Raw genomic sequence first — 72089 nt, 5'->3', positions numbered from 1 at the left:
ATACACCCAACTTGATCCACAAAATACACCCAAATTGTATCACAGAATACATCCAAATCATGATAACAAGATTTTATTAAATAATAAAGCTTCTTACGTTTCAGAGGACACATAGCGACCTTCTGTCGATCGCAGGTCAGCTTGGTTGTCCCTGCGAAACAAGATACAGTTATTAGCAAACAAAAGACACCAAAATCTCAAATACACAGCCCAGCAAGACATACCCCTCTGCAGCAGATTTATGAACATTTTTCCCTAGCCATTCATCAAGTTCGTCACTCGATATTTCATATCTCTCACTACATTCATAAAATAAGACGTTAACAAAAATAATTACGATGATAGACCGTAGTATAGCTTACGAGGTACTGTACCCGTCAAAGTATTGATCTTCTTCAGGAGGTGAATCCTCCACAACAACTTTTTTCTTTTTTTGTGGTGTTCTGGGTGGAAAAAAAATAGTACCAATCAGAAATAAAAAATTAATTTTATCACAGAATTTTATCCAAAGAATTGCTTACTTTTTTGGAGTTGTTTTTTGTTTTTTTCTTTTTATTCTCCTTCTTCCCAGGTGATGATTCTTCGCTCCTATAAGTCAATAAAAGACACTTCATTTAATACACAAAATCTTTATAAAGAAGCCAAAAGAAAGGAGTAATAATTTCAGGACATTACTCATCACTTGGTTCAGATTCAGATTCTGAGTCAGAATCTGACTCCTCTTGCCTCTGGTTTCTTTTTCTTGAGTCCATTCTGGAAGGCAAACAATTGTCATTTAGAACATACTAAAAATACACCCAAATGAATTCAAGAGATACACCCAACTAAATATACAATATACACCCAACGCAGCAAACGAAACACACCCTGCTTAATAAGCTACATACACCCAACGTGGACAAACAAAATACACCCAAACCGAAAAAGAAATTACACCCAAGTATGGTACTTACTTTTCCCCCTTTTTGCCGGGGTGTTTTCTTCCCGAATCCTCTGAGTCTTCTTGAGCCTCAGACTCAGAGGTAGAAGTGTCACTATCAGTAGTTTCTGTGTCCGAAGACGATGTTCGGCTCGCCTTCCTTTTTTTTGTTTTTTTTATTTCTTGTTTTTTTTCTTTTTTTTCTTTTTTTCTCATTTTTTCTCTTGTCTCTGCCAACTTTACAATCCCCTGAAACATGAGATATTTTAGTTAGCACCATTCGGGTAAATAAAATACACCAACTTATTATGATTACTCACCAAAATTTCCTCTCTCTCTGCATTCATTCTTTCCACCAACTGCTCATTAGTCCAGTTGGCAATCCATGGCTTTAGTGGTCTTTCAACCCTGTTCTTGCCTTTGTTTTTTGAAAGATGAAAGTAGATTATCATCAGGGCGAAGAGGCAGCCATTGATTGCCTTCTTCTTCTTCTCTTGATAGTCTGTTATGCCCTTGATCATGAAGGTCAAAACATGCCCCCCCCCCCAGTTTCTCTCCTCTATGCCGTCCATCTTAAAAATTGGGACCAGGTGCACGGGCGATATTTTGTTTATCGTCGTTGGCAAAAGGAACGCCATCTGTATGTAGAGGATGAATATCCTCTTGAACATCAGGCGTTCCTCTTCGTTGCCAACGCCGATTTCCATCATTTCATCGGTAAGACTTTTGAGGGTCTTACCCTGGAATCTTCTATAAATTATTTTGTCATCATCAGAAAGTTTCTTATAGTCAACTTTCTCAGGAAATAGATCTCCTACAAAAAGGAAGACAACAAAGCATCCAAGTCGGTTCAAATACACCCAAGCATCAGGTTAATATACACCCAAGCAACAACTTAATATTCATCTATAATTTTGAGCTAATTACCTGTTGCATTGATGCCAAGCGCATCACCTATTTTTTTGGGGTTATTTGGAAAGAACCATATCCTGTCTTCAGTTTGTTCTCCCCAAGTTTGAAGTTGTTTGCCAGCTCCCTTAAGAGTTGGTGATCCACCCTCAGTGGTGGGATGTGCATCAACCCACCGAATCCAAGATCCCTCACAATCGCCTTCTTCTCCTCAGTCATGTTTCTGAACTTATCATTCAGGAGATGTGTGGCACATTTAAGGTCTTTAGTTTGGTTTCTTGCTGCCATTTTCTCTGAAACTAAAAATACACCCAAAGATATCAGTAATATACACCCATATATATATGACTCAGATACACCCATTGATAACAAAAAGACACATCCATTGATAACAGTAAGATACACGCATATATATGAGTCAGATACACCCAAAGATATTCTCAAGATACACCCATTGATAACAGTGAGATAAACCCATAGATATTATTCAAATACACCCAAAGATGTCAAACAAGATACACCCATTGATTACAGTGAGATACACCCATAGATATTATTCAGATACATCCATATAGATATCAGTCAGATATCACTCAACCATGCTTCAATATCAAGCCACATTACAAGGTTAAGCAGTTTACACCCCGGAATCTACGGAATAAACCCCCAAAAATGAACAAAAATAGCAGGAGAACTTAGAATAACAATGTAGAACGACGTAGAACTTAGAAGAACAACGTATAACTTAGAACAGTGTAACAAAGAAGCAAGACTAATAGTAAACCCTAGAAGAACGACGTAGAAGAAAAGTAAAATATACAGTATTTTAATGGACTTACGTTGAGTATTCTTGGTTTGTTTTTTCTTCAGATTCTTCACAGAGAGGTTGATGGTGTTTTGATGCAGTTTTCGAACTACGATTTCTATATTTTGAAACTTGATTTTCGCTCGAAAATGAGAGAGTTTCGTTGTTTTGAAAGCGCCTTGAGAAATGGAAGAAGTGGAAGAAGTGGAAGAGTCTGCCATACGTAACCGTTCGTATGTTGAGCGCGTGATTTTGACGCGCCATCTTATCTCTCTTCATGCGCGTGATTTCTGTTTGGGCTGGGCCAACTTGTTTGCTTGTAGGCTTGTATGTGTAGCAGGCCCGTAATAAAAAATAGTGATAAAATGATAAAAAAAATTATTTATAAGGAATATATGCAGTAAGTTGTTCAGATGTAATATTGTCTGAAAAATGTGGTGGAGGATCAATACTTCTATCAGGTGTTTCATTATGTAAAAATGTTGAGACTTGAAACATTGCGTGAGAATGATGGTGGAAGGCCAATGCTTCTAGCAGACCTTGTGTGAAAATGGTGATGAATAGTCATTATTTTTCATAGAGTCAAGAAGGAAAGTAGATTTTTTTGTTTTAAAATTAATTTTTTTTAAGTAAGTAGTAGAATGACTTCTGGAAAAACAAAAAGTCATATATTTTTACTTTTTCAAAAAGCTGCAAATTAACTTTTCGAAAAATTAAAAACTTTTTTTAAAATAATGCCAAACACATAGATTATAACTTTTCATAATCTAAAAATTAAAAAAAGTAGCTGCTGCTTCCCAATTTAGTACCCTCATTGCACCGTATAAAAAGGTGTAAATTTGTAAAGTTTGGCCTTCAAATTGTTCTAATCACAAAAGGACTGGGCAGTGTTAGTAATATCGTTTTGATTACTTTTTTGAAAAGATTAAAGAATATTTTTTAATATTATGAAAAAATAGTATCTTGGTATTAGTATTAAAAGACAAAAACATCCTTTTATCTTTAAGTTGTTTAATTGTATTATAAATTAAAATTAATCTTTTTATAAATTAAAATTGATTTTTTTATAAAATATTAAAACTCTACGAAGTTCATTTTAAAAAATTAAAATGTTTTTTAACATTAAATTTAAAAATATCAAAATATCCTTTATGTAATAATTTTAAAATTACTAAATATCCTTATATATAGGAATAGTTAATATTATTTGATTTATTAGCAATTATATTATGATTTTTAATTCAATATTAAAAAGGTTAAAACATTTTATAGTTAATTTTTAAAATACTAAAACAACTTTTTAATATTAATTTTAAAAATAAAAAATATTCTTTTAGAATAAAGGTTAGTTAATTGTATAAAAATTATAGATTTAAACTTTTGAAACAACTAAAATATATATGATTAATTTTTAAATAATATAACAACATTTTAAGGTTAATTTTTAAAAGATTAAAATACCATTAAAGAATTAAGGTTAAATTATTAACATATCCCATGATAAATAATTTTAAAAGACTAAATTATTCTTATAGGATTAATTAAGATTGTATGATTGTATTAGAAATTAAAAATTTTACATATAAAAAGGACTAAATTATTTTATACGTGACTTTTAAAAGACTAAAATAACTTTTTGGGTAATTCATGTTAATAAATCGGTTAAGATTTAAAATTATGTAGATGTCATCAACACAATTCAGTTATACGCCTGTTTTAAATCGAATTAATTTGATTTAATTTACGTTATTTACATGTAAATTAAATCAATTTGATTATTTAATTTACTACACTAGCATACTAAATATATATAAATCTGATTTGATTTACTACTATATATATATATATATATATATATATATTAAATTGAATCAGTTTCATTCGATTTATTATTTATACAAATTATTGATATTTACTATTTTTATATCAATTTTAAAATATAAATATTAATACGAAAATTTTTTATTTGAATTCAAATAAAATATAAAAAAATTAAAATGAATAAAAATAAAAATTTAACTTTTATGTTTTGGTTCAAATTTCAAAATATATTTTTTATAAACATAAAAATTTAAAATAGAATAATAAACGATTTCTAAAAATTTATTAAAAATCATCTTTTGACTCGATAACATTCAAAGAATTATTACCGAAACTTTTAATGTTGAAAAAGTTAATATAAAGTATAGCCCTCTAAGGTGGCATAGGAGTTAAAACTAGGGGTGGGCAAAAAAATCCAAATTTTGGATTTTAATCCAAATCCAAACCAAACCATTTAAAAAAAACCAATTTTAAACCAAAAAAAATCCAAACCAAATTATATTTATTTTATAATTTGGTTTTTGATCCAATCCATTTAAACGGTTTTAAATCCGGATCCAGATCCAGATCCAGATCCAAATTAAGATCCAAATCTTAAAAAAAAACCCTAATTTTGAGTATTCTCCTGTTCGGCAAATCCTCTTCGACAAATCCTCTCTTCGCCACCGTCAACATCTCTTCTTCTCTGCCTCTCGTCGGAGCTCGCCGGTGGTTCGTCGGCCTCTACCTCTTCGAGTCTTCAGTCTTCACTTTGATTCGAGACTCTCTCTCTCTCTGCCTCGACCTCCCATTCGCGACTCTGTCTTCTCTCTTGTTCGGCTCTCTTCTTCTTTCGTTGGTGGCTCGCCGGAGCTCATGCTCATCAATTGAGGTAAGCCTCCTCCTTGCCCTTGGTTCTGAGTTCTGAGTTTTATCTAGGTTTTTTCTATTTTGTTGATTTGTTCTGTTTTATTCCTTCATGAGTATACTGACTTCTTCACTTCAATGGATTGAATGTGCAGATTTTGTTTTTCCACCCAGGAGCACAACAAAGTTAGTGAAACTGAACCAGAACAAGCAGTTCCAGCACAAGCAGAACAAGCAGTAGCCCCTGTTCTAGTTTTCTGTTCCAGGTTTTTATTTTATTAAGTTTGATTATGAATATCTTCACCAAAATGCTTTGGGAAATATTTCTTAGGAAATCTATGAACTGGATGAGTCATGAATGCAGTACTTTTGTTATTGGTATGAATACTTATGAGTTATACAGGTTATATAAGAGTGGTATAGTATAACTTTGAGGCTTGTTTGTGTTGTAAGATGTGACTTTGTTACTAAGCAGAGATAATTTTGACGGATTGTGTTTCTAAGGTGATGAATATTATTGTTTGGGTCAAGAATTACATATACAGGACTTTTGAATAATGAATTTGTTTCCCATTCAGATTACTTTTATTGTGGGAGATTGGTTTGTTAGGACTTTATGCAATGTAGCACCAATTTTGTTGATTTTTCCCATTAGAACCACAGGAGTTGTGGATCTATTAACTCTATGGTTTAAGCTGATGTTTGACTTATCCTAATCTGTTGCTATTGTTTCTGTATTCTTTTAATTTTGTATTGAAACATGTCATTATGTGTCAACGAGTCAACCTCCCCTAGTTTTCTTCCTTACTGGAAATCTTTGTCATCTTAAAACCTTTGTTGTTTTCACTCGGTAAGCTTTCTATCTGTGAATTGTTGGACTAATAAGCTCTCTGTTTATGAGCAGAGGTTATATGGTTTTGCAATATGCTTTTTGGCTTGATTAACTTTTACACTATTGGTAAGTCTAGAAGCATGATTTTTCTTTCTAATTAGAATTTCTGCTATATATTAGCTTTTGGTTTAGTGCAAATTATTCTTCATAATGAAATCTTTTGTTGTATCCTTTTCTTTTTGAACTATAAAAGAATTTTATTATTAAAATAAAAAACAAAGAGAAGAATACAACTATGATTCTTTCGGTATTTTTTGTATAATCTTAGATTTTTATCTCCAACTTATATTTGACTACATAGCTAGAAACTAATGTAGTGTCATTTATTTTTACCATTGTACAGTCAATGCTTTTTTTCTCAAACCAATCAAGTTTAGAGTAGCATTCACTCTTGGCAATAGCCCCTGTTCTAGTTCTCTAGTTCTCTGTTCCAGAACAACCAGAACAAAATTAGTGCATTTTGTTAGAGAGTGCTATTCTTTGGGAGGCATGATGTTGTTTTTTTTCTTTTGGGGGGGCAATTTTGTTGAAAACTGAAATTATTTTTTGCTAGCTTCAGTGAAGTTTTTCTGCTTCTGACATTAGCCTTTTTACTTTTTCTCAAGCTTTTAATTTGGTTTTATTCAATGTGTGTTTGTTTAAAGTGTACTATAATTTGTTTAAAGTGGTTTGTTTAAAGTGTACTATAATTTGTTTAAAGTGGTTTGTTTAAGCTTGTTTTGCAATTCACATTAATTGTGCTTTTATATGTAATTGTGCTTAAACAAACCACTTTAAACAAATTATAGTACACTTTAAACAAACCACTTTAAACAAATTATAGTACACTTTAAACAAACACACATTGAATAAAACCAAATTAAAAACTTGAGAAAAAGTAAAAAGGCTAATGTCAGAAGCAGAAAAACTTCACTGAAGCTAGCAAAAAATAATTTCGGTTTTCAACAAAATTGCCCCCCCAAAAGAAAAAAAAACAGCATCATGCCTCCCAAAGAATAGCACTCTCTAACAAAATGCACTAACTTTGTTCTAGTTGTTCTGGAACAGAGAACTAGAGAACTAGAACAGGGGCTATTGCCAAGAGTGAATGCTACTCTAAACTTGATTGGTTTGAGAAAAAAAGCATTGACTGTACAATGGTAAGAATAAATGACACTACATTAGTTTCTAGCTATGTAGTCAAATATAAGTTGGAGATAAAAATCTAAGATTATACAAAAAGTACCGAAAGAATCATAGTTGTATTCTTCTCTTTGTTTTTTATTTTAATAATAAAATTCTTTTATAGTTCAAAAAGAAAAGGATACAACAAAAGATTTCATTATGAAGAATAATTTGCACTAAACCAAAAGCTAATATATAGCAGAAGTTCTAATTAGAAAGAAAAATCATGCTTCTAGACTTACCAATAGTGTAAAAGTTAATCAAGCCAAAAAGCATATTGCAAAACCATATAACCTCTGCTCATAAACAGAGAGCTTATTAGTCCAACAATTCACAGATAGAAAGCTTACCGAGTGAAAACAACAAAGGTTTTAAGATGACAAAGATTTCCAGTAAGGAAGAAAACTAGGGGAGGTTGACTCGTTGACACATAATGACATGTTTCAATACAAAATTAAAAGAATACAGAAACAATAGCAACAGATTAGGATAAGTCAAACATCAGCTTAAACCATAGAGTTAATAGATCCACAACTCCTGTGGTTCTAATGGGAAAAATCAACAAAATTGGTGCTACATTGCATAAAGTCCTAACAAACCAATCTCCCACAATAAAAGTAATCTGAATGGGAAACAAATTCATTATTCAAAAGTCCTGTATATGTAATTCTTGACCCAAACAATAATATTCATCACCTTAGAAACACAATCCGTCAAAATTATCTCTGCTTAGTAACAAAGTCACATCTTACAACACAAACAAGCCTCAAAGTTATACTATACCACTCTTATATAACCTGTATAACTCATAAGTATTCATACCAATAACAAAAGTACTGCATTCATGACTCATCCAGTTCATAGATTTCCTAAGAAATATTTCCCAAAGCATTTTGGTGAAGATATTCATAATCAAACTTAATAAAATAAAAACCTGGAACAGAAAACTAGAACAGGGGCTACTGCTTGTTCTGCTTGTGCTGGAACTGCTTGTTCTGGTTCAGTTTCACTAACTTTGTTGTGCTCCTGGGTGGAAAAACAAAATCTGCACATTCAATCCATTGAAGTGAAGAAGTCAGTATACTCATGAAGGAATAAAACAGAACAAATCAACAAAATAGAAAAAACCTAGATAAAACTCAGAACTCAGAACCAAGGGCAAGGAGGAGGCTTACCTCAATTGATGAGCATGAGCTCCGGCGAGCCACCAACGAAAGAAGAAGAGAGCCGAACAAGAGAGAAGACAGAGTCGCGAATGGGAGGTCGAGGCAGAGAGAGAGAGAGTCTCGAATCAAAGTGAGACTGAAGACTCGAAGAGGTAGAGGCCGACGAACCACTGGCGAGCTCCGACGAGAGGCAGAGAAGAAGAGATGTTGACGGTGGCGAAGAGAGGATTTGTCGAAGAGGATTTGCCGAACAGGAGAATACTCAAAATTAGGGTTTTTTTTTAAGATTTGGATCTTAATTTGGATCTGGATCTGGATCCAGATTTAAAACCGTTTAAATGGATTGGATCAAAAACCAAATTATAAAATAAATATAATTTGGTTTGGATTTTTTTTGGTTTAAAATTGGTTTTTTTTAAATGGTTTGGTTTGGATTTGGATTAAAATCCAAAATTTGGATTTTTTTGCCCACCCCTAATGTTATCCATTAAGCATTTATAGACCATGGTATTATTATCATATTTGCATAAATAAAAAAATCCGTAATTAAGCTTAAGTAATTTACCTATTTGTGTGGTATATTGTAGTATGAAATTACTTTTAATTTGTGTTGTGCAATGATATTATGGTTTAATTTAAGCTTTTATTTTAGAATTGTGTTATGAATTTTATCTCATCATTTTCTCTTAGATATTAAGTTGATGTATTTTTATTTATTATTATTGAAGCGGATGTGATATAAAATTTGTAAAAATAAAAAAATTTACATTCAATTTATTTTATTGAAGTCTTCTATTCTTCTATTTCTTTTTATTTATTTATTTATTTATTTTAAATATCATATAATTTATTATAATTTATACCAATTAATTAATTATAATTCATTATATCAGTTAGTTTAATTCATTAATTTATAATATACATGATAAAATAGATCATTTATTACTTATACGTTTATTTTTCTAAAATCTAAATTTAAATAATTATATTTTTAGTTTTTGTTATGAACAAAATATTATTAATAATGAATAATAATTAACCACTCATATTTTTAATCAAAGTGTTTGAATGATTTTTATATTTATAAATATTAATTATTGATTATTTTTTCATAAATAAATTATATTATAATTTTATGTTAGTTCATAATTGATTAATGATTAATATTCATGAAGTTATGTTACTCTAAATTTTATATTTTATAAATATTTTATTTAAATATAATTTTTTTAACATAAAAATGTATTATTTTTAATAATATCATAATTTTATATTTTTTAATTATTCTAAATGAATATTTTATCAAATACTAATTAAAGTCATTCTTCCATTTGTTTTTACTAATCTATTTTCTAACTATTATATAAAATTAAAATCGTATTAATGAATTTAATATTAAAATTAATTTGGCTTTTTATTATTTAGAGTGTTTTTCAATCAATAATTTTATATTCTTTATTTTTTTTTCAGTTTTATTTTGAATTTTAATTTAATACTCAAAGGTAGTGAAATTCCATTGATACGGAAATAAAGTTACAAAAGGGTCCATATGATAGAATAAGTAAAATAATGTGATACCCACATTGCAACATCCAAATGAAACAACTTAGGATTTAAAATATTTATCTTTCTCTTTCTCGTCGTCTATTATATTATCTATTATATTTATTCTATTATATAAAAATCGAATTTTTACCTTTAATGATAGAATCAACGTAGCATGCTTCTGCTTTATTTTATTTAACTCATTAAAGTCAATTCATTATGATGAATTAATTATATCAACTAATTGATTTGAATAGATATTTAAGTATCACACAATTTAAAATTATGTATATTAATGATTTGATTTAATTTTATGATATATAAATTTAATGAATAAATTAAAATAAGATAATTTATTACTTATTTAAATTGAATACAACAAATATAAATTAATTTATATAAAAATTTATTATTTTCTAATCTTCTATATATAAAAATGACAAAATAAAATTATAAAAAAGTCTTTTTTTTTTACTTTTGTTATTTTAATTTTATTTTCTTTGCTTTTTTTATGTATAACTTTATTTTATATTAACTTTGTTTATTTAATAATAAAATATACTCATATTAATTCTATCATATAATAATATATTTTTCTCCTATATTAATCAAAGAATTTCAACAGTTATCAACTACATTTAATAGAATGACTGAGAAGTAAGAACTACGAGAAGTTAAACCCAGGTTCAAAATGCTGAAACAAAGAAAAGAAAACAGTGGATATATGATTAGGGAAAAATGTATAATAATGACAAAATATACTAAAACTAGATTTTTTTTCCAACTAAAAAAAGTGATGTGTTAATTTCTCATGAATTCATTTTTTCTCTAAAATGAAATCACTATTTTCTTTTCTAAATTTATTTTAGAAAAATATATTTATTATAATTATATTACAAGTAACATTTAACGAATAATGCATGATTATACTAATTTAGAGAAATATTTTTATTATAATTATATAAAATCAATATTTAATACATTATCAACTAATAAAAGTGAGGTATCAATTCCGAGGTAGGCATCAGAGTGGTCCCTGAAGTTGTCCTCGAGGATCAAAGTAATCCCTGAAGTTAAAAATTTGTCTGGATCGTCCTTGAAGTTGATCTCCGATACTCATAGTGGTCCTTTCGGTGAATTTCGTCCACCTGGCGCAACCGGAAAGCTGAGGTGGCGTCGTTGGTGACACGTTAGCAGCCCAACGGCTAGCTGACGTGGCCTGCTGAACGTTTTGGATTCAATTTGGTCCCTAATTTAAGTTTAAAAACCCTAACCCCCAAATTGACTCTGTTCTCCTTTCTTCTCCGTCGCACACGCTTTTCTCGTCTTCTCTCCGATCCTCTCCATCGCACCAGAGGTGAGTCTTCAGTGTTGTCTTCATCATCGAACACCAATGTCGATGGCTAGCGCAAGCAACGCAGCTGGGAGCTCCAACAACCCAAGATCATTTGGAAGCATCATGAGGAGGATGAATAGAAACAGAGATGCACGTCTGCCAGAATGGTGTGCATGCGGGGCGAGACCAGTGCTGCGATGGTCAGCAACGGATTCGAATCCAGGGAGACCGTTCGTGGGTTGCCCAAACTACAATGTAAGTGCTTGATGCTGTTCCTTGTGGTAAATCTAGAGGTTGGTTGATTCACTTTCCTGGGTTTAGACTGCAGGAAAGAGGTGGTGTGGGTTGTTTCTTTGGGTGGACAAAATTCTGGAAGAAGATGCGGTGACATGTGATGGTAGAACAAGCTCCTCAAACGACAACGAAGAATGGAAGATGAAGATTGCTTGGAAACTTGGAAGACTAGAGTCTGAAGTTAGAGTTCTGAAAATGGGGGGGATTTTCTTGTTTACATGTATGTTGCTGCTGCTGGTTACAATTGTTGTGCTTGTCTTAAAATTGGATAGGCAGCAGAGTCAATTGTATTTAGCCAAAAACTAAGTGAAATGTGATATGCATATGTTGTTCTGTTCATGTAATTTCACTTGTCATTTTGGTTGAAAGGAATCCAGATTAAACTGTTTTACATGACTGTCTAAGAGTAATTTGGAATCTGAATAAAGTAGAGGTTATATGTATAAATAACTGTTCCTGCAGGACTAATGGAATCCTCTAATCAATGAGGCCATAATAATCCATAATCATATATTAATGCATTAAACATATACAAAATAGGCAAGGAAGAGCCAGGGCAATATTGTGCAAGTCTGTCAGTAGTTCTCAACATATTGAGAACACAAGTTTTAAACAAAAAAGATCCCCAACACTTGGGTTCTAAATGCAGAAAGTACACTGCTTCATCAAAAAAGTTACACAAAATAATGTTCTCCTAAACATAATAAACCTAGTCTTCATTTTTTGTTTCTTAGTGGTCTGAATCCAGGATTCGGAACAAACTTCATGAAGTTAAAAAGTCTTGTTACGGTCCCCTGTGATGCACCTTGCATAGGATGAGCCAGAGGAAGAGTTGTGGGTTGAGTGATTGCTGGTGGGATGGGAGCAGATGGAGAGGTTGCTGCTTGAAAGCTGCTTCCTGGAGTTGCCTTTTCTTGTTTGCATGACTTTCTCTTGGGAGGCAGTTTTGGTGGCCTCACAGGAGGAGGCAAGACCTATTAGTGAAGACATGTATAATAGTTATTAAAAGTGGAGAAGAACATGCACATAATAAGATTGAATGTGATATAATTTTGTAACCTCTTGAGAGTCATCGGTTTGTGACAATGGTGGTTGACTGGCTTCAAGTTGAATTTCGGTGGGGGCTTCTGAGACAACGCTGGCTTCACCACCATTAGCAGCTGGAGGTTAGACAGTTGCAGCCTCTGCAGCAGCAGCCTTAGCAGTAGCAGCAGCCACCTCATAGGTAGAATACCAGTGTTGGAATTAAGCTTCACTTTGTTCCTAGCGATTGACCTCATTGCATATAGTCTGACTTCCTCTAACAGTGTAATGATAGGTTTGGCTCTAGCTTCTTTGATCCTTGAGTTGAAGACTTCACAAGCATTGTTGCAGATATTGTCTATTTTAGGTGCGTTGCTGAAGAAAGCCCGGCTCCAAGAGTGTCTAGGCCACTTGTTCAAATACTCCCAAGCTTCCTTGTTAACCCTCTCAATCTTTTTTATACTCTCTAGGAACCCATCTTGGCTGGTGCACCTTGCACACTCCCATAGCAACCCTCTCAACTGGAGATCTTTCCACTGCTTGTTAAAGTTCTTCCATAAGTGCCAAACACAGAATCTGTGATGGACACCAGGAAAAACTTCCTTAACAGCATGGATTAGGCCCTGATTTCAAAAAAGAAAACAGTTACATACAAGTTATCGAGCATCAAATTGATCCCTTTAGTTTTATAAGTGACATCAATTTGGTCCCTTAAGTTTTATAAGTGACATCAACTTAGTCCCTTAAGTTTTATAAGTGATATCAATTTAGTCCCTGTTTGTTGCAGTACATATCAGTTCAATATATATATACCAGTTCACCCAGCAGTAGTCCATCTATTTAGGCAAAGCATTTGTACATTAAAGCAAATTTATACAACAACACAGCAGTTCATTACAACACAAGTTACATACAATTTAGGCCCTGATTTCGAAAAAGAAAACAGTTACATACAAGTTATCGAGCATCAAATTGATCCCTTTAGTTTTATAAGTGACATCAATTTGGTCCCTTAAGTTTTATAAGTGACATCAACTTAGTCCCTTAAGTTTTATAAGTGATATCAATTTAGTCCCTGTTTGTTGCAGTACATATCAGTTCAATATATATATACCAGTTCACCCAGCAGTAGTCCATCTATTTAGGCAAAGCATTTGTACATTAAAGCAAATTTATACAACAACACAGCAGTTCATTACAACACAGCAGTTCAGCAGTTTAGCATATGTAAAACAAAATTATACAACAAAACAACAAAAACAGACCAGCCTATACAAATTATATCAGAGCAGCAGAGCAGTAGTAGTCCATCTATTTAGGCAAAGTATTTGTACATTAAAGCAAATTTATACAACAACACAGCAGTTCAGCAGTTCAGCATATGTAAAACAAAATTATACAACAACAAAACAACAAAAACATGGACCAGCCTATACAAATTATATCAGAGCAGCAGAGCAGCCTATACAAGTTGTGTACTGTATGCAATTAGTCATGTTAATATCAGAGCAGCCTATACAAATTATACAACAACAAAATTTAAATAAAAAATGGATAAAACGTACCTTCTGCATATCTGAAATGAAACAGAGCTTGTTTTGCTTATAATCTCCCAAGTCTTGATGAAGTAATTCCAAGAACCACCTCCAGTTTTCAGTATTTTCAATAGGGACAATTGCATATGCAATCACATATATGTGATTGTTTGCATCTTGTCCAATTGTAGACAAGATCTGGCCACCATGCTGGGTCTTCAGAAAAGTTCCATCCAAGCCTATGAGCGGTCTGCAGCCAGCCAAAAATCCCTTCTTACAGGCATCCAAGCAGATGTACATCTTTTCAAATATTGGTTCATCATCAGGGTTGGGCTGAGGGATAACTCCAACTGTGACAGTAGAGCCTGGGTTACTCCTAAGCAGTGTTAGCCCATAATCCCTTACCATCCCATACTGGGCAGCAGCATCACCATACACAACAGCCCTAGCATCTCCTAAGGCCCTAGTCAGTGAACACTTGCTTAGTTCCAAGTCACATTTTGTCTTAAAGTACTGAGCAGCCTCACAGTGTCTTAAGTTAAGATATTTTCGTAGCTTCTTTACCAATTTCCCCGCCAGCCACTTCATATTAGCCAACCTATTTTTGGTTTCCCTTGCACAAGTGTGATCATCATTGAACATCTTGATCTGCCAGTAATTGTTCTCAGTGTTGTTAGCAGCATAGACAAGCCATCCACAGTTCTCATCCTTACACACTGCTCTCATCCTTACATTATCATTCTTTTTAAACCAAATCCTCCGACCCTCCTGTATACAATATTCACGCACAGCCTCTTTGAACTCCATCTTTGTAGTAAATGTCATTCCAACAGCAAGCCTAAGCTCCCCATTACATCCTTCTTTTGTTTAGAAGTTTTCTTAGCTTTCCTGGTTCTCTCCTTCACATCTGTCTTTTTCTTTCCTGCTAATCTCTCCACACCCACATCTTCTTCACTAGACAGTAAATCACCATCAGGCCGATATGGTTCATCCTCCTCACAACCATTACTCGCTTCACTATCTGAGAAATCCTCTAAACTAGACAATGCAACATGTTCTGTTTGGGGCTGTTTTTCTTTACCATTACCTCTTATACTAGCTCCACTAGCAGCTGCTCTTGTTAATGGCCTCCTTCCACATGGTTTTGGTGCTGCAGATTTTACATTCCTAGTCCCTCTCCTTGGTACAGCAGACTTCTTACTCTCTTTTGATTTCGACCATAGTTTAGGCATTTCAGTTGGTAGCGACATTTTTTTGGGTGGGTTTCTCGGCTTGGTTTTACTGGGTTGAGTCACTGTTTTTGGGGGTAGATTGGGGTTTGGCATAGGAGTTGCAGTGGGGTGGTGGTGTATTTTTTTGGCTGGTTTACTAACAGTAATTGAAATAGGTGGAAGCTTTGTAGTTGAGTCTGGTTTTTCGGTGGGAATAGTGCTGTGAATTGGTGCAGAGGTTGTAGTAGATGCTGCTGTGGTGGGAATTGGCTCTGCATTATCATTGGCGGTGGGGTTTGGGGTGGGATTCAAATCCTGTATCACCAAGACCTCCTTCCCTTTAGATGAAACTGCCTTTGCTTCCTCAATGTAAATAGGTTCTGAGACTCCATGCTCATAGTAAACATGAACAACCCCCTTGTTCTGCTGACTAAGGTAGCACATCTCCATCAGCTCCTTGTCATTTGTTAGAGCCCTTAGACCATTTTGCAATGGCCTATTAGGAACCAGCCACCATGTTTGAGTGACCTTGTCATATCCAAGATCCTTGTGGTAGTCTCGGACAAAGAAGACGTCTAGTTTGTCTGTATCAAGTCCTGGCAACTCAGAGACTTCTCCACCATTGTAAGTCACACCTCCATCATCAGTGATGAATGATCCTCCATGGTGAAATAGGATGGTAAGCAAATCATCACCCATCTGAAAGGAAAATTTTTTTTATCTTATATCAGCCTCCCTAAACTTCAACCACATTACCAACTTACTACCTCCATAACTAAAACTACAACAGCAGTGAACCCTTGGACAAAAAAACAAGTTTTCGTCTTAACAAAAACCCCCTTACTTAGCCTAGTCACTAAGAAACCTCCTCCCGATCAAACCCTAGCCAATACCTCAAAACACAAGCATGCATTCCTAGACAAAACACTCCAAGAAAACGTTTTTTCCCCTTCTGAATAATAGATTAACAACAAAATTCAAAAAACAGAGCTTCACCACACATTTAAATTTTTTTGCGTACCTTTATTAGAGAAATCCGTCTTCACAACTCCCTGCCTGATGCAGATGATGAAGGCGATCCTCTGGAGCTTACGTTCTCCACCCAAATACTCTCTGGTGAAGGCAACAGCACTGGCGCCAGTGAAGAGGATAACGGAGAAGAAGAGAGCTCTGCTTTGTGTTGTGTTTGTGTGTTTGAGTGTGGGAGACGAGACGTTAGTGAAACGTTGAGGGTGGGGTTTTTTTCCGCATAAAACGACGACATTTTATGTCTTTTTGGCGCCATCCATCAAACGACGTCGTTTTGGCGTGCTAACGTGTCACCAACGACGCCACCTCAGCTTTCCGATTGCGCCAGGTGGACGAAATTCACCGGAAGGACCACTATGAGTACCGGAGATCAACTTCAGGGACGATCCAGACAAATTTTTAACTTCATGGATTACTTTGATCCTCGAGAACAACTTCAGGGACCACTCTGATGCCTACCTCATCAATTCCTTATGAATTCATTTTTCCTCCAAAATGAAAGTACTATTCTCTCTTCTAAATTTATTTTAGAAAAAGTATTATAATTATATTATAATATTACAATTAGCATTTAATGAATAATGCATAATTATAATAATTTAGAAAAATAAAATAAAGTCCAGTAATTTATCTTTCGACTGCATACGTGTATAGAATAACTTTTAAGAAGGAGTCATGTATAGTAAATACGGTCGATGATTGTAAAACTGTATATTAACATTGATATAATATTATTTCAGGTATATATTTTGCAGGCATCAAAGAAAAGTGTTGAGTTATTTTTTAGTAGATTTAAATTATTTATTGTTTATTAGAGAATTTTGTGCATTAGAATTCTCTAATAATTTATTATTTATTTTGAGCTAATTTTAATATGTTCTTACTTGACAGTAAAACAACATATAAAAATTTGTTGGTGGATCTAAGTATTATTAAGTTATTTATGGTTATATCGAATATATATGTTTGATTTATTGAAAAAAAATAGATTACTAAAACTAATTAATAACTATTTTAGAGTTAATATATTTTAACACTAGCTTAAGAAAAAACAAATAATACATAACATGTTATATTTTTATTAATCAAATTATTATAATTTAAATTAATCTTAACAAAATAATTTAAAATTATAATTTCAATTTTATCACGTGCATGACACGGGTTAATACACTTGTAAAAAAGATAAAGGTTACTAAGGTTCAATGATTCACAGTGCATAAAAGGAAAAAAGCATCAATGCTTTGAGCACACAAAACTTGTGTAAAGCTATAATAATATGTTGTCTACTTTACCAAAAGTTGGGGTTCTTAGGATAAAAGTTGGGTTTATTCGATAAAAATGCTAAAATTTTATATTTTTAAAGAAAGCTCTAACTGTCAATGATTTATAACTCAAATAGTATAATCTCTCAATATTCATTAAGAGATTACAGATTCGAGTCTTCCTATTTTTAATAAAAAAAAAACCAAAAAATAGAGCTCCAACTTTATTGCCAATTCCATCACCTATCTTAGTCCTATAAGTACCCAAATATACTTTCACCATCTAAGAAAGCTCCATCTACGATTGGTTCAGCTAGGCCCTCAAATTGAACTCCAAACCTTGCTTGTCCTTTAATTTGATCCCGTTTCCTTCAACATCAAATTAGTATCATAATATCAGGAGGAAAACATATTTATCAATAATAGTAACAATAAAAAATGAAATCGAAATTCACATGAAGCCTCCTTTGGGTGACCCATCTTATCATTACCATCAATTGTTTTTCCAAGACTAGAATAAATTAGATGGGGGAGGTTCCATCCAGTTCCCCGAACCAGAAGCATTCAATCAGTCATTTTCTTATTGCGGGGTTTCATGTGTTTGAGTTACACACATCCTTCTTTTGTTCAATCTACTCAACACTTCAGATTGTACTTGTTTGCTTTCATATAGGAAATTAGATTATATTTCAAAGCAAGTTTTAGTTACAACTTTCTATCAAGCTCGGCTACTTTGAGCTTTCTTCGATATTACTCTTTACCTTTTATTGATAATTTTTTTTCATAGTAATTCTCTGTAAGGAGCCTTCTATTTTAGAAGGTAATTTTGTTCTTCTCATAAATTTTTTTTTACATAATGTACATAATCAAACTTTTATTTAGTTACATACTTAAGACCTAGGAGTCTAGTTATTGTAATCCTTGTAATTGATATTTATAACGAGTTACAAAATTGGGTTAATTATTAATTTGGTATTCGAAAGATTTAAGTACGGATAAAAAGATCTTTATAAGATATTATCGACAAAACAGTTCTTGAATAATTTAAAAATACGATAAAAACAATCAATTAATATTATTTTTTATAAATGATAAAAAAAACTTTTAGATTTAACAAACGACTTATCCATTTAATCTGAATTTTTGTGCCAATATTTGAATAAAGATTTAGAAGATGCAAACAAAAATTTAGAGCAAAATTTAATCTCTAGATTTTCTTTTTTTATTAGAAAAAAGTCATTCACAATAAAAATTAAAAAAATTACTTGGCATAAAATTATAAAATTGAGAATAAAAATATTTTAGTTATCTAGTGATACTTGCAAAAAATTATATCAAAATATGATCTAATTTTTTTTAAATATATATTTAACATTTAATTATTTTATAATATTTTTAATTTTTTAGAGGATTTATTTATCGTTAATATCTTTTGAAATTATTTTTGTCAATAATATAAATTTTTATGTATTATTTTAGTAGTTTAGTCGTTTATTAAAATAAATGTTTAAAATTAATAGCATTTTTATGATAAAATTTTCTATACGCTATAGAGAAAGAGTGGTTATTCATTCATGCTTTTTTATTTATGTACGCGCTTTTTTATTTATGTACGCACTAGAAAAACATTATTTCTCGTAATGCAGATGGTTCAAAAATGTTCTCGAACTTTGCATGATCATTTCATGTGAAGTATCAATGAAATGGAATTAGCCTATATTTTAAGGAAGATGAACACAAAATGGATGGAAAAATAACTGTGTCAGAAAACCCACTTTAAGAGAGGCAGCCACGAAATAGAGCAAGTCATGTATACCAACGGATTGCTCTATTTCGTGGTTGGTATACACAGTACCTCCTCATCCATTTCGTGTTCACTTCCCTTAAAATAGAGGCTAATTCCATTTTATTGATACTTTACATGAAATGACCATGCCTAATTTAGAAACACTTTTGAGCCATGCGCATTATGAGAAATAATGTTTTTCTCATGCGTATATAAATAAAAAAGCGTATTCATTCATTTATCACTATAAAATAATTTATTAAAAGAAAAAAATATAACCATAATTATCAGACAATGTAAAATAAAATTTTATACTTCTCCTTCCCTAAGTCCTTTATTTTTATTTTGGTCATTTTGATTTCTGTAAGATTTTCTAAAGCATTCTTAAACCTGAACTCTAAATCATTAGAAGAGCAATAAGCTTATTTACCATTTAATTAATTGAATATTGATACTAACTCCTTAAATTTGGAGTATAAATATACTTCGATTTAAGATCTAATTCAACAGATATTAGACACTTTAGCTATATTATTCAAAGAAAACAATCACTTTGTTTAATTAGTGTTTTGTGGGCCACAATGTCATTGAGAAGAAGGGCAAAAATAAAAAAATATAAAAAAATTTGAAAGCAATCTGGGGCAGAAGGCTGAACTCTCAGGTTCGGGGCCAACTCCTCAGTCCTCACCCTCACCTCCTCAGTGTCCACGCCACGTGACTACTTGAGCTACTATCATTCAGGTTTTTATTTTTAAAAATATTATTTATATACTAAAATTACACATTAAAATTAATTATCATATAAATATATATAATTTAATTTATTTTTAATTTATATTTTATATTTTAATATATATTCTATTTTAGACGTTGAGTGACATATATCTAGCATGGTTGTATTATTTTTTTCCTCTTTGTTAACAGAGGTAGAATAATTGTTCTTTTTTCCGAAGAGTTATAGTTTTACACTTTTACTTTAGGCTTTAGCAATCGAATTTGACAATTTACACTGGGTGGAAAGGAGGCCCATCTTTGGTGGGTCACCGGTGAACCCGATCCACACCATCATATCTATAGTCAATACCTGGAACTAAAGTCTAAGGTTTATTACTTCATAATGTGCATTCTAAACTAGTTGGTTTATTAACTTGAGATTGGTTTATTAACTAAAGTCTAAGGTTTATTACTTCATTATTGTGAGTAGTTTAATAAGGAGACTTATTGTAGTGATAATGTGCCTAAAAGAGGAAAACTCCCTGAATAGACTAACTGTTGTAACTCTGTAAGACTTGAATTGATGAATTGAACCAATCCTTCAAGTTGCTCACTTGCTCGTAATAGACCCAAAGGACAAAAAAAAAAAAAGGGCGACTGGTTTAAGTTGTTGATTGATTGAGGGTTGGGGTGCTGGGTGCATAGTGCATCTTTGGCCTAGGGAATGGCGAAATCTCAATTCCCCCTCCTTTCGGTTACTGGATTAGATAGACATAAAATGGTGCTAATGACTTCTCAAAATTCGCTTTTCTTTGTCCTCTTTGGTCTTAGTTTGGATATAACAACTTTTTGCCAATTCTCTTTTCATTTTGCAATTTCAAACAAGATGATAGATGAATGAAACTCTGTAAAAACAAGATCAGATGGTAAAAAGCAGGCAAGTATAAATAAATGTGATCTTTGTGGAAAAGGAAGCGACAATCGTATAGTACAATCTGAGAAGAGGATGAACCCCATTCAGTAGCATACACACAGGTAGGTCTACCTCTCTGTACCATAAATAAAAAAAAAAATATTCAATTCACGCAATGTTTAAAGACTAATGCGAATTTAACGAGTATTTAACTATTTATAATGAATGACAGAGACTATTCATTGAAAGAGGATGTACGGGTAGAGATACAGAAATGAATTGAATAATGAATAGGGTACGTACGTAGGTGAGATGAGTGAGTCTGAAATAAAAACTAAAAAGGTACAAGTATGTATTATTGCAAGGTTTTACTCTCTTTTTAATTTTTTCCCACTTATTCATCTGATCGGTCTCACATGACTGTACCCGCAACCAAGCAAACTGACAAAAACCAATTTAATAAATAAACCAAACCAAAACGAAACAAACTCAGCTATCTCTCCTCACTCTCTTAACTGCAACCTCCATTTTAACCAAAAGCAAAAACCAAACCATCCTTTGGAAAATTTTCCTCTCTTCTTTTTCGCACCCGTAAGTCGTAACACACCCAACCATTCCATTCTCTTCTTTTCTTTTCTTTTTTTGAGTCTAAAAAAGCAAGCCCAGAAACAGAGAGATAGTGTAGGACTGGCTCTCCCAACCATGGAAGCTTTTAGTTTGCTCAAGTACTGGCGAGGTGGTGGCGCACCCCTTCCATCTCCCTCTACCGCCACCGCCGCCGCCGCTGCCACTACCACCATTCTCCGTCCGCACCATAATGCAACTGACAGCGACGACGATGACGACGACGACGCGGACGGTCCATTCTTTGACTTAGAGTTCGCTGTTCCCGATGAAGTTGATGACCCCGAACATTCTCATGAAGACCCCAACGCCACCATTAATAAGCACTCTGACCAAGAAGAGGAAGATGAAGAAGAAGACGACGACGACAACATTGAAGAATGCGAGAGAGAGTTCAAGTTTACGCTGTCTCCTTCAAGCAACGATCGAGGCGATGATCCCAACCTTTCTCTCTCTCCTTCCGACGATCTCTTCTTCAAAGGAAAGCTGGTGCAGGTGGACCCTTCCTCCTCCGAACCAAACTCCAAGCCTCCTCCTCCTCAGTTCACGGCCTCCTTGTTCAAATCCGCCACCAAATTACGCGTCTTCAGGTTGGGAGGCCTCAACAAGAAACCCAAGGACTCCAACAATGGCGCCTCCTCCGACTCCGTTCCCAGAGAGACAGAGTCACAGCAGCAGAAGAAGCAGCAACCGTCGGAGAGAAAGCACTTCACGGTGAAGTTCAAAGTTGAAGAGGTGAAAATCATGTCTCTTTTCAGCAGAGATAACAGTTCCAGAGGTAACAACAAGAAGCACTCGAACTCGAACTCGCACTCGCACTCGCACAACCCGGAGGAGTCACCTTCTTCCTCTTCGGAAGAGAAGCGTTCTTCAAAGGAAGTCATGAACAAGTATCTCAAGATGGTGAAGCCACTCTACATTAGAGTCTCTCGTAGATACGGTGATAAACTTGGCTTCTCCGGCCACCTCAGCTTGAGTTCTGCTGCTGATAAACCTGCTCCGCCGCCGAGAGACACGCCGGAGAAGAAAGGATCTCCGTCTAAGGCGGCAGCGGAATCCGATGCCGGCGAGAACAGAGAAACCAACACGAAGACCGAGAAGCAGGGGAATAATGTGCATGGAGGAGGGCTTAGAGTAGTGTGCAAGCGTTTGGGAAAGAGTCGTTCGGCGTCGTCGGCGGCCGTAGCCGCTGCTCCGGCAGCTTCGGTGTCTTCGAAACGGCGTGATGATTCTCTTTTACAGCAACAGGACGGGATTCAAGGCGCCATTATGCACTGCAAGAGATCCTTCAACGCTTCAAGATCAGGTGTTTTTCTTTAACAGTGGACCCTTATTTTGTCTCTTTCATACTCTTAAGTCTTAATTAATTAATGCTTGTTGTTATATTTAATCTGAGTAATGTTGTTAACTTTGAACCAGAAAGCGAGTGTTGTGGTGTGAGGGAGGAAGTGGCAATGGCAATGGCCTCCGCCTTGGAAGCTTCAAGGAAGTCTACGAATGAAGGCAAGGACAAAACTCGTTGAAAATTACTGTAACCCTCTCATGTCTGTAAAAATGTGAAACCGTTGCTTTATGCTCAATTACTTTCTTATCTCTATGTTAATTAATTAATTTATTATTAATTATTATTAACTAGTGTAGTTAAGAGAGAAGGATGAGAATGAATGAATGAGGCTCTTTTGCCAATAGTTCAGTGGCTCTCTGTCTTTTTTGTTCCCTTGTTAGTGTAAACTGTAAAGCTCTTCTTTCTGAGAAAGTGAAAGAAGAATCAGATCTTTTCTATGTGTACCTATGTTTTTCTTTTTTTTTTTTATCTTCTTATTGGCCATTTATGTATCATATTCTCTCTAATCTAACATGTCAAGTGGCTTTCCCTTCCCACTAACACCCTAGTGAGTCCGTGGGTACAAAAATTAAATTCTCTTACTTTAGTATTAGTGCCATGTTACATACTTGTCTACTTGTCTTAATTATCGCAATTTTAAAACCCGATGAATCTAATTATTAATTCTTTTAATCCGGGTGAATCAGAAAAATAAAAAATAAGCAATGCAGTTGAATTCATAAAGTCCTCAACTTTTAATATTATGGGGTATGGAGCAGCATCATAGTCATTAGAGATGATGGGAAATGCGGTCAGAGAAGTGGGAAAGACGGGGACATGAGCAGTGAAAGTAAGATTTTCTTTTCGGCTTAGTGTAAAGATATTTTGACTAAGTACCGAGCAGGGAGTGAGGGGTAAAAATGGAGTTTCGCACGGTGGGATGAAAAACAAAATAGTAAAAAGACGTGGGGCTTCCAATTCATGTGTTTCTGAAGGGTGGCAGAAGAGAAGCAGGCATGGGAATTGGAGCTGCGTCCATTTAATGAAATTTGGTGCATCAAGTTAGTGTGTGGGCACATATGTACAATATTAATAAAAATATAACATAATTGGATGTCTAATTTGTCTCTTTGTGGTAACCATACGAATAGGTAGGAGCTCAAGATACCTCAACTAAGCTAAGCACCTGCCACGTCCTACATAAGAGGGATTTGTAAACCCCATCCTAATGCCCAGTGGGAAATGGCCCTACAACAATTACATTTTTGAGTTCATAAGCTTGTTGGGTTGGTAATTGAGGTCCCTAATTTGGACCCACTTGGGAACCATATCTTTCCCACCGCTTGCACGACATGAAATTCAGCTTTGGGAGGGGACAACACCATAATCCAATTGGGACATATATTATAATAAATCCACAACTGGTTACTTCATTGAGTTTAATCAAAGTTAACGTTTGAGATTAATTATCTTAGAATAACTGGATAATAAGTGATCTGTATGCCGCCTAAGAGGACAAACGTGCAAGCGTAATTTGACTTTTGAGTTGTGTTTTGACATTTGACTTTTGAGTTGTTCACAAGTCTGTGATTCTTATTATAATATAAAATTACTAAAAAAAATATAGCTATTTGTTAAAATTTTCTATGGTGAAAGATTTTGAAATTATTTATAGTAAGAATAATTTTTTCAATAATATTTTTTAACAATAAATAAAAATACTTGTTAGCCATACCCATAAATAAGCAACATGCAGTAATAAAATAAAAAATATATGTAACTTTTCTTTTCTTGGTCTAAAACATGTAAGCTTTCGGCCGTACTATTGTTGTAGCTTCACTTTCAGGCCTAATAGCGGAATCAGACTCGGGAACCGGCGATATATGTTACAGGCCCAGCCCATGCAATCTATCACTTCTAGTTATAGCCAAAAAAAAGGTACTAACAATTGAATTAACATGATTGGTCTAACTAGCTAGCATTAACCTTAACTAACACTGAAGATGTTGAATCGAATGAGATGTGAAGTTGAGAGTCATAATGCAAGCCATCACTATGTTCTTCCTCTTGTTTACAATCTTCAATACTTGCACATAACCATTCAATTCCGCATAGCTTCTTAGTTTCGTTACACCTGAATAATTGATATTATTACTGGACCTTGCATTCACCATCACATTGAATTCTTTGATATCTCTACCCTTCACTCTCGAACCCACAATTCCCCTTTCACCAACACTTACAACCCCGTAAAGAAATTTCACTGAACTGTCATGGAAACTGAAGTGGCCATAGTTTGGGTTGATGATCATCATAGAAAAAATCATGGTCACGTTAAAGGAAGCATATGATGGTGATGATGATGAAGTGATGCTATAACGAACGTGCATCATCTTAGCTGATTTGATTTCTATCTTGGGTTCTCTAACTCTCAAAACGACGGATGCAAAACATAAACACACGCCAAAGAGGGTCACAAAGCAAGCGAAAGTGTACACCAAACATTTGCTTCTTTGTTTCTTTTCTTTATGAAGTGCGAATTTGGTGATTATTTCCTCTGACTGAAACTTACTAGGCAAAACCTGTGGCATCATTTAGAAATTTCTATAAACAAAGGCAAATTATGAGAATGAGGCTGAAAAGTAGTTGGCAGAGTTCTCTGTTCTTATTAGAATTGAAGGGTTTCCTCATGTATATATATGAAAAAATATATATACTATACTACACTTTCACTAACTCCAGCACTTGAATTACTTCATACATAAGCAAGAAAGCATTCACAATATTAGGGCTATTCGTCTTCTGTTACATAGATTCTCCACTAATGAATTGCATGACGACGCACAAAGCAAAATTAAAGATCCTTCAATATAATTAACCACGTTGGATTGACGTCATTATTGTGTAAAGTCTCCACTTGAAGAGGCTAAGAGAGTGTTTGGAAAACATTAAAGTGAGAAAAGAATTTTCTTTTAAGAAATAAATTCTAATTTTATTTCAGATTTAAATTCATGATTTAGATCCATTAGTTACATGAATGAAATGAATTGTGTGTTTTTTTAGTATTTTGTCCTTATGGTTTCTTTTTAACTTATTTTTTGCATTGTAAAATTCTCAATTTCGACTTCGACTCTGCTTATGCTGAAATCTTCAACTTCGACTTTCTTGCTAACTTTGATAATCTTCGACCTTAACATTCTTGCATCATCTTTCTTCGACTTTGACTTGCTCGCATCTGCATTTATTACTAGCTCCGACTCTTCAGATCGATACAATCTGTATTGGAAACTCTATAGTCGAAAGTCGAAACTCATCTAAGTTCAGGAAACTATCTAGCACCAACAGATGTTGGCAATCTTCGACTTCGACTCTTCTTGCTTAAGTCTGCACCTTCGACTGACCCTTCAACTTAATTTTCAGCTTAATACAATCTACTGTCGAGATTTATCTCAGTGTCGAAAACTCATTCCAAAGGCCAAACTACTTCTCTTATTAGTTTCACCTAGTTATTCAAATTGACACAATTCTTATGTCGACCTTCAAAAACTCGACATTTACTTGAGTCGAAATATCAATTTTGAGTGCCAACAAATGCCCTTTTAAAACTTGTTATTTTGTGAAAAAAATACAAGTTTTATATATGTTTATGATGGGAATTGCACCACCAAAGATTCAGAAAGTTTGACCTACCACCTCTTCGAAGGTATTGCATTGTCATTTAAATTGTTCTCGTTATCTCTTATACATGCAATTTTCACCTGCATTGCAATCGAACCCATCTCAGTCGAAGCAATCCTAGAACGGGACTTCTTCTCAAGTTGCTGATGTCGACACTCCCTTTGATCGAAAAGTGGATCAGTCTGTTCATACTGAAACAGAAATTCTTCAGCCTATTGTTAGTCTGTCTGTCCTTGTTCCGACTCCGATTTAGAAACCACCATCAACAGCAGCATCTCATACTTCGACAACTTTTCTTCTATTATCTTTCTTAAGTTAGTATCATCTGTTAAATAAATGTTCACTTGCTATCTAACTTATATACCGTTTCTTTTATAGGTTTGCTACACTCCTCTTCCTAGTGGTGCTGAAACTCACCAAGAATCTAGTCTTGAATATGGGTCAGGATCGACTACCGTAGCTATAACTTCTACTACTGGACTATCGACACAGAAATTCGTCGACCAGGACATGGAGTCAACATGGAAATTTGTCAACCAGAATTAAGGGTCGATACGAAAATTTGTTGACTAAGTGATGATTGGATTTTTGACGGTTTAGAATTTCTCAAATAAAATTTTGTTGAAGTATAGTTTCTAAACCAAACAATAATCCTTTCATACAAAAAGTTGTTTGTCACTAAAACAAATCCCTAAAATTTATAAACCGAAGTATTGGAACCTCGGGTCGTTCTCCCTAGGAATTACAATAAAGTGTCTTGTTATTGCTTGTGAGTTATATTTGGGATTTTTAAGATTTTAGACAAGAAATATAAATGGCAAAGAAAATAAACTAACAATTAACAAAGCTCTTGGCAAGATATGAGAACTAGAAGTCCTATCCTAGTTATCCTCCTCAATTGTGACCACAAATTGTTCATTACTCCCACTTAGTTAACCTCTAACCATGGAGGAAAGTCAAGTGGATGAATCAATTTGATTCCTCGAGTCCTAATCAACTCCTAAAGGAAAGACTAGCTTTAGAGGCATTCAAATCAATTAGCAACTTCTAATTATCAATCAACAAGGGAATTAGATAACTCAAGAGTCACTAATTACTCTACCTAGGCCAAGAGGAACAAAATCTAACTAATAACTAGAAGAGACATTTCAACAAACACATAAAAGGCAATAAAGGCAAACATTGTTAATTGCAAGAATTAAAGATAGATCTAACTACAATAACAAGAGATCAACAATAGAAAAGCAAAGAAGGAACAATTATTATGAATTACCTCAAATGGAATTGGAAGAAAGTAGAAGAAACCATAGTAGATCTACAACAAAATATAGAAACAACATAAAGGAAATTACAACAAAAGAGTGGAAGAAGAATGAATGTAACAACAAGGAATTGAGAAGATAGAAGTAGAAGAAGATGAATGAAAACCTAGATCTAAGAACTAAACCTAATCCTAATCCTAATTCTAGAGAGAAGAGAGAGATTCTCTCTCTAGAAACTACTTCTAAACTAATCCTAATGAGTGTGAATGAACTCATCCCCCTTTGCTCTTCAATCCTTGGCTTTAAATAGCATTTTTGGCGCCAAAGTTGGTTGGAATTGGGCCCCACAACCCTTCTGAATTCGCTGGCCACGTTTTTATTAAAAAATCATAAACCAACACCGACGCGTATGCGCACAGCACGCGTTCGCGTCCATGGGGTAATTCGCAGGGTGTGCGCAAGCGCCAGGTGCGCGCGCGCGTCCATGGGCGAGTTCAACTTCTTTGACTTTCATGATTTCTCCACTTTGCATGCTTTCCTCTTCACTCCTTTGATCCATTCCTAACCTTTTCAATCTGAAATCACTAACAAACATATCAAGGCATCTAGTAAAATCAAAGGTGAATAAAAAACCATCAAATTAAAGGTCTAAAAGCATGTTTTCACATCTAAGCACAAATAAGGAGATAATCACAAAACTATGCTAATTTATAGGTTAAATGCGAGAAAGGTCATCAAAATACTCTAAATTCAATACAAGATAAACCCTAAAAATGGGGTTTATCAACCTCCCCACACTTAAACCAAGCATGTCCTCATGCTTAAACTAAGAATGAAGTAAAGGGCATGGCATTTATTCAATGGAAACTAACTAAACGCAATCTACCTATATGCAACTATCTACATGAATGCAATTGCTTGGTCAAAATAAATCAATTTCCAAGAAGCATATATGCACAAGGGCTAAGGACTAGCAAGTCTAATCCACAATTGAATTGAGTTATTAAATATTTTTACAAACTTGCATGAAGAGATGATTGTAAGTGGAAGCATGTAATTGAGCATCAAACCCTCACCGGATGTGTTTGCACTCTATTCGCTCAAGTGTTTAGGGTTGATTCACTCAATTCTCCTCTAATCATGCTTTCCAAGATTTGTTTTTCATCTAACAATCAACAATTACTTCATGCATGCATACAATTATCATGAGGTCTTTTCTTTAGGTTGTAATGGGGTAAGGGTCAAGGTAGGATGCATATTTGGTCAAGTGAGTTTGAAGTTTGAATCTTTGATAAGCTTAGACTTCCCACCTAACCTATGACATCCTATACAATTTTAAAGCTAGCCTAACTACCCATCCTTCACTTTTTCACATACTCATGTATCCCTTTTCATTTCACAACACTTATGCATTGATTTTATTGAGCTTCACTTTGGGGCATTTTGTCCCCTTTTTACTTCTTTCTTTTTTTTTCTTTCTTTTTCTATATATATTTTTTTTCCATATTATTTTTCTTTTTCTTTTTCTTTTATTTTTTCCTTCTCATTTTTTTCTTTTTTTTTTATATACAAAAGCATCAATGCATAAGGTTTTACATTTGATTAATACATGAGTATGTACCCAATTCCCAATATTTTCAATAAAAATACAAAACTACCCTTTTATTCACCCAATGTCCCAAGGTTCCCACACTTGAATAATACACGCACTAGCCTAAGCTAATCAAAGATCCAAATAAGGACATTTATTGTTTTTCGCTTTACGGCTTGTATTGTGCTAAAATTAAGAACAAGTGGGTTAAGCGTAGGCGCAAATTTGGCTAACAATGGAAGATAAAAGGTAAGGCTATTTGAGTAAGTGAGCTAATGAAATGATGGCCTCAATCATATAAATGCATGTATACACAAAATAATGGACATAAAGACTCAAACAAATCAAAGATTACAATCATAGAAAGAGACTAATACACACAAGAAGAAAAATAAGTGGTTATAAGATGTAACCACACCATTAGGCTCAAATCTCACTTGCTTGTGTTCTTAGCTCAAAAATTCATGTTCCACAAGATATATAATTCAAGCAAGCTCTATGAAAAAGTTTTTTCACTCAAATCAATTGAGATGCCCGATAGATAGAAATCCTTGAAAAAATTTCATTATTTTGACTAAACTTATTGTATATATGCAAAATTAAGAAAATACAAGTAAAAATCCTGAAAACCTAGAATTAAATGCAAAAGTGTTGGGATTAGAAATTTGTCACCCAAAATCGCCGACCGGTCGGATGACCTCCCCACACTTAAAAGTTTGCGCCGTCTTTGGTGCATTCAAAGATGAGCAAGGGGATACGGTGATTCTCCGGATTGCTACCTTCAGCTGGTAGGTCAACCGGTGCTGCGTGTTCTTAGTCTTGCTTCCGTTATTGCTTGTGGTGCATCCGTCATGAAAAATAAAAATATAACACCATAAGATGAGAAAACAAAAGCAAGGAAGCATACAATGTTGGAATGAGGTAAATCACTAGAATTGAGTGAGTGAATTAGTTGTGACATTCATAAAAGTAAGTGTGCATTCTAAGTTGCGCGGTTTAGAACATACATTAACATAAAATTTATGTCACAAAAGAGGCATGCACTTCACCTATCCTAGTGTGCTTGAGATACTTTAAGTAAACTTATAAGGTGAAACAAGCATTAAAGAAGCATGAAAGCATTCAAGTCAAACATATATAGATGCATATGATCATAAACACAATGCATTAAGGTAAATGCATAACATCATCCATCAAGAAATTGCCCAATAGAGGAAAAAGATTCCAATTACATGATGGCTAGCCACAACATGCAATTCAAAAGAGTCACAAGCTCGAAGGCAATTCTCATCACTTGGTATTTTTCAAAAGGTAAGCATGAAAAACTCAAAACCAAGTAGCAAAAACCTCAACAATAGAATCCAACAAAGATTATAAATATAATGATGTTAAGATAACATCCCTTGTTAATACTCAGCAGCAAATAATGGTAATCAAAAATAACAATCCAACACTTACAATAAAAAAGAGAAAATGAAAGGAAAACTAACTAAAACTAACTAATCAACTAACTAACTAACTAATTAACTAACTAAAATAAATGGTTATCAATGGTGTTTGGAAGTGTTGGATGAGGTGTAGAAAAAGGGAAGAAGAAAGTGGGAGGAAAGAAATGGAAAAGGGAGAAGGAAAGAAAAGTGTTGAGAAAAGGAAATCCGCGCGTACGCACGCATGGTGCGCGCGCGTCGATGGCTTATTTCAAGAGTAACGTGTACGCGTCATGTGCGCGTGCGCGCAAGGGGGGTTGTGCTAAAGGCCCAATTTCCGCACAGTGTAGGCTTAACTCTCAGGTCAAGGTATGGAAGGTGGAACTTCTCAATCCACGCGTAGGCGTGCATGGCGCGCGCGCGTGGATCGTCGGAATCGCTTGATGCACGCGTGCGCGTGTAGTGCGCATACGCGTGGATGGTGCTCTGTTTTTCAAAATTTTTTTTCTATGTTTTTGCACCAATCCAAGCATTTCAAACCTCCAAACAGCTACCAAAACACCATAAAACCTTATTTAACATACTAAACTACCAATTAGACTCAACAAACTCAACACAACATGAAAGTAAACTAATTCTATTAGTATGTACAAAAGAAAAAAAAATGAAAAGAATTTACCATGGTGGGGTGTCTCCCACCTAGCACTTTTGTTTATTGTCCTTAAGTTGGACCTATGGGGAGCTCCTCATCAAGGTGGCTTGTGCTTGTATTTCTCTTGGAACTTTCACCAATGCTTGGTTCTCCATTGTGCCTCAAGATTTCCTATAGGTTGAGCCAAGTGTTGATGGAGTTCTTCACAAGCTTGGGACTCCCAAAGTTGGTCCTCTTTTTCTAATCCGGGATCCCACACTTTATTTTCACACCCGTCTTGAAGTTGATCATCATTATTAATCCATCCGGGTGGTATGGCCTTGGAATTCTCAAAGAAGCTTCCAAACAACTTCCTAGACCCATGCCATTTGGTTCCACACCAACCATTGCTCTTGAATTTTGAGCTTGCAACCGTCATAAGCTTAGAATGACGTTTCCAACCACTACACAATTCTTTCCTACTCTTAACTCCACAAAGAGCTCTAAGTTGACCATCATTTTCAATTGAACCATATTCAAGTGAGAAAGCAAAGCTTAGGGATAAAAATTTTACCCACTTGAATGTTGTGTTGGATGGTGACTTGGGAAGGGAGACCTCCCCACACTTAGACAATGCAAGGTCTACTTCCTTGTGCTCTTCTTTGTGTATTTCCACCTCTTTGTGAGATTCCTTAATTTCAACCTTTCCCCTTTTATCACATGGCTTGGTGTTGTCTTCAAGAACTTCGATTTCTTGCCCAATGGGAGGTGATTCAATTTTGGATAGGAATTCATTGATGAATAAATCCATCTCTTGATCAACCTCTTCATATTCTTCGATTTTGATATACACCATGCCAACTCTTTCCTCTTGGTAGCTCTCTTTCGATTGTCATACACACTCCTTTATAACTTCAACTTCATGTCCAATGGGAGAAGATTCAATTGTAGATAGAAATTCCTCCATGATTGAATCTATTTCTTGAATAGCCTCCTCATAGTCTTCAATTTTGAGATGCTTCGGAGGTTGTTGGAATTCACATGGGGGTTCCACATCTCTTAGATCTTGAACCACTTCCTTCTTTGTTTCAATAACTGTGGGTCTCTCCAATTGTTCTATTACTAGTACCGATTCTTCCTTTTTCACCGGATTTTCCAATTTCTCCTTCATGCTTTGCTCTTCCTTTGGCTTTTCACATGGGGTTACAGAAACAACTTGAGTATTCAAACATTGGTGGGCTAAGGTGTGCACCACCTTGGTCAAATTAGTCACAAACTCAAGTGTATCCCGCTTCATGGCTTTTTGTCCTTGAAGTAACAAAGTGAGAGAATCATCTATTGGGGCTTGGGGTGAGTATGAAGGTTCATTGTTTTGGAGCGAGGGTTCATGGTAAGAAGGTGGTTCCTCTTGGTAGAATTGTGGAGGTGGTGTGCATTGAGGTGGTTCTTGGTAGTAATCTTGATAGGGTTGTGGTGGTTCTAAAAGTTCTTGCTCATAATGGTCCTAAGAGTATGTTATAGGGGCTTGGTCATATGATGGATATGGATCATAGGGCGGTGTTTGGTAATGAAAGGCTTGTGAGAATGGTTGAGGTTCATGTTGAGGATGAGATTCATAGGCATATGATGGTGGTTGTTGAGTGTCACAAAAAGAGTCATCATAGCCGTTAAATTGGCATGCATTAGGATGGGAGTTATACCTATAAGTGTCCGGAGGTTGTTGCCAATAGGAGTGATCAATCCCTTGAGGCTCCTCCCATCTTTGATGGTTCCATCCATGGTACATGTTGCCATTAAAGTCCACATTTCCTACAACACAATTAGAACCAAACTCAAAGCCAAAGTGAGAATTCATAGTGAGAGAACAAAATAAAACTAACAAAAATTAAGAAACAAGCAAAAGATAAACCTATTCACAATATTCACATATGTACAATAACCAATAACACAACACCATTGCAAGTCCCCGGCAACGGCGCCATTTTGATGATTGAATTTTTGACGGTTTAGAATTTCTCAAATAAAATCTCGTCGAAGTATAGTTTCTAAACCAAGCAATAATCCTTTCATACAAAAAGTTGTTTGTCACTAAAATAAACCCCTAAAATTTATAAACCGAAGTATTGGAACCTCGGGTCGTTCTCCCTAGGAATTACAATAAAGTGTCTTGTTATTGGTTGTGAGTTATATTTGGAGTTTTTAAGATTTTAGACAAGAAATATAAATGGCAAAGAAAATAAACTAACAACTAACAAAGCTCTTGGCAACATATGAGAACTAGAAGTCCTATTCTAGTTATCCTTCTCAATTGTGACCACAAATTGTTCATTGCTCCCACTTAGTTAACCTCTAACCATGGAGGAAAGTCAAGTGGATGAATTAATTTGATTCCTCAAGTCCTAATCAACTTCTAAAGGAAAGACTAGCTTTAAAGGCATTCAAATCAATTAGCAACTTCTAATTATCAATCAACAAGGGAATTAGATAACTCAAGAGTCACTAATTACTCTACCTAGGCCAAGAGGAACAAAATCTAACTAATAACTAGAAGAGACATTTCAACAAACACATAAAAGGCAATAAAGGCAAACATTGTTAATTGCAAGAATTAAAGATAGATCTAACTACAATAACAAGAGATCAACAATAGAAAAGCAAAGAAGGAACAATTATTATGAATTACCTCAAATGGAATTGGAAGAAAGTAGAAGAAACCATAGTAGATCTACAACAAAATATAGAAACAACATAAAGGAAATTACAACAAAAGAGTGGAAGAAGAATGAATGTAACAACAAGGAATTGAGAAGATAGAAGTAGAAGAAGATGAATGAAAACCTAGATCTAAGAACTAAACCTAATCCTAATCCTAATTCTAGAGAGAAGAGAGAGATTCTCTCTCTAGAAACTACTTCTAAACTAATCCTAATGAGTGTGAATGAACTCATCCCCCTTTGCTCTTCAATCCTTGGCTTTAAATAGCATTTTTGCCGCCAAAGTTGGTTGGAATTGGGTCCCACAGCTCTTCTGAATTCGCTGGCCATGTTTTTATTAAAAAATCATAAACCAACACCGACGCGTACGCGTCCATGGGGTAATTCGCAGGGTGCGCACAAGCGCCAGGTGCGCGCGCGCGTCCATTGGCGAGTTTAACTTCTTTGACTTTTCATGATTTCTCCACTTTGCATGCTTTCCTCTTCACTCCTTCGATCCATTCCTAGCCTTTTCAATCTGAAATCACTATCAAACATATCAAGGCATCTAGTGGAATCAAAGGTGAATAAAAAATCATCAAATTAAAGGTCTAAAAGCATGTTTTCACATCTAAGCACAAATAAGGAGATAATCACAAAACTATACTAATTTATAGGTTAAATGCGAGAAAAGATCATCAAAATATTCTAAATTCAATACAAGATAAACCATAAAAATGGGGTTTATCACTAAGGTATAGGGTCAACACAGAAATTCATCAACCAGGATTAAGGGTCGACACTGAAATTCGTCAACCAGGACATAGAGTCGATACAGAAATTCGTCAACTAGAGTATAGGATTGACACAGAAATTTGTCGACCAGAACATAGGACCACTTTTTAATGTTCCTTCTCCAGAAAATAGAGATTTGAATTTTGATGATGCCGACTTCGACCTGGATCCTGTCTGAAGCTCGACATGTTTATTTGTGCAAATCTCCAGAAAGTAAATTAGACTTCTTGAATTCTAAGGGATCAAGATCATATATACAATCTAGTGCATGTTCTCTTATGCACTCCTTCCTCTCAGCCATGCAGGTTGAGAGTCGAGCCTAGTGCCTTGACACTTCCATTAGATGGTTTCTTTGGTGGCCAAGTCTTCCTTGGCCTTAGGGACCAATCTAATACCATAGGTCCCCACATAGCACCCTTTAATGAGAGATGGGCCACATGTGCTCATATCGATGTCTAGTGGTCAAACACTAGATCGATATTCCTTGAAGCTAACATTCATTTGTTTGATATAGCAAGGTCCATTGTCAACTTTGATCTCTCCAATTCTTCCATCTTCATCAGTTTGCCTCAGCAGAAAATCTAGCATATCTTTTCCAGCCTTCAAATAAATTGGCCTTTCAGCTTCAAACATGTCAATCTCGACTTGACTCTTTTCATCGATTATGTCGACAGTAGCCATATTAATCGAGCAAGTTGTTTCCTCGATTTCAGCAAAGTTTGAAGGTACTTGGTAGGAATCTGTATTCACCACCATTTTTGGTTTCTCAACAAACTTGAGTTGACCATCCTTAATTGCCTTTTGAATCAAATTCCTGAAACATACATAATTATTCATATGATGTTCAGGAGCTTGATGAAATTTACAAAACTTCCGATTCTTGATTTCTGTTACCAAAGGCATTCATTTTCCCTCAAGGAGAACGAGTTGCTTGACTTTTAATAATATGTCGAATATTTGGTTGCTTTAGTCAGGTCGAAAGAATAACTTCTTTCTCCTAATAAAGGAGATTTGTCATCTTTTAATTCAACTGCAAAAGCAGTTTCATTATTTGACTCCTCTTTAGTGATACATTCCAAAAAAATAACTTCTTTATTGAGAAAGGATTTTTTCTCGCTTGACTCAAATTCCTCTTTTTCTTTATTCCGTTTCTCAATTTGTTGAACCTTGTTAGCTAATTGAGCTAAGTCGAGGAACTGCTGATTCACCAGCTTCTTTCAAATAGAAAAGTTGAGACCATTAATAGTCGTTTTGACTACTTTTGGTTCCGAAATAGGAGTAAAATATTTGTTCCTTATATTTTTGAAACGTATTAAATAGTCGTCGATCGACTTGAACTTTTCTCACTTGACTATGAATAGATTAGTTAAAGTCACCTTCATTTCTACTCTAAAGAATTGATCATAAAAACTTCTTTCTAATTGTACCCAACTATGTGTCAAGTTGGGCTGCATGTTTGAAAACCAAGTAAAAGCATTATTTGTTAAAGAGGAGGAGAAGTATTTCATTTTCATATATTCATTGCTTGCCAACTTCCCTATTTTGATCGTATAACGAGCAATATGCTCGACTGTTGACTCTCCACTTTCTCCTGAAAAATTAGTGAGAGATTTTAGAGCTTTTATGCCCCTTGGCAATTTAGCTTGCAAGACATAGTCAGAAAATGGAGAAATAAAATAGGGTTGATTAGTTATTTCTATATTGAGACCAGCTCGATTCAGTATTTGTTCAACAGCCCGAGTAATATTTTGCCCATAAGTCTGGGTAACATTGTTAGCTCTAGCTTCATATAATATCCTATTAGGATCTTTTTCTCTATTCAATGTCACCGGAGGATTGTTTACATTGACACTTAGAGAGATATTATAGGGTCGATTGATAATTCCTGCAATATCATCGACACATCGAGCTATCTGCTTTATCCTAGTAGTATTGTTTTCAATAATAGGGTTTAGGACTGTAACCATTTGCTGAGTCAGCATATTAACTAAGTCATGATGACTATCTTCTATTTGCTATCAAAACACAGCTAACGACTCGATTGTGTTCAAGAGATTTAAACTTGTAGGAATATGTCTCGACATCTCAAGGAAAATAGATTCTCCCCTTGCCGTAGTCGTCGACCTTCTTGGTTCAGTCGACACTTGCTTAGGTGTCGAAATTACATTTGAAATGGTATTTTGTCCTGACACCGTAGATTGAAGTTGCTGCACAGGTATTGACTGCACGGGTATCGACTCTTAAGTATGGGGATTATTCATAAGATGTTGATAAGCATTATAGTTGAGAACATTAGGTTTATACCCTCCCCATGTGAGGTATCCAAGAGGAGGCATGAGATTATATAGTGGATTATTAGTCCTCACGCTACCACTCCTAGGATGCATTGTCACCTCAAAAGATGGTGAATAATTATATAGCAATTCATATTAAGGCCATGTCGAAGGTTGCCATTTTGTAATCACAACAGGAGTACCACGTTAACCACTACTATAGGGTTAACTTCAACTCCTGTATTTCTTGTACTGGCCTCGCCTGCCCCTTTAGAGTTCGACCCATCAGTCGAAGTACAGGCATGATCAGACATATTTACAATCTTACCACTTCGGAATTGCATGCAAAGTTACACGACACATAAACTTAACCAGGGTCCCATTGGTCGTGCCAATTTATTTCACTTGTTTTTCGTCGACTTTGACAGATAGTGGCGAAATGAGCTTGTATCACAATCTCATTCGGGGAGCGGATATGATTTCTCTCTCAAAGGATGAACTCGACTCAGGATTTACTTATCTAGTGCCTCGATTGAATCGATCTATTACAAAATGGTATTGTAGAGTGAATTACAAAGTGGTAATCGAAGAACTTGTGCAGAAGATGAAATTAAAGATGAAATAAAAATAAACAAAATAACGAAAAACAATGAAAATAAATATAATAAAAGATACAATGAACTTAAAAGGAATAAAGATAACGAAAGAAACGATGGAATAACGGAAAGAAAATTAACAAAAGAAAATAAAACTTAAAGAAAAATAGGAAAACAAAAAGGAAATAAAGAAAAATAAAAAACTTGAAAGAAAATGGTGATATCATTCAACACTCACATGTATAAGCACTCAATTTTTTCGTGCATCAGTATGACTGTGATTTTTTACAAGTTTTGATGTGGCTTTAGAGTAGGTTGAAATGGATGCTTGTTTTGACTTCAATCTTCCTATTTATAGAGGAAGGATTTGGTAGTTGTTCTTCCCACATTCACTCTGCAGTTTGTTCCTTACTTTTCATCCCATATTTTTCATTTCAACTTGAGGATCAAATAATAGTCAACTCAATTTGAGAGTAAAGTAAAAGTCTTAATGTTCAAGGAAAAACATTAACTGCTTTTCAACTTGTTTTTTACGTGCTGAAATCTTTAATTTTGACTTCGAGTTCGACTCTACTTATGCTGAAATCTTCGACTTCGACTCTTTTGCTAGCTTTGACAATCTTTGACCTTGACGCTCTTGTACAATTTTTTTCGACTTCGACTTGTTTGTATCTATATCTGTTATATTAACTCCAACTTTTCAGATTGATATAATCTGTATTTAAAATTCTATAGTCAAAACTCATCTAAGTCAAAAAACTATCTAGCATCAATAAATATTGGCAATTTTTGATATCGGCTCTTCTTGTTCAAATTTACATTTTTGACTAACCCTTTGACTTAATTTTCAATTTAATATAAACTACTGTCGAAATTTATCTCATTAGTGTCGAAAATTTATTCTAAAGGTCAAACTACTTCTCTTATTAATTTTATCTAATTATTCAAATGGACACAATTTTTATGTTGACATTCAAAGAATCAATATTTATTTGAGTTGAAATATCAATTTTGAGTGTCAACAACTACAACCCGAAAAATTGCATGCCGGAGGAAGAGTTCAGGTTTGAGAGGTGACAGACCTTCCATATATAATTGATCTTATTTTATTTTTAACAAAAAGAAGTTGCGCAAGGTATCTAGCAATTTTCTGAGATAATTAGATATTACGTTATTACATTAAATAAAATATATTATATTATTATGATAAAAGTACATATTTATAAAATTACATAATTTTTATATTAATTTCATTAATTACAATAAAATTCAGTCAATTCATTCTTATTCAATTAATATCTTATCTATTTTTTATTTTAAAGTTGTGTTCCACTGTTGATCCAGAATATATATATAATGATGATGAGTTTCAGAAAATAGTAATAATGTGAGTGTGTAGAATATATATAATTTCTTCTACCATTTTTCTTCTTTCTAAACGGTGATGTTTGGTTATTATATTTTCTTGTTCGTGATTCTATTCTCGGAGAAACTAACTTCATATCTACAAGTATTGAAATTAAAATGAACATAACATCTAATAATTTAAAATTTATCTTTTTCTTAATAATTTTAAATTCCCATGATGATACAAATAGTACATATAAAGAAAGGCAACCACAACTACACTTCTTTTTTGACTTAAATTTTTCTAGTGAAAGAAAAAGATAGTAACAAAAGTCCCTAAATAAGAAAGCTTAGTTATGATCAAAATTAAAGTGTCTCTAAGATAGAATTTTGGAGCAATTATTACGAGATGGTTTGGCAGTAGTCTCTAAAAGGCTGAATTAGTTTTGCCTGCAAAAACAAATTCAGATTTTTGGTGTTTTTTTCCCTTAGTTCTTTTTAGTTTTTCAATTTTCTTTTTTTTTCTTTCTACATATTGTTAGATCTCATCAATACATGTGTGGTTTAAAAAAAAATTAGAATTATAAAATAAGAGCTCTCATGTAACTCTTATAATTTAAAAAAATATTATAATTAATTAATTTGATGATCAAAACTCAAATTAAATTAAGAGTTAATATTAATTAGGTAAATTTTATCGTACTCTTTATAATTGTGTGATGTGTTACTTTTTTAATTGATTATTAGCAGTGACGAACCTAAAAAATTTATGTTAGGAGGGTAAAAAATAATATACATTACTATTAAAAGATATATTAATTCAAATTTAAAAAAAAATAAAAGTGCACATTAATTATTTGTATACAAAAAATAAAAAATTACATATAATAAAATAGAACGAAAGATATTTTTTGAAATATTTTTCTATTACTATTTCTATCTAAATTAGTAAATTGACCAATTGACTTTAGAAATTTATATGCAACATAATTACATATAATAAAATAGAACAAAAGATAAATAAATAAATAACAAGTATCACTAAATTAAGAATAAAATAAAATATATAAATTCTTGAAGAGAATAAAAAATTAGATTAATACTAAAATTATAATTGCTTGAATTAAAATTTGCAATTGAAAATATCAAAAAGAGAAACAATAAAATTGAAAGATACATAGAGTCCTAGAGAGTTATATTAAAAAATAAAAAAATTTAAAATTTACTTTTTAATAAAGAGAAGATGACCACTAAAAAAGGAATAGAAAAAAGGGTTGAAAATATGAAACTAAGAAGAGAGTTTAAGAGAATAAAGAAGTGGTGATGGCTAGAATTTGAAAATGGAAGAAGACTAAATTTGATTAGGTTAGCTAATAGTCAAAATAATAAAAAGATAAAATAGATTTGAGACTTTAAATAATTAGACTTAATTTATTTGTAATGAAGTCATTTAAAATTTAAAATAAGACATATTATATATATATTAAAAGAAAATTAAAATAAGAGTGGGGCAAGTGCCCCCTTATCACACTAGGTAGGTCCGTCCTGAATATTATGTTAACTATAGTTAAACTATTTTATAATTAAATTTGTTTTTAAAATGGATAATTATGCCATTTTTTAAAGTGTTAAAAATTAAAATATGACTTTTTTTTTTCAAATCATTTTTAGAAGATGCTGTATTTTAACCCTCTGTAATGACTTTCAGCCTTTCGCTTCTTTCCCATTCCTTCGTCTTGGTCGCGCCTCGCCCAAGCAGTACGGCCTTGTTGATTGTAATCAAATTATAAGCCAACTGAATAACTAAAAAAACTTATAGGGAGTTTTAAAAATGCAGAGAGGGGAGAAAACCAACCTGTCCAAACACGGCGAAGCAGACTCTGATCAGGAATGACAGCAGCGACGGATGAGAGATGTGACGGCGCAGTGTTGGAGACGCACCGTAGCTGGTGAGACAAATCAGAGGAGCGGCGATCGTGACTTCTGGACTCTGGAGTTCAGCTGTTCCAAACTTCAAGAGAGGTTGACTAGTGAGAAAGAGTTGTTGAGTGATACTGAGAGAGAACGAGGAAGAAGAATTTAGGATTAGGGCCATTGTTAACGTGATTTGAAAAATAAAAATTCAATTTTTAATCTTTTAATAAATTATACATTTATCCCTTTTAAAAATTTAATTACAAATAACTCAAATTAAAAGCAAATAACCAATTAAGATGTAACATATGATAGGAGGTAATTTACATGTTATTTTAAAGAAGGTTAAGTAGAATTTACCTATTAATTATGATAATATAATCAATTTCATCTAATAACTATTAGATATGAATAATATTACACATCTAAATTTTTTTTATGAATGAAGTCCAACTAAATTAAATAATATATAAAACTTAAAATACTATTCATAGCTCATTTTTGTTGATATTAGACCAATTTGATTGTACTTCTTTAATAAAAAAATCTTAAATATATAATATTATTTTATATATGATAAAGGATAATTTATTTTTTATTTGAGAGAGATTGATATACTTCACTTTAAAATAATAATAAATAAAAAAGGAACGCAATTAGATAAGAGAAACAAAGATTATTATTAATTAATTAACAATGGATCGCCTTAATTTGGTGAGAGGTGAAGTTGAGATTGATAACGCAAGCCATTTCTATGGTGTTTCTCTTCTTGATGATCTTAAGCAATCGAACAGTGCCATTGAATCTTGCATAACTTGTGAGATTCAACGTCCCTGAATGATTCCCAGAAAGCAGTGTTACATTATTAGGAGACCTCACTTTCATGGTAACATTCATTTCTTTGCTTTTTCTTGCCTTCACTGTGTCGCTGCGTACGCGTGCTATGTCACCGATTCTTAAGCCGCCGTAGACCACACTCACCTCGCCATTCTCGTAACTGAAGCCACCGTAGTTGGGATTCGTGATGGTGAGATGGGTGAGGAGGGTGGCGTTGAATAAGGAAGGCAATGAAGAAGTAGGGTTATTGTAACGGATTTGAGTCAACGTAGCTGACGTGAGTTTGACCTGTGGGTTTCTGAAACGGACTATGGATGCGAAAACCAACAGAGTTGCACAGAAGAACACAAAGGCAGCCAAAACGAACACGAAGCATTTGCTGCTGCTTCTTTGTTGGTGTGTGGCGCCGGCCTTGTAGTACAATGCTGTCTTTTGATCTATTCTTGAATGCTTATTTTTCTGATGATGAACATCTTTTTGAGCCATTCTATGATTTAAAACAGAGTTGTTGTCGATAGAGTTGTAATGTTTACTTGTCAGTTACAGAAGCTGATCAAGTTGTTGTTTAGGAGTTTCAGGTATTTAGTAATTGAAAGGTGAATAGACTATAAGTCTATAACTATGAAAAGGGCTCTTGCATTGGCTTCTCCCATGTTTACGTTATAATTTATAATAAATGAAAGGGTAGTGGAATCACTATATATTTATCACATCGCATTCGTGTATTAATTCATGAGTGCATTCTTTTACCATCTCTTTAAGCTTGAATTTGAATAGCATCGTGGAAAATGCAATTAATAAGGTTGTTTCTTTTTATGAGAAGATGATATATTACGTTAAAATATTTAGTATGTCAAATCATCAAATAATTTTTAACTATTATTTTCACATAAATACGTTTTCGTACAAGTAGTCAACTTTAAATTATAGCTGAATTCAAAAAATTGAAATTTTCTTCAACGATCAAATGTTATTTGTCACTTCTCATCAGTTGTAAGCTGTAAGTTTCGTCATCTTAGCTGCATGCTTTTTGTTTCCATTTTATTCTTTCCAGCGAATAGATTAGCATAACACAAGCTGTTCAACCAAATTGACCGAAGCTCCATATGGCAAGCCTTAGCTTCATGGCGTTATGCTGGGAAGGAATCGTGTTCCTTCACTGCGCCGGCTTCGCTGTCAATTTTATAGTAACCCTGTTTTAAGAACAAAAAACTAATGAATTTAGTTTTTTGCATTGTAACTTTTTCAGTATAAAACTATTTTATGCTCACATTCAAATTCATATTCTTATATATTAAAAACTGTTAAACTCTTATCAAATGGGTCATATACTGATATATATAAATTATATGATTAGATGACAATAAGAGTATAAATTTACTTTATATCCATAGTATATCATCAAAGTTAATATTTCTGCAAATTAAGAAGGAAAAAAACGACATTATCAATTATTTATTATTTACAGATTTCTATTTCTAAGATCAGATACACTATTACATGCTAAAGATTAATATTTCTACATAAACTGTTTTGCTCACGCACGACAACTCGATCTCACAAAAATTGCAATTGCTGTCATCCTAAGAATATATGAAGTAAAAAGATGGCCAACCACAAACTACAACAGCAAATATTCTGCTATCTAAATGTCAATCTTCTGAAAATTATTAATTATTAAACTAACAATTAAGAATCTTGTATCATGTAGTATCCATAACAGAAAGCATAGACCATTACTCTGATTGGGGCGTTAGAAGAAGTTGGAGAAAGCTTGAGACTTGACAGGTTCTTTCGCCATCTAGATCAGAGAATTCTTTCTCCAAAATGTTTGAGAGTTTACTTGATTATTTTTCCATATACCTATTTCATCATTTCACTTTTTTCCCAAAACAAAATGGAATTTATGTAGTTCTATATTGGGTTCTTTAACATATATTTGATCACGCCTAACATGAACCGATATGTAATCCCCTGACATGAAATTTTAGCTTTGTCCCTATGGTTTTGTAATGCACGGTTCAGCGGAGGGGATACATACATGACGTGTTAAATAGGTGCAAGTAACCAAATCTCGATGCATGTTGATTCTGCTTTTAGATGTATTGGAGATGTTTCCAATGAAAATTACTCTAAAAACAATAGTCTACCTTTTTTTTTTTTAATGATTGGTAGGGTATAGGCAATGACCAGATGGAAATACATGCATCAGCTAATTTGTTTCGTTTAATTTCTGTTCACCACTAGCGCCACTTTGGCAAAGGAAAAAGCAAACACTATACTAGGCTCATTTACAGTATATTTGTATAACAAAGACGTGGAAGAAATCCAATTTCAACATCAATATTCTAGAAAGATTATGGAACCCACTCTAGGAAGATGACGAGTTTAGTCTCCCCCTTTCGCAGTCCTAACTACATCCACTACGTACTATCATTTTCAAAACTGTCTATATACTATATACTATATTGAATGTATCAGCCAACAATGTACCCTCCAAGAAGTGAGAACTTAGATCAGGTAAACCAATCTATATTCAGCTTAGCTGTAACACACTGTTGCCAGTGCCCACGCATATCCCATTGCGCAGCCGCCACATGCATCATGCAATGCCGCTATGTACAATGCTAGATGCTTCACAACATCATCTATCTATACACGTGTATATCTTATCGAACCTAATTTTAAAATTGGTGACGAGAAGTTGCTAAAGTGTTGACTCTTGGTAGAGATAGGAAAGGTCCTTCCAAACTCCTTAGAAATGCTCCTTGTGGAATTCAAATTTCGTTGTGCCTTTCTCGTTGAACTCAAAGCAGAGTTTGCTTAGTTCTTTTGCCAACACAGGTGCACCGCAATAAAATACCCCTGATATTAACGTGGACACACACGATGTCAGCACACCATGAAAACAAAATCTAAAAACGTATGCTTGGTGGAGATTGACTGACCTATTCGTCCATTACTGTGCTTTGAACATATTTTAGAGAAGACTTTCTTCCAGTTTGGCCTGGCAAAATGAGTTCGCACCTGATAGTAATTCAAAGAACAAATAAATTGTCTATATTATAATTCTTAAGAAGATAAAATGCATAACAGGGTAAATAAATTGCAGGATTCGAGAGCTCACCCTTGTCCCTGAAACAATATCAACTCCATTTTTTGCATGGTTGAGGGCCTGCACCATGGTGATGAGGGCGGATCTGGCATCGCCTTCCTCGTATACGCTGGTCAAGTAGTTGTGCATCTCAATGACACCCTGAAGTCCATAATTAGATACTTGTACTTATTGATTTAGCATCAGGGCAAAGGAATACTAAGAACTAATTTTTTGAGAAGTAAACAATTAGTACCCTACCCTTTGGTCTAGATCGGCAACTTCATTCATGACCCCTTTAAACCAATCGAAAGAGCCTTGCTCTCTTGTTACCCAGTAGAAATAAGCGTTGGTAGTCTTGAGTGTTTTCTTCCGCTTTGGAGAAATCTTGTTTAGAGATGCCGGGTCTGTATTAACAGCACTATGTTCTGAACCTCTACTTGAATCAGAGACTGAATCCTGTATGTAGTTGCAATCATCATGGCTATTATTTCCATCATATTACACGTCCACGAAGCCCTTTTTGGTAAGGGTCAGATTGTCAAACTGTTATATATATATCTAAGAAGAGGATCTATAATTCTAAAAGAATACTCTATAATGAATATTTTTGAAACTCTGTTCCACAAAGACTCACCGCCAGCTCCTCCATTTTGACAATGCTGTTGAGCAGATCTTTTAAAATGCTGATAAAAGGAGTTGCTCCTATTCCAAGACCGACAAGTAATAGGACATCATATTTTCTATAGTCTTGTGCTGGCGCACCGTAAGGTCCGTCTATCTTCAGCTTGGGTAGACTGTATCAAATATTAAGAACAAGAAACATGGCAGAAATCGAGCATAAATGTTTGCTCTATATAAGTTAGAAGATAAACAAACAGAGCAGGTCAATCATGTTGTCACGTACCTTTTCTTGGTTGTTTCATCTGCCCTGAGAAGTCCACTTTTCCCTGCTACCGGAGGCTCACAGGCCTCAGAGAATACCCTTTTAAGCTCCTGTGTCCAATCACCCAGTTGCCGAATGTGAACACTCAGATAGTCATCGTCAGGGGCGGAGGTAATAGAAAAGGGATGCCTGTCACACATACATTGTTCAATTCGATGTTCAGAAATTTCATGACGCTTATGGAGTTTACCAGAACTAATGTGGAACAAATGAACAACTAAAATAGCATCTTACCACTCAAAAGGAGAGACAGCTGGACATTGCACAAACATGTACTGTCCGCTCTTGTAACGAAATTGTGGTGGCTTTGACATTTGTAATGTGAGAACATTTCCAGGATAAATGGCAACCTAATATTTTCCCAAGTACCAAGAGAAGACCCGTAAGTTGGATTTTTTTTTATTCAACCGTAGGTTCTAATCTATGATTTTGTCATTTTGGATGCACGCAAGGGCTTGTAAGCAAAACTGGTAAGAAAGTGAAAAAAAAACCAAATTTGTATAAATAAACTCTTATCTGCTCACCTTTTTTAGATGGACTGTGTAGAGGCCAGAACGGAAGAATCTGAGTGTTCTTTCTCCAGCATAAAGTAAAACTGGAACTGCAAGATACATCCATGTCTGAAACAGAAGAATTCATCGAGTAACTAAACAGAAACTAGCAATGCATGGTCCCAAATAATTGAAATCAGATAGGAGAAGTTATATACCGTTTGATGGTACCATTTGGTCACGAGGTAAAGCTTTACACCATGGATGATGAGCAGAACGTAGACAATGACAAAGAGGTGGTGCGAATACCAGAAAGCATTGAAGCCAGTGAGTCTATTAAATGGTTTAGGTAGCTTAATAAGATTTCTCCTAAACAGTTTTGTTGCAAGTGTAAACGCTATTGCCATAAAAATCACCATCAGAATTCCAGTCACACCCTCGGGCCCTTTAACAAGGTCTCCGTAACTTGGTTTATGTTTGCCAAATACGCCATGCAAATACTTGTCATAAAGAGCTTCTGTCGTATTTACGAGTCTTGGAAAATCACAAGCAAGGTGATCACCAGCATGAAGTATAATACCAATCACTATGCCCGCAGCAATAGTCTGTAAGCATCCATAACCATACATTATATATATATGCACGTACTTCCGATTTTCATTTTCCTAATATGTTATATGATGTCTCATGCTAATGTATAGTAATGTCATGTTTAAATGAACATAATTCAGAGATGTTGCTGTTAATTTGGTGTGTACCTTATGAAAGTTGATGTTATCATCAAAAGGTACAACGTAAGCCAGCTTAGTGGACCTGAGCCAGGTTATAGTGTTTCTGCATACGGGCAAGAGTATCAGTGCCATGTTTAACTTTAGAGTCTCAGCCGCGCCTTTGGCCGTGAGTAGACAGTAACCCATGATATGAAAAGCATCTTTCTGCTTGTACTGAATGAACTTCCACGTGAAGAGCCCAGTCATTGTGGCAATCCACAATGTTAAAACCCAAAGTCTCTTCCAATTTTCTTGCAAATAGTAGAGCAACCTGCGGCTCATCCTACGTATCGGACTTCTCATCCTTAGCCCGTGGAGGTTCTGACTCAAAGCTTGACTTGTGTAGCTTAAGGCTTGGCTGTAGCTTAGATACGTGTCTTTTTGTAAAAGAAGGGTCTCCAATTGCCATAGCTGTGAATGCCAGGTAGTTTGGGCATGAGGCATTATTATCATTAAAAGGACAATAATTTCCTAATTAGAGAAAGAGAATAATGCAGCATTATTTCCGCATGTGATGATTAATGTTGGTATGGGCTTCCGTAACTCATATAAAATATCATTTAGCAAGAATATAAATACACGAAATCGATGTTCTATATACGACCACATGGAAAAAATCTTATGTCATCTTGGTTAGCATTAATTTTTAATTTAACTTAAATTTTGACAATTAATTAAATTAATTAAATATAATAATTTTTTTTTGTAAATTATAAAAATTACAAAAGAGATTTTATTTTATAATTTTTTTAAAACTATACATATATTAATTAGATCGAACAATACCAAAAAAAAAACTAAAATGCTAAAAAGAATAAATAAAAAAGTCAAAAGGTAAAATTATAAATTTAAAATAAAAAAAAGTAGATAAAATGTTTATTGAATAAGAGTGAATTCTATAATTATTAATGGAATTGATATAAGAATGGTATGATTTTATAAGTATGAAGTTCAAGTGATTTTACTATAATTAATTAGTTTGATTGTCAAAATTTAAGTTAAATTAAGAGTTAATATTAATTATTTTGATGACATAATTAATTTCATCCAATAACTATTAAATTTATTATAGAAGATAACTTACCCTTTATTTGAAAAGGAGTTAGATAGAGTATATATATATATATATATATATATATATATATATACGCATGTGTAATAAAGTCATATTGTTATGAAGAGTAACTCTTATATATAATTATCACCTCGATGTAGCCAAGTCTTTCAGGGTCTAACTCTTCCATGATAAGAGCTGCATATTCTTCGGCCTGCTCCTTCAGTCTGGATAACTTATTTGCTGAAGCGCTTAACTCGATTATCTGGAAGGAAATGAGACATAAAAACCGTGTAACATAAGTTTAGTAGTTATTAATAAAAAAACTCATAATGGTGTTACCTATATACGTAGTTTAACCCCTTTTTTTTCAGGGTAACTTGGTTTTTTTCATATCTGTACAAATGAAGATAATGGTAGACTTAAGTTTTTCTTTTCCAGAAAAGGTTCACTTATGTTTACTTCATTTAAAAAAATATATATTATCATCCAATCAAATTTATTCTTTCGAAACATTGATCAGTAATAAGTATATAAATGTAAAAGATATAAAGCCAAGACTCCTTTAAAATTATCTATTCAAGGCATAGATAAATAAATAAATAGTGATGCATCAATCATTAAAATATTTTGTAAGTCAAGAGATTTGAAATTTAGATAAATTTAATATATTTATTCGTATTAATTTATTCATAAGTTCGCTTTCAGAAAAAATTCAATAAGAAAAATAAGAAATAAGTGCAAAATTTATGGACAGAAATAAATATTATTTTCTTCCACAAGCATTTGAATTATTGGGTTCAGAAAAAAAAAAAGTTTTTTGACGGTAGGAGTATGACTCTCAACCTTATGTCATTACGTAGATGTTATATCAGGACAATATGTATATCCCTAAAATGACGACTTTGCCCCCACCAACCCCACTGAAAGACGTCCCCATGATAAATTTCAAGAATTTGGTAAAATCAGATAATAATGAAAGTGCAATCTGTATGACCAAAGCTGGAAAAGTAAGACCTAGTTCATTGATTCTGGAATGTGTACCAACTAATAATAGCTAATATTATGCTTTAGAACATGGGAATTGGATAACGTCCCGAGTGGGAATACTCAATATTAGTAATTACTAATTAGTTTTAGAACCTGTATAAATTAAGGTTCACTCAATCCTGTCTACTGACTACCGTTGATTTTTTGAACTAAAGTGGACAACCCTTGGAACACGAAGGAAAGCTTATGAAGTAAGGGAAAACAAGCGCTTTTATGGCCAATACCCTGCTCCGGTTTTAATTAAATTAATTAAAGTAAAAAACTTAAATTTTTATAAAAGATTTGGTCCTCAGCAAATATCAATATTTACTATTCTAGAAGATTTCGAAATACATTAATTTTTTCAGGAGATTAATTTATTTTATAATAATGCTTTTACGAAATTAACTATCTTATAATAAAATTTATTAATAATTTATTTATCTAATATGTATATTAAAAATCTTATTCAAAATAAAAAAAGTAAATTTATTTGATAGAAATAATTTTTAAAGACTTTAAGAGTAATAAACATTTATTTGAGACTAAAATATCTTATTTAAAATTTGTTAGACCAATTTAAGTGTTTGTTTGTTAAATTATTATCTAATATGAAACTTCATATTTATTCTAATTAAGCATGTTAGATTAAAAAGGGGTCTATAAAAAATTGTAGAAAAGGGGATGAGTAAATTTTTTATAAAACACTTCCAATTGATAAAAGTTATTCATAAATCTTCATAACAAACTTCTATGTATCTATCTTAGTGGCTGACTATGGCAAACTTGAACTATCTTTATCCTCATTAAAAATATATATATTATTCTTATTTATTTGACAAAATTATTATTTTTTAATCATATACATTTGCTACTCTTATATTTAATAAATCAATTTTTGTAACGTACAAATTAAACAATTTTATGTTCGAATAAAATACGAGACAAAATTGATCGACGACCATACCTCCTTCACTTCTTCTTCTGCGATTCTACCGTCTTCATTCTTGTCCACACTGAAAATGAATAAATTTAAATTAGACAATGAATACAGTTATACAGAAGGAATGGGAAAAATAAATATAGAGGTAGGCAAGGACAATGATAATAATAAGAAATACATAGTGGCTAGCTGGCTTACATATCTTATATACTACACTAGATAAGAAAAGAATGGAAGAATTTAAATAACTAATTAAACTAACTTTAAGATAATAATAATAAATAATAATTAATCAATCAATGATTACATACATGTCGAAGAAGAGCTGGAGCCGCGAATCAAAACTTTGATCAGTAATTTGGGACCAGAACTCGAATAGGTCGTCTCTGCTAATCTTTTCAACCTTCAGTCTTCGTCTACGACTCAGAGCATCGAACAGTTCTAGCGCGAACTCCTTGGAATCTTTCATCCCTTCACAAGAGAAGAAGGAAATTGGCATGTCAAGTAGTTACAAGTTCTAACTAACTTATCAGCGCGATAAAAATGGACAAATAGCAAGTGGATTAGACGAATAGAAACTACAAAATGCACATGCAAAATGCAATAATGTAAAATTGAAGTTTGAAAAACAGAAATGGACCTATGCATTGCGCAAAATCGGTGCGGTGGAGAAAGCCGTCCTTGGCGAGCTTATCAAAATTGCTCCGCACCTCGTTCCAGGCATCCACGCCATTGGATTTACTGCTGATGAATCTGAGTCCACGGAGCGCTCTGCCAGCGCCGGAGCGAGTTCGATCAAGCTGAGCGCGTTGCTTCCTGAGATCTCGAGCGGCCAACGCTGCCTCGCCGCCGTGGCTCCAAGAAAACCGCCGCAGCTCTTGCGAGAACTGCCTCGCTCTAGCAAACGCCTCGGCCTTCAGCTCCTGAGAGAACTGCCGCAGCCTATTGGAAGGACTCCTCCTTCCCGTCGGCGATCTGACGGAGGATGCCGGAGTCGCGTATCCACTACTTGTGGCTGCGGCGTCGTCGATGTTGAGGACTGTGACCGGCTCGACGCCGCGGAGAACGATGGTGTTATCGTCTTGAAGATCGAGAGTAACCTCAACATACTCATCATCGGCAAAGGAACTGTATTCTGTTCCCGGCGAGGTCCCGCTGCTAACTGTTACTTTCTCTGGAACTGTGTCTGACGCCCATCGGCGTTCGTGCTTCGGAAGGCCACTCATTGATCAGCGCAACAACTAGTAAGTTTTTTAATAATCTTTTTACTCCTTTATACTACTACCATGTATTTTCTTTTTTATTTTAATACAGAACCAAAAAAAAACAAGAAAAGAAAAAAAGGAATGTGGCTTATGTATGTGAGTTTGTTATATAACGCGATTCGGCGCGCGTTGCTAACGTGCGCGGTTGGTTGAAGGAGTATATACCTATATATATTTGAGGGGGTCAGGGGGATGATGGAGTTTAATTAGGGCCTTAGGTGGAACTTACAGAGGTGAAGGGTATTGAGAATCTATGGGAAAGAGACACGAACGCGTAATGAGTTCGATGTAGATAGAAATTAGCTAGAAAGAGTTATAGATGCATTGTTCATCCAGAAAAGGACAAGCTCAATAAGAATTGCTTTGGTTTAGCAGCTTAATGAATGAAAGGCAATGAGTATAATTAATGAGGAGCTAGTTATATATGTATAGGTTAGGACGTGATGATAATTAATTGGAGTTGGGATGGAGAGCAAAGATTCGTGGTAGGGAACAGCATTCTTCTTCCTTTTTTTTTTTGTGAGAAAAAGGAAAAAGAAATGAGAATAGCGTTAGTTATTAATTAAATTATAATCTTATACTATATTAATAGTATATCATTAAACGGGTGCGTGGCTTTATATATACGTACTAATTAATGTACATGTACATATAGGAGAAATAGGAATGAAGTGAAACAGGAATGGTAGTGATAGTATGAACGGGAAGACAGAAAGAAAGGAAGGGTTGTGTGGTGGTGGTGGTGTGGTGTGGCGTGGCGTGGCGTGGCGTAGATAGGTGGCAGATGAGAGAGTGGCGGGGTCAGAAAAGAAATTTGCATGTATATGATGAGTATATGTATATGTTAAATTGTTAATGACTGTGTGGGGGTGGTGGGGCCCACAATTCGAGAGTCACCGATGTCGACGGCAGGGATCACCGAGTAAACTCCACTCACGCCTGTCTCCTTCACTTGTTTTAACTTTTCTCCTCTTCTGCTTGTCCTTTTAAATATTCATATATTATTAAAATTTTTATTTTTTTATTTTTTCGAATTTAATTTTGTGTACAATATTAACTCAATCACCTCTATTTTTAATGACAATTTATGCTGCTGATATAAAAGATCATTACTTTTTACAAATGTAATGTTATATAATTAGTTGTATGTTTAAAATCATTTTACTGTATTAAATTAAATTTTATTTTTTATAATATAAAAAATTATATAAAAATAAAAATAATGTATACCACAATATTATTCCTATTATGTAACATTCTTATCTTAACACACACGTCATTCATATTTAACCATTTTCTATTTACACGTGAAATTTGAAAAAGTATATATCGAGCTCATCATGTCCTATATATGATTAAACCATATCATCTATTTTTTACCAACAACTGCTACATAAAACTTTTATCTTGAAATGATGAAAAATATCCATATTTTTTATTGTTAAGTATAACCAAAAGCAAATAATTTTGTCAATATATATACGTAGTTATTACAGTCACAAAAATGAATAATCGAAAATCAACTTGCAATAAGTGATTGGGTTGCCCATTTACCACTGATAGAACGTCTAATAATATTCAAAGAAGACTAACCAACTTATTAAATAGAGATTAACCTAATTCAACTAGCCTAAGTGGTTACATTTCGTTTATATTAGGTTTTCTGTTTCCTAGTTCATCATGCAAAAGATTAATCAAATAAAACTCTTTGATTTCAAGAATAAAATATCATGATCTGAGAAGTAATGATTATTTCATGTTAACAATATTTCGTGGTGTATATTCTCATTGTATAATAATATATAAAAAGACTTTCGTATGAATAATACCCTAAAATATTTGTTTAAAAATTAAGTACTCTATTAACACAAGATTACGTAATAATTACATTGACTTGGATGTACCTATATAGAGGCCGGTAGTTACCTAATCAAAATCAAAGGAAAGGATATTATAATTAAATATATGATATTATTGAAACCAAAACTTCAGCTATAGCGGGCAAGAAATTTCTATTATACTCCACACGTAACACGAAGCATTTCAAGTCTCACATTTTATGTTATATAAGAAAATAGATTAAAGTATATGGAGAAAAATAAACAAAGGGTGATAAGAATTATATATTGTGTAGAATAAAAATATTTATATTTATTTCATGAAGAAAAAAAATAGATAGTGCGGTCAAAGTAGCAATAGCATAAATTTCATGACTACCGATTACATTTAGTGGTTGATACTTCATTTCAAATGAATCATCCATGCTTAACACATGTGAATGGTAACATCATTTTAGTATGAAAATACGAATATGAATTATATATCCGATCCATGTTCATAGCTTGCATTAGCAGCATTTTGTAAGATTAAAGTAGAAAAAAATTAAATAAAATAAATAAACGCCTGAGATAAAAAGTCTTGCCTGCCTTAGGTTATGAGTAATTGCCAATATTTTAGACATGTGGAAAAGGATGGTCCTCACAGAGACTAGAGAGCGCGATGAAAATAAATATACATGTTGTGCTAAAAATATTTCACGCAATATTTAAAAAAGTAATTAGCTGTTTACCTATATACGCTCACATAGAATTTAACATGCATTTTATTCTAAACATATAGTAGTATCCAAGTATTAAATTATTTTTTATTATTGAATGGATATGTGTGTGTATATATTAGATGTTGGTAGAACTATAGAAGTCACTCCGATTCGCACGTCATCATAGGAGGAGTGGATAAAGAGGTGGCTCTTCAATAGTAATATGATTATTATCTCAAATATCTACCAACTACAATAAGAAAAATGTGATATAGAATTTGAACCCTGTATCTGTATGCAGTCAAATTCGATTAATTTGGTCAGTTTATATTAAATAAATTAATAACAAAAGATATAATTAATAAATGAGATATTATTCCACTGTTGATCTTGAATTAAATATGAAACATTCTCTAACCATATAAATTAAATAACATAACTTGTACCATAAGGCATCGCCTCTGTTTCTCTATGGGGAAAAATAAATCAATTCGGGGCACAAAACCCGTCCCTTCAGATTGAAACAGAAAGGAAAAGTAAAAGTAAACAAGGAAAAAACGAGTAGAAGAAAAAAAACCATCACCCACCAACAACTCCATACGCCATAAAATAGTAAAATACAACTAATAATAAACAGAGATAGGAAAGTCCAACCAATATTTTGAGTAGTTTGACACCGTACCCTAGAAACATGAGATTAATTTCCACCACTAGCTAGTTAAGGACTTTCACACTGTAACTAATTAAGAGATTTAGATACAAGTGAAAACTTAGTGAAGTTCGAAAGAAAGAAAAAAGAGTGTTTTGGTATTGTTAGAATGTTGAATAAATCATAGGAATGAATTTGATTCAACGCTTGTTTGGGGGAAGAGCACCATGACTAAGCTAAGGAACTACCAACCTGCTGAATGTTGATTCACATTATTATATTATTGATTTTCTATAGAGATATATAAGTAGATAACATTTTGAATGGTATACTTTTATGATACCACTCATCTTATAAATACTAGTTTTTTTCTTTAGAATTGTTTCGTTTTTTATAAATTTTTTAATTTATTTTATGTTTTTTTTTGGAGTTTATTTAAATATATTTTTAATAATTTATCCTATAAATAATTATATTTTTAATACAGTTAAGCAAACTAGAAAAGCACGTGGCCAACAATTCTTATTTGAAATGCCATGAGTTTAATTTGATCCGAAGCCAGTAATTTTGTGGTATGCATTTGTGAGTCCAAGATCTGATATTAAGCGAGGATGATATCACTTCCAATCTAAGAGATTAGTTCTCATTGAATATAATTAATGTGACAATTCAGTGAAACAAAAAAGTACCCTAAATTGCATACTCTTCCTGACATGTAAAAGAGGGTCTTTGGTCAATTTATTTGACCGAACTGAGCAAAAGAGTGAATAATAAAGGGAAATAAATATTTTGGCCGCAAGTCATCAGCTACACAAAACCTAGAACATGGGCTTTGGTTCCTTGAAGGAGCTCATCAAACCCTATAACATAGGCCACTTATTAGTAAAAATCCATGGCTACATATGATGATGAAACAACGAATTACCAGTATTTATGGTGCGATTTGAATTGATTTTAAATGAAAATTTATTCGATTTGAATAGTAGTTTTATTTGCAATACAATTTAAATTTGATGATTTTTTTTTTTAAATAATTTGATCTGATTCGATCTAATTTTAAGTAATTTGTATTAAATTAGATTTGCAATTTTGTACACAAACAAATAAATATATATAACAAGTTTTAATATTAAATTTTAAATAATCAATAATAACATAACAATTTAATAAATTTTAATATAATATTTTTAAAAACTAACAATAACATAACAATAGAAATAAAATTATAATTTTATTAAAATAAATAAATAAGTATCTTTTAAATTTATAAAATATTCACTAAATAATAGTAATACATAAATAACATAAAAATGTATAACAAAGTGAATATATTATATAAGTAAGGGATAAGTATTTGTGATCCCTAATATTTAATGTCAGAATCGAAATCGTCTCCAACGTAATTTTTTATTTAGAATCGTCTTTAACATTTTATTTCGTATTAAAATCGTTCTTTTAACTTTTTACGGACAAAAATATCCTTTACCACCACCAGCACCTTCTTTATTCTACCAAATACTAAAAATCAGATTCAAGAACATTAACAATAACACATTCAAATTCAATTCGGATCCCGCTAGAGAGACAATGGTAGAATAACCATGCGAGTACTAGGGATAATAAACATCTTCCCAAAAGCTTAAACTGATTTTGGGGTTCACCAAGGATCGAATTCTTGACCTTTCGGATTTAGCGCTCTAATATCATGTCATGATACCACTCATCCCAAAAACTTGAGCTGATGTGAAAAGGTAACACTAATGGTTATATCTCTAATACTCCATAAACCTCCATTGTATACATTGTACAAATATTCCATTGACTTCTCATACTTTTCCAATTCAAAAACAACATCAAATTCAACAACAAAATCAACACACAACAACAATAAAATCAGAAAAATAATAAATCAAAATCAGAATCAGAAGCAGAAATAAAGAAAAAGCAAACGCAAAAGCAGAAGAAAATGCAGATGCAGATGCAGATGCAGAAGCAGAATTGGAAACACATGCAGAAGAAGAAGCAGATGCAGAAGCCAAAGCAGAAGAAAAAGCAGATGCAGAAGTCGAAGCAGAACCACCGGCGGCGCCCGTGCCTCTTCCCCTTCCGTCACCGCCTCGCGCTTCGTCCTTTCTCCTTCCTCGCGCATCTCCCTCTCTTCGCTGTTCTGCTTCCCCGACGGCAGCTCGTGGCCGAATCGACAGCGACGGCTCAGTGGCGTGGTCTCTCTCCAAGGCCTGATGACGACGCGACAGCGGCGGCGAGCCCTAGCAGCGCCGGCGCATCTCCTTTCCCTCTTCTTGTCTCCCTCGTCGTAGCCCATCTCTCCTTTCTTCCTTCTTTCTTTGTTTCTTTTGGCGGTGGAGTAAATTGTAATTCCCGACGGCGACGGCGGCTCCAAGCTTTGCCGGCGCTGTCCCCCCTCCCCTCTTCCCCTTCTCCCTCTCCCTTTCCCCTTTTCCTTCTCCCCCCAGCATTTCCCTTTCTCCCTTCCTCCCTTGCGTTCTTTTCTTTTTTTAAAAAATAAATTTATAATTTTTTATTTATTAGAATATGAGTAATTTAGTACTAAAATTAAAAATTTTATTAAAAAAGACGATTTTAATATAAAATAAAATATTAAGCATGATTCTAAATAAAAAATTACGTTGGAACTGTTTCGATTCTGACCGTAAACGTTAGCGACAAAAAAAATACTTACCCCTATAAGTAAAATGTTAGATATACAAACAAAATAATAATATTATATCACGTTATGCAATTTAGATTATATTTGATTGACTTTGAAAAATAAATTCAAAATTCTATTTAATTTATACAGTTTATCAAGTATAATCCAATTAAATCTAAATTAATACGATTTTAATTTATTTTCGATTTAAATTAAATTGGATGAAGAGTTTAATTTGGATAAATTTAAATTTAATTTAAACATCCCTGTACGAATTGAATGATACAAAGGATATGAAACACGGGACAACTAATTATGAAAACATGAGATTACCAAAGAATTTTTTATTTAAATAAATTAAAAATATTTTATTTCTTGAAATAAATAATTTTAAAAATTATTATGAAAGTACATAAGATTATTTATCTCGTTTACTGTGTAAATGAAATAAGCTTGCATGTATCTTGTTTACATTGCAAACGAGATAAGATAGTGTGAGTGAGACGTGTATATTTTATTTACACTATAAACAAGATACAGTAAGACAAATTTTTAAATGCTATAAATGGATGTGCAACTTTTAGCATTTTTCACATACATTTCATATATTCTTCTCCTCTGTTTTTCTTCCAAAAAATAGATAAAAATGTCTAATAGTAGCAAATATGTGGTTGTTCGTGGTATATATCACAATTGTCGTATGAGGAACAATGACAATGGAGTGATATTTGAGTGTGATCATTTGTTACTGCTCCAAATTTGGTGCTTAAGTTCGTTGTCTGAGTTTGATATTGAGCAATTTTGATAGTTTAGGGAGAAAAGAGATTGGAAGGGTGGGGTATAGATTGCTAGCACCGTTGGGTAATGGAGTTTTTCGGTTTCGCCTGGTTAGGTTCCAGGGCGACGAGCATGTGCGACTCATGTTTGACATCTATAGAAGAATCATGGCAGAACAAGTGATGGAGCTTTCCGCCGAGGTTGGTGACGTTGGTGATAGTGAATCCGTCCACTCGACCTTTGTGCAGGATAACCCACCTCTCGCACCACCACCGATTCATATTGTTAGTCTAGTGAAAGACATGGATGTGGGTGATGAAGACTCCGACGAAGAGTACATTGCGGATAGCAATGACAGCTAAAGATGATGATGAGGAAGACTTTGTACTGGAGACGCTGGACGAGACAACAGTGTGCTATGTTTTGCATCTCCCTCACCCGATTTCAGCGTTATCAAATGTGCCAAATCACTATCATGCATTGGATATGAGTGCGATGCATGAGAAATCTCTGTTTTTCAACACCGGAGCACAGTGAATGGTATGTCCATGCAAGCACCGCCGAACTCCAAGACAACCCACGACACTTCTCAAAGTCCTCAAACAGTGGCAGCCACCGGAGTTGAACCAAGTTGTTCGGCTTGTCCGTCCTCAGGTAACCACCAATCAGTAACAAGATGTAACACCTCACATGCTGTCGGAGTGTCTCTAGATCATCCATCCCAGGCATATGGCAGACACGATCCCGAAGCCATGTAAGCTTCAACAAGAAAGACTCATTCCTCTGTGCCCCCTACTGTGCAACCACCGGAGGCCTGGCACTGAGTAGTCGTTCCACCAACTCCCATGTCTCGATGTCGTACCATCTATAAAAATCACGAAAGCACCCCATTGGTTCCCCGTGCGCGTGTAACTCGAGGTGGTACGCAACGTCCTGTAGGGTGATAGTGGCCTCACTCCATGGCAGGTGGAATGTGTGGGTCTCTGGACGCCAGCGCTCCAAAAATTTCATGATCAGGGAGTTGTCAAAGACGAAGTCTCTGAGAGACACCATGTTGCCAAAGCCAGCTTCCTTCAAATACGAGACGATGACATTTGGAGGTGGAAGCGTGTGACTCACTCGCCGAGACAGAAATAAGCGAGGCCTCTGACAAAAAATAAATGATCACAATTAGAAAAAAATTGTATACGTACATTGACATAACAAACTGAGTTAACTATTATATACATTTATTTAATGGAAATTTACACGTATGTAATAAATGAATTTATGTTAAAAAAACTTTTCACATTAATATTTACTTAATTAATTAATAAACATGTCCTCGTTACGTTACTTAAAATAAAAACATTCGCTACAGTAATTAATAATCTAATTATTAAATTTTTACTTAATAATTTAATTTAAATAAATACAAAATTACATAATTGTTCATTTAACTTAAAAAATAAGTTTTACTTGAATTATTAATAACTAAATTAATAAATTAAAAAATATGTAACCAATCAACTAAGATCAATAGTTAGAAAATATCTACCAAAGTATTTAATATTTAAATATAATTATATAGTTAAAAACTTAATTGTAAAAAAATGAGAACCACATTCCTAAAATTATACTCTATTAGTGACATATTACTAACGATATAAATTGTATTCTAGTCCTTGACAAATATTCTAACTATGACTATACATATATGGGATAACATAAACGTGAAAATAACAAAATTAACCGCGAAGGCGGCTGCTCCGACGTAGTGACATATCGCGTTCAGTCTATTGATGTCCGAATCACGTGCATCTGAGTGTGTCTTTTTCGTCTTACTTAATAATATAATTAGAAAGGGATAGAAGAGAGGAGAAAGTGGTAGAAAGGTTAGAAATGAGATCTAGAATCTCGCTATACACGACATCTATATATAGACGTTACCCAATTTTATATCGTTTACAGTGTAAATGAGATAAGTTTGCATGTAAACGAAATATACATGTGTTACACGTATGATCTTATCTCGTTTATAGTGTAAACGAGATAAATAATCTTATGTATTTTTGTAATAATTTTTAAAATTATTTATTTTAATAAATAAAATATTTTTTAATTTATTTAAATAAAAAATCCGATTAGTAAAGCACCTGATTTTTCATTTATAAAATTAATAATCTATAAGTGAATACATTTATAGTTGTTTCCAACAGTAGTTCTTTGTCTTTTTTTTTAATTTCTAAAAACAAGAGAGGACGATATATAGTGGTAGTATTTAATTTGGCTAAAGAAACGTATAGCGGAATTAGGTCAGACAAATTAATTTGATCGAAAAATGGTAAATTGAATTTTGGATTGGTTTAAATTAATATTATTTTTTATAAAAAATGACTACAATACTCTTATTATAGAAAATAACTAAAATACTCTTATTATATATATTAATTTTGAGAATCTAAATTCTAGTCTTTTTTTTCTCTGTCGACATAGGATTAGAATTTATAATTTTTAAAATTAATATATATATATATATATATATATATATATATATATATATATATATATATATATATAAAATAGGAGTATTTTAGTTATTTTTATAATAGAGATATTATAGATATTTTTTATAAAAAATATTAATTTATACCGATTTAAAACTAAATTTATTAATTTTTTAGTCAAATTAATTTATATGGTCTAATTTTAATAAAAATAACACAGTTTAATTAAATATATATGTTAAATTTTAATTTTTAAAAAATATTTAAAAAAAAAGATATTTTTTACATTTTTATCTAAGTGGGTCCCTTATTATTATTAACCACAATTAAGCTTTGAATTATATAATTTACCTTGTTAATAAATTATAAAAGAAGTTGGACAAAGTCACATTCACGACATTTTCTTCTTACTATTTGAAATTGTGTTCTGTTTTCTTCCTCTCCGAACGAGTTTTTTAAGAATTTAAATTCAACAATATGGGCGTTGCCGGCTGGGAAACTACGTTTAAATAAACTTTGATATTGCTTATTGTAACTGTTAGGAGTATTCTGTCCACAAAATTAAAGTAGAAAAAACTAATAACATATACCTGAAATTAGTTATGGAAGCTTCATTTGATTGAGATCAGGTATAATATCTAAGATGTGGTAACGATGTTATGTTACACTAGGCTTGATTTAGTTTTGAAAATAGAACAAAATAATATATTGAGACCTTAATAAAAGAATTTTTTTATTTTATTTAGTGATAAATTAATTAAATATAAAATAGAAAAAATTATAAAAGATTTAATTTATTTTTTCACACAAATTAAAAAAAATAAAAAGTATAATTATAAAAAATGATATGTTTCATCTTTGTGTTTTTTTATAAAAAAATTTAAAATATACTAATTAAATATCTAATAATACAACAATAATATTTATCTATATCTCATTTGTTAAATATATTTTTGTATTTTAATATTTTTATTTTAGTATCTTGTATTTGTAAATATAATTAGTGTCAACTCTCAGTTCTGATTATATGAGCTATCATGAAAAAGAGAACTTATTATTAAGTTTTCATGGTACTTGTTTAAGGGGAATAAAACGAACATATGAGGGAGAAAAGAGAAGAAAAAAAAAAAAGATCGAATTGGCGTGAATAAGTGGGTTTACTTCTAGAAGATCATTACACATAATTATAAGGTTTACATATGCCAAACATCTAGCACTAACAAACAACTCTCAAGTCAAATGGCTACCAACTATATAAGAGAAATACAATATATATATGATTTTTTTTCTTCTATATATTCATGGATTCTGTTCATATCCTGGGTCGAGTTATCCGACTCGGGATGTTCTACAGTTAAAGCGACCGACCTCTTCAGGTTAGAACGACTCGGCTTCTTCTCAGAGAGTTCGGCCAAGTCACCAGGAAAGCCCAAAGAAGGGCCCCAACGGAGGAACACGACCCAAAATCCTAAGGCAGCCCAAGCCTATAGAGATAAAGGACGGTTTTCTTAAAGATAAGATGACCTCACACGAAGATAAGATAAGATAAAATAACTATCTTATCTCCAGAAAGGTCACTCCACACCATTATAAATACACTGAAGCACCCAGGTATAACTCATACTCTAATTCTACTCAATACATGTTTAATACCCTTGCTAACTTAAGCATCGGAGTCCCTTGCAGGTACCTCCCACCCTCCGGGGGCGAAGGATCAGCACCACCACCAAGTCGGACACGGCGGCTCCAGCCACCCTCATCAAGTCAGACACAACAGCTCCGATCAGTACATAAGATCTCGTCCGAGATCGACCTACAGTTTCAGGTAATAACCCTCGGAACATTGGCGCCGTTGCCGGGGATCTTGGAAGTCATCCCATCATCATGGCGGACGACCATGACAACGACCACACTTCAGATCTAGAGGATAGAACACCGCACAAAAATACAGACACCACACCAAAAGATACTTTCCAACTTAACAACAAGAAGAACTCCTCAAACGAGGGAGCCATGGATGCACTTCAGGATCGATTAAAACAACTTGAAGAAAAAGCCTTACGTCAACGAGATGCCAAGAAAGACCTACAAAGGAAAATAAGGCGACGCCAGGAATTGGAGAACAAACTCCTAAAACTTGAAGCCGATATCAAAACCAAAGCCAGTCGATTCCCCCCCCCCCCCCCCCCGAAGATAGCTCCCGCAAGGAGCACGACCCATTCACCAAAGAGATCATGAAGACTAAAATCCCAAAAGACTTTAAACTCCCAGATATGACCTTATACGACGGCACTACAGATCCCGGCCATCACCTCAGCAATTTCAGAAGCAGAATGTACCTCACCGATGCCTCAGACGCAGTTCGTTGCAAAGCCTTTCCAACTACTTTGACAAAGACAGCGATTAGATGGTTCGACAACCTCCCTCCTAGGTCCTTCTCAAGTTTCGACGATATGGCCAAGAAATTCCTGGCCAGATTCTCCATCCAAAAAGATAAGGCTAAACATGCTTCGAGCCTATTGGAAATCAGACAAGGAGAACGGGAAACCCTTCGCAACTACATGGAAAGATTCAACAAGACATACCTGGACATACAGAACCTACCAACGAAGGCCGCCATTATGGGCCTCATTAATGGCTTGCGAGAAGGGCCCTTTAGTCAATCCATATCGAAGAAATACCCCACATCTCTGAACGAGGTACAGAAACGAGCAGAAAAGTACATCAACATGGAGAAAAACTCCCGATTAGGAGAGACCTCGAAAGCCGAATTCGCTCCCCGGGATAAAGACAAAGATTCCAGAAAAAAGGAAGATCGACATGGAGAGAAAATAAAAAAATACCACAATTACACCCCCCCTTCGGGTATCTTTTGTGGATGTATACAGAAAGGTCTGCAATACGGAAAAAATACCACCAGCTCGGCCACTCAAAGGCAAAAAAGGAGGAGGAAACCGGGCTGAATATTGTGAATACCATCGGATCCGCTGGCACTCCGCCAATGAGTGTTTCGATCTAAAAAACGTCATAGAAAAGCTAGTAAGAGAAGGAAAGCTAGATCGATATCTGGCCACCTGTGACGATGAGCAAAGAAAAAGAAAAAGAGCAGAAGATGTTGGACAAACCACACAATCATCTTGTATAGCAGAAAGACATGTCCACATGATACACAGCGGATTTGCCGGGGGAGGAATCTCCAAATCATCTCGCAAAAGACACCTCAAAGACGTATATTATGTCGCAGGAAAGGAGGAAGTACCCGACATCCCCTCAATTACTTTTACCAAGGAAGACGCTTCCGGCATCGCATCAGGACATGACGATCCCATGGTCATTACTATTATACTGGCAAACGCAAATCTTCACCGCACGCTAATAGACCAGGGGAACTCCGCCGATATCTTATTCAAAAGTGTCTTCAACAAACTCGGCCTGGAAGAAAAAGAACTCAAAGCATATCCGGATAGCCTGTTCGGACTAGGAGATACCCCGGTACAACCGATGGGATACATCCCACTACACACAACTTTCGGAAAAGGAAGTTAGTCAAGAACACTCAAAATCGACTACATCGTAGTCGACGTAAGTTCAGCCTACAATGCCCTAATAGGTCGGACAACGTTGAATCAGCTCGGTGCAATAGTCTCAACCCCACATCTATGCATGAAGTTCCCAACGGTAGGGGGGATAGCGGTGATAAAAGCAGATTAGAAGATGGCGCACCGCTGTTACAATGAAAGTTTAAACCTCAGAGGCAAAGGAGAAGAGTTCCACATAATTGAGCTCGTTGAAGTTCAAAGGCGGAAAGAACTCCGCCACCAACCTGAAGGCAAAATAGAGAAAATCTAGATCGGGGACACTGGTGCACGAAATTGTGATCATCAATAGCGCCATCAACATGGTACGCTCAATTGCAATCTCAACTCTTTATCACAACTTCGCACAACTAACCAGCAAGTGCACTGGGTCGTCCAAGTAATAAACCTTACGCGAGTAAGGGTCGATCCCACGGAGATTGTTGGTATGAAGCAAGCTATGGTCACCTTGTAAATCTCAGTCAGGCAGATTCAAATGGTTATGGATGATATATGAATAAAACATAAAGATAGAGATACTTATGTAATTCATTGGTGAGAATTTCAGATAAGCGTATGGAGATGCTTTGTCCCTTCCGTCTCTCTGCTTTCCTACTGTCTTCATCCAATCCTTCTTACTTCTTTCCATGGCAAGCTGTATGTTGGGCATCACCATTGTCAGTGGCTACAATCCCGTCCTCTCAGTGAAAATGTTCATCGCACCCTGTCACGGCACGGCTAATCATCTGTCGGTTCTCAATCAGGTTGGAATAGAATCAATTGATTCTTTTGCGTCTGTCACTAACGCCCAGCCTTCAGGAGTTTGAAGCTCGTCACAGTCATTCAATCATCGAATCCTACTCAGAATACCACAGACAAGGTTTAGACCTTCCGGATTCTCTTGAATGCCACCATCAATTCTAGCTTATACCACGAAGATTCCGATTAAGGGATCCAAGAGATATCCACTCAATCTAAGGTAGAACAGAGGTGGTTGTTAGGCACACGTTCATAGGTGAGAATGATGATGAGTGTCACGGATCATTACATTCATCAAGTTGAAGAACAAGTGATATCTTAGAACAAGAATAAGCTGAATTGAATAGAAGAACAATAATAATTGCATTAATACTCGAGGTACAGCAGAGCTCCACACCTTAATCTATGGTGTGTAGAAACTCCACCGTTGAAAATACATAAGAACAAGGTCTAGGCATGGCCGAATGGCCAGCCTCATGATCTAAGATAGCATAAGACTAAAGATAGCTACCAAGATGAGAATACAATAGTAAAATGTCCTATTTGTAGAGAACTAGTAGCCTAGGGTTTACAAAGATGAGTAAATGACATAAAAATACACTTCTGGGCCCACTTGGTGTGTGCTTGGGCTGAGCATTGAAGCATTTTCGTGTAGAGACTTTTCTTGGAGTTAAACGCCAGCTTTGGTGCCAGTTTGGGCGTTTAACTCCCATTCTTGTGCCAGTTCCGGCGTTTAACGCCGGGCAGTTTTGAGCTGATTTGGAACGCCGGTTTGGGCCATCAAATCTTGGGCAAAGTATGGACTATTATACATTGATGGAAAGCCCAGAATGTCTACTTTCCAACGCCATTAAGAGCGCGCCAATTGGGCTTCTGTAGCTCCAGAAAATCCACTTTGAGTGCAGGGAGGTCAGAATCCAACAGCATCTGCAGTCCTTTTCAGTCTCTGAATCAGATTTTTGCTCAGGTCCCTCAATTTCAGCCAGAAAATACCTGAAATTACAGAAAAATACACAAACTCATAGTAAAGTCCAGAAAAGTGAATTTTAACTAAAAACTAATAAAAATATACTAAAAACTAACTAAAACATACTAAAAATAATGCCAAAAAGCGTATAAATTATCCGCTCATCAGACACCCCGGACCAAACGACCAATATCGGCACACTCCTGAAAGGAGACATAAAAGAATCACTCATACAGTTTCTACGAGACAACGTCGACCTATTTGCATGGAAGGCCGCAGACATGCCAGGCATAGATCCCAAGCTGATGTGCCACAAGCTAGCAGTCTACCCAGGATCTCGGCCGGTACAACAGAGACGTAGAAAGCTAGGACCAGAACGCTCTCAAGCTGTGGAAGAACAGGTACAAGCCCTACTGGAGGCAGGTTTCATAAGAGAAGTCAAATACCCACTATGGCTTGCTAACGTTGTATTGGTGAAAAAGTCAAACGGGAAGTGGCGAATGTGCACTGACTATACCGACCTCAACAAAGCCTGCCCAAAAGATCCTTATCCACTCCCAAGCATCGACGCATTGGTAGATGCCTCCTCCGGATATAAATACTTCTCCTTTATGGACGCATACTCGGGATATAACCAAATCCCAATGTACCCACCCGACCAAGAAAAAACCTCATTCTTAACCCCAAAGGCAAATTACTGCTACATTGTCATGCCCTTCGGTCTTAAAAACGCGGGAGCCACTTACCAAAGATTAATGAATAAGGTTTTTTCGGATCACATCGGAAAAATCATGGAAGTCTACGTGGACGACATGCTAGTAAAGACACAAAACGAAGAGACGTTATTATCCGACCTGACCAAAGTATTCGACACTATAAGATGACATGGCATGCGACTCAATCCCGCAAAATGTACCTTCGCAGTAGAAGCTGGTAAATTCCTGGGTTTTATGATCACACAGAGAGGAATCGAGACAAACCCGGACAAATGTAGGGCCATACTCGACATGAAAGGTCCTACTTATGTCAAAAAAGTACAACAACTCAATAGGAGGTTAGCAGCCTTGTCCAGATTTGTAGCCGGATCGGTAATAAGATCTCTTCCCTTCTACGCTACTCTAAGAAAAGGAAAGAAGTTTGAATGGACAATGGAGTGCGAGCAGGCCTTCCAAGATTTCAAAAAGTTCTTGGGACAGCCACCTATCCTAACTCAGCCACAGGAAGGAGAACCACTCATATTATACCTCGCAGTAGGAAGTCGAGCGATAGCCTCAGCGCTAGTCCGAGAAGACGACATCGGGCAACAGCCCGTATACTTCATCAGCAAAGCATTACAAGGATCCGAGCTGAACTATCAGAAAATAGAAAATTTTGCTTATGCTCTCATACTAACATCACGACGACTTTTCCCATACTTTCAAGCCCACATCATTAAAATTTGGACCAACCATCCCATAAAAGGAATCTTACAGAAAACGGACTTGGCGGGCAGAATCTTGCAATAGGTAGTCGAATTGTCCGAATTCGACCTTCAATACGAAGCTCGGACGGCCATCAAATCGCAATATCTGTCCGACTTCATTGCGAAATTCACGGACACACTGGAAATCCCACAGAATGGAATCTCTATGTGGATGGTTCCTCAAACAAAACGGGAAGCGACGCAGGTGTGATAATTGAAAGCGACCAGGGAACCCAAATCGAACTCTCCCTCAAATTCGGGTTCCCAGCCTCAAATAATCAAGCAGAATATGAGGCACTACTAGCTGGTTTGAAGCTGGCCAGGGAGGTCGGAACTCAAAAACTTATCATCTTCAGCGACTCATAGGTAGTTACTTCACAAATAGCAGGAAGTTACCAAGCCAAAGACCCCACTATGAAAAAGTACTTGGACAAAACCATGGAATAGTTCGGACAATTCGGAGAATATGAGATCCGTCACATACCCCGAGAACAGAATGCCCGAGCTAACGCACTCTCAAAACTAGCCAGCACCAAACCAGGGGGCAACAATAAAAGCCTCATCCAGGAAATCCTGCAAAATCCATCAATCTCAGAAGAAGAAAAAGTCATGACTATAACAGGACAGGATCAAGGATGGATGACTCCCATAATAAACTACCTCAAAACAGAAGCACTCTCCATAGAAGAAAAGGAGGCAAAGAGGTTAAAACGGGAGGCACAATACTACACTATCATAAACAACACTCTATACAAAAGAGGGATTTCGATACCATTATTAAAATGTGTACCGACTCCCAACACAAAGGAGGTTCTAGAAGAAGTACACAGTGGCATTTGTGGCAATCACCTCAGAGCGCAAGCACTTACCAAGAAAGTACTCCGGGCAGGATTTTATTGGCCAACCCTACAAAAAGAAGCCACAGAGTTCGTAAAGACATGTCCATCATGTCAGAAACATGCCAACTTTCATATCACCCCGCCAGAGGAACTAATCAGCGTGACCTCACCTTGGCCATTCGCAAAATGGGGACTCGATCTTCTCGGACCATTTCCTCAAGGATCGGGACAAGTCAAATTCCTCATAGTAGGAATAGACTACTTCACAAAATGGATTGAGGCAGAACCCCTAGCTAACGCCACTGCTCAAAAAAGTCGAAAATTTCTATATCGAAACATTGTCACAAGGTTTGGAGTTCCATACTCCATCACTACAGACAATGGTACCCAGTTCACAGATGCAGGCTTTAGAAAGCTAGTGGCCGACTTGAATATAAAACAATAATTCACCTTTGTCGAACACCCTCAAGCCAATGGGCAAGCCGAAGCTGCCAACAAAGTCATATTAGCCGGGTTAAAACGGAGATTACAAGATACAAAGGGAGCCTAGGCTAAAGAGCTCCCCACAAGTCCTATGGGCATATCGGATGACTCCACATTCTACTACAAAGGAGTCACCTTTCCGATTAGCTTACGGAATAGAGGCAATGATCCCAGTGGAGGTCGAAGAAGGATCACCCAGAGTGATCCACTATAGCGAAAAAGCCAACTCCCAACTCCAAAGGGAAGAGCTCGACCTGCTTCCGGAAATCCGAGAAAGAGTTCCGATAAGGGAAGAAGCGTTGAAACGACGGATGGCCTCCAGATACAACCAAAAGGTAATACAACGGGCCTTCGCTGAGGACGACCTCATCTTAATCCGAAATGACATCGGAACAACTCGACCTGGAGAAGGAAAGCTGGCAGCAAATTGGAAAGGACCTTACCGAGTCATAAAAGTGCTAGGAAAGGGCTACTACAGGCTTTCCGAACTCGACGGGCGAGAGCTTCTCAGGTCATGGCACGCCTACAACCTAAGAAGGTACTATAGCTAGGGATGACAAAGGACCTTGGACAAGGCACACTCTTTTTCCTGAAAAGGTTTTTTAACGAGGCGCCAAGCCGAGACCTATAAATCACCCGACTTAGGAAATTAACCCTCACATATATATTTGCATTTTCTTTTAATAAAATCTGTTCAGATTTTCTACAAACGCTCAAGCCGCATTATTCCGAAACATTCATCACCCGATTATAAAGCTACGGATTGACAGAAAGTGAAAATCAAATTCACTGCGCGATCAAGACCAAAGATGAAAACCAAATTCATTAAAAGGTCTGCCAAACAAGGGTTAAAACCTAAACTCTACAAAATCGGCAAAGATAAAAATAGAATAATGCAAGAAGTTATAGAAAGTGATCCATAGAAAGGACCTGACGAGGTCTTAATAAAATGGATTGCTATAAAATAACTTGAAGACTAGCCGACATAAAGAGGTCGGACCAGCCACAACAACCTAAGTTATAAGTAAAGCCCTGGAAAGAGGTCTGGCCAACCCTATAAAAGAGGATTACTATAACTTAGAAGAGCCCGACACGATAAAGTCGGACTCCTACAAAAAAAGTTACAAAGGTAATCCCTGAAAGAGACCTGAACAAGGTCCAAGAAAGAGGATTACCAAGTAACTCGACAGGGACCGACATGACGAAGTCAGCCCAAAAATATAAAGTTACAAAGGTAATCCCTGAAAGAGACCTGAACAAGGTCCAAGAAAGAGGATTACCAAGTAACTCGACAGGGATCGACATGGCGAAGTCGGCCCAAAAATATATAGTTACAAAGGTAATCCCTGAAAGAGACCTGAACAAGGTCCAAAAAAGAGAATTACCAAGTAACTCGACAGGGACTGACATGACGAAGTCGGCCCAAAAATATAAAGTTACAAAAGTAATCCCTGAAAGACACCTGAATAAGGTCCAAGAAAGAGGATTACCAAGTAACTCGACAGGATCCGACACGATAAAGCTACCCCTGAAAGAGACCTAAATAAAGTCCAAAAAAGAGGGTTACAAACAAACAACTCAACCCGAGTTGAAGAAATCGGCAATCTCAGTATTATGATTCCTAAACAAAGACTTGAACAAAGTTCAAACTATTGAAAGCAACGTCAGGCAAAGGAATCAAACCGATCATGTCAAAAGACTACAAAGGTACCAAGACAAACGCAGACAAGTATGATTTGAAAACAAAAGTTATAATAATAGCCAGCTTCAGAGGCCACCAGGTTCAGCCCGCAAAGCTTGGGAGCCACTTTGTTTATCAAAATAAAGTTGCTAAACAAGCAACTAGAAGAGCGTCAAAACATCATTCACAAAATAAAGTGTTTTAAAAACAAAGCCCACAAACCGAGCAATCTACAACAAGCAAGAAGGAAATTCAGCTAACATCCGAAGGCTTCTCAGCAGCATCAACTCGGGGTGAGGGAGGTCGAGTCTGAAGAGGCACCGCATCCACTGTCCCATCATCTCGATTCAAGATTTGGCAATCCGGTTCCCCCCTGGGCGATTGATCTCAGTAGTGGACGTCGAAGAAGTCGGTGCAGTAGAAGTCTTAGTAGCAGACAGTGAAGAACGATCATCATTATCATCAGGATCGTCAGGGAAAATCTTACCATCCTTAACAATCTTATCCAGGCTAATAAGGGAAAGGTCGAGATCTGGTGCAAGAACTCGAAATTGCTCCTTCAAATTCTCATAAGCAGCAGTAACACTGCCTACAAGATGACATTGAAGTTCGGTATAATCGGCCCGGACAGTTTCCAAACTACCCCTGAGCTCCATCATCTCTCTATAAGTAGTAACATAGCTATCCTTATGTTTTAACGCCGTATCCTCGGCCAGTTGCGCAGCAGCCGCCAGACCAACAGCCCGAGCCTTTTCCCCCTTCAGCTCCTTTTCCAGCTCGGCCACTTTCATCTCGAGCTCCTCCTTCAAACCCTTAATTCGGTCAAACTCCGATTTTGCCTCCTCCATAAAGGCCTTGGTAACATGGATAGGAAGATCTTGAGCAGTCCGGTATAAAGCCGCTCCCATGTGCGCCAGCGTAATACCACTCCGAGTAATGTAGTCTAAATGATGAAGAATGGATACATCGTCAGTAGGCATGACACCATAGAGAGCAATCGTTGATCTACAAACCTAACAACATCAAAGTCGGGAGCACCAAGATTAAAAGGCTCGACAGTCCGAGGTCTTTTTGGAGGAGGAGCGGTAGAAGGAGAGGAGGTACCAGCAGAAGTTTGTGAAGGATCAATCAAGCGAACTCGAGGAGTGGGGATAACCTTCCTCGGCCCAAGAGAACTTGTGACTAAAGGCTTAGACGAAACCTGAGAAGATCCCTCCCCGGCCGCCTTGGCCGAAGCATTCTGAGCTGCAGTAGCCTTCCTTGCCCTCTTAAAAGCCTTCATGGATTCATTGTTCTTAATCATCTCTACAAACAAACATCACAGCTGGAAACCAAACTACGAGTCAGAAAAAGATCTCACAAGAGACAAACACGAAAAGCAAAAGCAATAGAAAAAAATTGACCACTACCCAGCTCAGCTCGGAGGAGAGAGGGGTTAGCTAAA

At 34.9% G+C, this 72089-nt stretch overlaps 5 protein-coding genes across 5 annotated transcripts; 1 reads left to right on the top strand and 4 right to left on the bottom strand.

Moving 5' to 3' along the window:
- Nucleotides 1-12413: 12413 nt before the first annotated feature.
- Nucleotides 12414-15062, bottom strand: LOC130980496 (uncharacterized). The gene is made up of 3 exons (XM_057904167.1): nt 14286-15062; nt 12795-13343; nt 12414-12671 (listed from the first exon to the last, which is right to left on the bottom strand). Exons 1-3 carry the CDS (start codon nt 15060-15062, stop codon nt 12414-12416), a joined length of 1584 nt encoding a protein of 527 aa, XP_057760150.1.
- Nucleotides 15063-21624: 6562 nt separating this feature from the next.
- Nucleotides 21625-23767, top strand: LOC130982678 (probable membrane-associated kinase regulator 2). The gene is made up of 2 exons (XM_057906726.1): nt 21625-23103; nt 23217-23767. The coding sequence occupies exons 1-2, from the start codon at nt 21876-21878 to the stop codon at nt 23318-23320; spliced, it is 1332 nt and encodes a 443-aa protein (XP_057762709.1). The 5' UTR covers nt 21625-21875; the 3' UTR covers nt 23321-23767.
- A 1140-nt stretch (nt 23768-24907) lies between these two features.
- On the bottom strand, nt 24908-32881 carry LOC130980495 (uncharacterized). Its single transcript, XM_057904166.1, has 4 exons — nt 32609-32881; nt 26880-26981; nt 26295-26411; nt 24908-25703 (listed from the first exon to the last, which is right to left on the bottom strand). The coding sequence occupies exons 1-4, from the start codon at nt 32879-32881 to the stop codon at nt 25113-25115; spliced, it is 1083 nt and encodes a 360-aa protein (XP_057760149.1). The 3' UTR covers nt 24908-25112.
- A 9137-nt stretch (nt 32882-42018) lies between these two features.
- Nucleotides 42019-42651, bottom strand: LOC130980494 (late embryogenesis abundant protein At1g64065-like). The gene has a single exon (XM_057904165.1). The coding sequence runs from the start codon at nt 42649-42651 to the stop codon at nt 42019-42021; it is 633 nt and encodes a 210-aa protein (XP_057760148.1).
- Nucleotides 42652-44444: 1793 nt separating this feature from the next.
- LOC130980133 (respiratory burst oxidase homolog protein A-like) lies at nt 44445-52089 on the bottom strand. The gene is made up of 14 exons (XM_057903772.1): nt 51133-52089; nt 50804-50963; nt 50517-50565; nt 48672-48785; nt 47455-47877; nt 46915-47301; nt 46730-46825; nt 46440-46555; nt 46167-46334; nt 45897-46056; nt 45521-45718; nt 45293-45421; nt 45114-45192; nt 44445-45030 (listed from the first exon to the last, which is right to left on the bottom strand). Exons 1-14 carry the CDS (start codon nt 51716-51718, stop codon nt 44921-44923), a joined length of 2775 nt encoding a protein of 924 aa, XP_057759755.1. The 5' UTR covers nt 51719-52089; the 3' UTR covers nt 44445-44920.
- Nucleotides 52090-72089: the final 20000 nt, after the last annotated feature.

This window comes from Arachis stenosperma, chromosome 5, assembly GCF_014773155.1.
Source record: "Arachis stenosperma cultivar V10309 chromosome 5, arast.V10309.gnm1.PFL2, whole genome shotgun sequence".
Taxonomy (NCBI): Eukaryota; Viridiplantae; Streptophyta; class Magnoliopsida; order Fabales; family Fabaceae; genus Arachis; species Arachis stenosperma.
This window is presented reverse-complemented; position numbering and strand designations above follow the sequence as displayed.

Coding starts and splice junctions, on each gene's coding strand:
- LOC130980133 (XM_057903772.1), bottom strand. CDS start 51,718: ATGAGTGGCCTTCCGAAGCACGAACGCCGATGGGCGTCAGACACAGTT. Junction 46,826..46,914: donor CCAAATGGTACCATCAAACG/GTATATAACTTC, acceptor CTTCTGTTTCAG/ACATGGATGTATCTTGCAGT. Junction 45,719..45,896: donor TCAAAATGGAGGAGCTGGCG/GTGAGTCTTTGT, acceptor AACTACATACAG/GATTCAGTCTCTGATTCAAG.
- LOC130982678 (XM_057906726.1), top strand. CDS start 21,876: ATGGAAGCTTTTAGTTTGCTCAAGTACTGGCGAGGTGGTGGCGCACCC. Junction 23,104..23,216: donor CTTCAACGCTTCAAGATCAG/GTGTTTTTCTTT, acceptor ACTTTGAACCAG/AAAGCGAGTGTTGTGGTGTG.
- LOC130980494 (XM_057904165.1), bottom strand. CDS start 42,651: ATGGCTCAAAAAGATGTTCATCATCAGAAAAATAAGCATTCAAGAATA.
- LOC130980495 (XM_057904166.1), bottom strand. CDS start 32,881: ATGAAGGAGAAATTGGAAAATCCGGTGAAAAAGGAAGAATCGGTACTA. Junction 26,982..32,608: donor TTGAAGTTATAAAGGAGTGT/GTATGACAATCG, acceptor CAGTATGAACAG/ACTGATCCACTTTTCGATCA. Junction 25,704..26,294: donor TAAGGTCGAAGATTATCAAA/GTTAGCAAGAAA, acceptor ATGATGCCACAG/GTTTTGCCTAGTAAGTTTCA.
- LOC130980496 (XM_057904167.1), bottom strand. CDS start 15,062: ATGGAGTTCAAAGAGGCTGTGCGTGAATATTGTATACAGGAGGGTCGG. Junction 13,344..14,285: donor TCATTTCAGATATGCAGAAG/GTACGTTTTATC, acceptor TTTTGAAATCAG/GGCCTAATCCATGCTGTTAA. Junction 12,672..12,794: donor CGAAATTCAACTTGAAGCCA/GTCAACCACCAT, acceptor CTTCACTAATAG/GTCTTGCCTCCTCCTGTGAG.